The sequence below is a fragment of the Homo sapiens genome, chromosome 7 (assembly GCF_000001405.40).
Source record: "Homo sapiens chromosome 7, GRCh38.p14 Primary Assembly".
NCBI lineage: Eukaryota > Metazoa > Chordata > Mammalia > Primates > Hominidae > Homo > Homo sapiens.
Genome location: NC_000007.14, coordinates 94802233 through 94874321, shown reverse-complemented (window position 1 = coordinate 94874321; position 72089 = coordinate 94802233). Strand labels below are relative to the sequence as shown.

General features: G+C 37.3%; 1 pseudogene, besides 1 other annotated feature; it reads right to left on the bottom strand.

The window, feature by feature from the left end:
- ARF1P1 (ARF GTPase 1 pseudogene 1) lies at positions 38018 to 40495 on the bottom strand (annotated as a pseudogene).
- Positions 50051 to 50345: an enhancer, noted in NCBI's record as "tiled region #3394; HepG2 Activating DNase matched - State 9:DNaseU, and K562 Activating non-DNase unmatched - State 24:Quies". NCBI's record gives its function as "activates a minimal TATA promoter and a strong SV40 promoter by Sharpr-MPRA in HepG2 and K562 cells {active_cell/tissue: HepG2 | K562}" and the evidence as "EXISTENCE:reporter gene assay evidence [ECO:0000049][PMID:27701403]".

The following is a 72089-nucleotide window of genomic DNA, read 5'->3' as shown; positions in this document are numbered from 1 at the left end:
ATAGAGTCTCACTCTGTCACCCAAGCTGGATTGTAGTGGCGCAATCCTGACTCCCTGCAACCTCCACCTCCCACATTCAAGCAATTCTTGTGTCTCAGCCACCTGAGTAGCTGGGATTACAGGCATGCGCTACCACGTCTGGCCAATTTTTTTTTGTATCTCTTGTAGAGATGTGGTTTAGCCATACTGGCCAGGCTGGTCTTGAACTCCTGGCCTCAAGTGATCTGCCTGCCTCGACCTCCCAAAGTGCTGGGATTACAGGAGTGAGCCACTGCACCTGGTGGAGCACGTATTTACTTCTAAACCAATTAGAGCTCTTTAGGTGATTTTGGCAATACTATTTGGAGGTAGATAAATATCACATCTACACAACATACCTGCATATACGTAAACATACAGGCAGATGCACATAGAGATCTTATAGCTTTCATTCTAAAATTTTAGTCATAAGTCAGGTATAAATACAGAAATGCAAAACTCACTAATTTATATGAATTAGTTCTGATTTATGCTTCATTTTTAAAAATCTGAATTATATTTCTGGCAGATGCAGCAAGTTAAGGTTACTTGCTCAATATGACAGTTAAAGCTTTTCATCAATATTTATTTTAAAAGACTTCTAAGATTTTCATTTGCCCTGATATATCATCTCAGAGAGACTGTGAAATAAATTTTGGAGGAGAGACATTTTGGGAATACTTAGTGGCTTTCTGGGTTTCCAAAGCCCATCTGAGTGAGACTGACTTTTCGGGCTTGGACTGTATAGGAGATGGATGAGGCCTGTGGCTGCCGGCATTCTCCCACTTTTCTGGCAACACATGTAATGCAGCAGAGGCAGCCATAATCTCTCTGGGAATATAACTTTATTGGCCTGGAAACCACACCCTCATCCCCAGAGCAGCCACAGCAAGCCCCACCTAAGGAGAGTCTGAGCTCAGACAGGCCTAACCTTGCCTCCACCTGATGGTCTTTCTCTACCCACCATGGTAGCCTAAGACTAAAAACATAATAACTTGGGAGCTCTATGGCCCTGCCCACTGCCAGCCCAGAGCACGGTAGCTCCACTGGGTGGCTAAATCCAAAAAAAGTAATAACAATCACTTCAGTTCAGCTCTCAGGAAGCCCCATCTCTAGGGAAAAGGGGAGAGCACCACATCAAGAGAGCACCCCGTGGGACAAAATAATCTGAACAGCAGCCCTAGAGTCCCAAATCTTCCCTTCAACATAGTCTGCCCAAATGAGAAGAAACCAGAGAAACAATTCTGGTAATACGACAAAACAAGGTTCTTTAACACCCCCCAAAAATCACACTAGCTCACCATCCATTGATGGATCCAAACCAAGATGAAATATCTGAATAGCCAGAAAAAGAATTCAGAAAGTTAACTAATAAGCCAATCAAGAAAGCACCAGAGAAAGGTGAAGTACAACGTAAAGAAATCAAAAACAGATACAGGATATAAATGGAAAAATCTCCAGTGAAATAGATAGCATAGATAAAAAAACAGCCACAACTTCTGCAAATGAATGACACACTTTGAGAAGTGCAAAATGCACTGGAAAGTCTCAGCAATAGAATTGAACAAGTAGAAGAAAGAACTTTAGAGCTTGAAGACAAGGCTTTTGAATTAACCCGATCCGACAAAGACAAAGAAAAAAGAATTTTAAAAAATGAACAAAGCCTCTAAGAAGTTTGGGATTATGTTAAATGACCAAACCTAAGAATAATTGGTGTTCCTAAGAGATCTAAAAGTTTGGAAAACATATTTGAGGGAATAATTAAGGAAAAGTTCCTGGCCTTGCTAGAGATCCAGACATCCAAATATAAGAAGCTCAAAGAAGCCCTGAAAAATTTATTGCAAAAAGATCATCGCCTAAGCACATAGTCATAAAGTTATCTAAAGTCAAGATGAAGGAAAGAATCTTAAAAGCTGTGAGGCAAAAGCATCAGGTAACCTGTAGAAGAAAATCTATCAGATTAACAGCAGATTTCTCAGTAGACACCCTACAAGCTGGAAATGATTGTGGTCCTATCTTTAGCCTCCTTAAACAAAACTATTACCAGCTAAGAATTTTGTATCCAGTGAAACCATGCTTCATAATGAAGGAAAGATACAGTCTTTTTCAGACAAAAAAAATGCTGAGAGAATTTGCCACTACCAAGCCATCATGACAAAAACTGCTAAAGAGAGCTCTAAATCTTGAAACAAATTTTCAAAATACACCAAAGTAGAATCTCCTTAAAGCGCAAATCTCACAGGACTTAGAAAACAACAACACAATTAAAAAAAAAAAGAAACCCAAAGGTATTCAGGCAACAAATAGCATGATGAATAGAATAGCATCTCACATCTCAATACTAACATTGAATGTAAATGGCCTAAATGCTCCACTTAAAAGATACAGAATGGCAGAATGGATAAGAATTCACCAGCCAAGTATGTGCTGTCTTTAAGAGACTCACCTGACACTTAAGGACTCACATAAACTTAAGATGAAGGGATGGAAAAAGATATCACATGTAAATGGACACTAAAAGGGAGTAGCTATTCTTATATCAGACAAAACAAATTTTAAAGCAAGAGCAGTTAAAGAAGACAAACAGGGACATTAACAATAGAAGGACTAATCCAATGGGAAAATATTGTAATCCTAAATATATATGAATCTAACATGGGAGCTCTCAAATTTATAAAACTACTAATTTGATAAATTTATTTAATTTTATAAATTTAAAAATACTAAATTTATAAATTTATAAAAAATTTATAGAATTACTACTAGACCTAAGAAATGAAGTAGACAGCAACACAATAATGGTGGGGTACATTAATACTGCACTGACAGCAGTAGACAGGCCATGAAGACAGAAAGTCAACAAAGAAACAATGGAATTAAACTATACCCTAAACAAATGGACCTAACATATATTTACAGAACATTCTACCCAACAACTGCAGAATATGAATTCTATTCATTAGCACATGGACCAAGTGCTAGACCATGTGATAGGCCACAAAACAAATCTCAACCAATTTAAGAAAATTGAAATTACAGCAAGTGTGTGGTCTCTCAGACTGCAGTGCAATAAAATTGGAAATCAACTCCAAAAGAAACTCTCAAAACCATGCAAATACATGGAAATTAAATAACCTGCTCCTGAGTGATCATTGGGTCAACAATGAAATCAAGACGAAAATTTAAAAGACTTTTGAACTGAATGATAATAGTGACACATCCTATCAAAACCTCTGGGATACTGCAAAGACAGTGATATGGTTTGGCTGTGTCTCCACTAAAATCTCATCTTGAATTTCTATGTGTTGTAGGAGGGACCCAGTGGGAGATAACTCACAGAATCATCGGGGCAGGTCTTTGCTGTGCTGTTCTCACGATAGTGAGTAAGTCTCACAAGGTCTGATGATTTTAAAAGGAGACTTTCGCTGCACAAGCTCTCTTCTCTCTTCTCTTGTCTGCCCTCATGTGAGATGTGCCTTTCACCTTCTCCCACGATTGTGAGGCCTTCCCATTCATGTGGAACTGTAAGTCCATTAAACCTCTTTCTTTTATAAATTTCACAGTCTCAGGTATGTCTTTATCAGCAGTGTGAAAATGGACTAATACAGATGGTGCTAAGAGGAAAGTTCATAGCATTGAATGCCTACATCAGAAAGTCTGAACGAGCACAAATAGACAATCTAAGGTCACACCTCATGGAACTGGAGAATCAAGATCAATCCAAAACCTAACCCAGGAGAAGAAAATAAATAACAAAGATTAGAGCACAACTAAATGAAATTGAAACAAACAAAAATACAAACAATAAATGAAACAAAAAGCAGTTCTTTGAAAACATAAATAAAATTGATAGACCATTAGGAAGATTAACCAAGAGAAGGAGAAGATCCAAATAAGCTCAATTAGAAATGAAATGAGAGCTATGACAACCAATATCACAGAAATACAAAAGATCATTCAAGGCTACTATGAACACCTTTATGTGTATAAACTAGAAAACCTAGAGGAGATGGATAAACTTCTGGAAATATACAACCCTCCTGGATTAAACCATGAAGAAATAGAAACTCTGAACAGACCAATAACAAGCAGTGAGACTGAAATAGTAATTTAAAAGTTAAGAAAAAAAAGTCCAGTGCCAGATGGAATCACAGCCAAATTCTATCAGACATTCAAAGAAGAATTGGTACCAATTCAATTGGCACTATTCCAAAAGACAGAGAAAGAGGGAATACTCCCTAAATCATTCTATGAAGCCAGTATCACCCTAATACCAAAACCAGAAATGGACATAGCACAAAAAAGAAAACTACAGACCAACATCCCTAATAAATATAGATGCAAAAATCCTTGACAAAATACTAGCTAACCAGATTCAACAGCATATCAAAAAGATAATCCACTATGATCAACTGGGTTTCATACTAGGGATGCAGGGATGGTTTAACATGCTCAAGTCAATAGATGTGATAAACCACACAAACTATTAAAAACAAAAATCACATGATCATCTCAATAGATGCATAAAAAGTATTTGACAAAATCCAGCATCACTTTATGATTAAAACCCTCTGCAAAACTGACATAGAAGAGACATACCTTAACATAATAAGAGCCATCTATGACAACATTATACTGAACGGGGAAAAGTTGAAAGCATTTCCTCTGAGAACTGGAACAAGACAAGGATGCCCACTTTCCCCACTTCTATTCAACATAGTGCTGAAGTGCTAGCCAGAGCAATCAGACAAGAGAAAGAAATAAAGGGCATCCAAACTGGTAAAGAGGAAGTCAAACTGTTACTGTTTGCTGATGACATGATCGTATACCTAGAAAACCCTAAAGACTCATCCAAAAACCTTCTAGAATTTGGTAAATGAATTCAGCAAAGTTTCAGATACAAAATTAATGTACGCATTAGTCCTGCTATCCACCAACAGTAGCCCTGCTATCCACCAACAGCAACCAAGCTAAGAATCAAATCAAGAACTCAACCCCTTTTACTACAGCTGAAAAAATAAAATAAAATAAAATAATAATATACCTAACCAAGAAGGTAAAAGACCTCTACAAGGAAAACTACAAAATGCTGCTGAAAGAAATCATAGACAACACAAACAAATGGAAATACATCCCATACTCATTGATGAGTAGAATCAATATTGTGAAAATGACCATACTGCCAAAAGCAATCTACACATTTAATGCAAAATTCCCATCAAAATACCACCATAATTCTTCACAGAACTAGAAAAACAATTCTACAATTCATATGGAATGAAAAAAGAGCCTGCACAGCCAAAGCAATACGAAGCAAAAAGAACAAATCTGGAGGCATTAGATTACCTGACTTCAAACAATACTGTACGGGCATAGTCACCAAAACAGCATGGTACTGGTCTAAAAACAGGCATATAGACCAGTGGAACAGAATAGGGAACCCAGATATAAAGCCAAATACCTACAGTCAACTGATCTTTGACAAAGCAAACAAAAGCATAAAGTGGGGAAAGGACACTAATTCAACAAATGGTGCTGGGATAATTGGCAAGTCACATGTAGGAGAATGAAACTGAATCCTCCTCTCTCACCTTATACAAAAATTAACTCAAGACGGATCAAAGGCTTAAACTTAAGACCTGAAACTGTAAAAATTCTAAAAAAGAACCTCGGAAAAATCCTTCTTGACAGTGGCTTAGGCAAAGACTGTGACCAAGAACCCAAAAGCAGATGCAACAAAGAGAAAGATAAATAGAATGGACTTAATTAAACTAAAAAGCTTCTGCATAGCAAAAGAAATAATCAGCAGAGTAAACAGATAACCCACAGAGTGGCAGAAAATCATCACAATCCATACATCTGACAAAAGACTTATATCCAGAATCTACAAGGGACTCAAATAAATCAGCAAGAAAAAAAAAAAACAAAAAGAAAAACATCAAAAAGTGGGCTAAGGACATGAATAGACAATTCTCAAAAGAAGATACATAAATAGCCAAAAAACATGAAAAAATGCTTAACATCGCTAATTATCAGAGAAATGCAAATTAAAACCACAATACTATCTTACTCCTGCCAGAATGGTCATAATACAAAAATCGAATATGATAGATGTTGGCATGGATGTGGTGAAAATGGAACATTTTTACACTGCTGGTGGGAATGAAAAATTGTAAAAACACTATGGAAAACAGTGTAGAGATTCCTTAAAAAACTAAAAGTAGATCTGCCATTTGATCCAGCAATCCCACTACTAGGTATCTTCCCAGAGGAAAGTAAGTCATTATATGAAAAAGATATTTGCATGTGCATATTTATAGCAGCACAATTCGCAATTGCAAAGATATGGAACCAGCCCAAATGCCCATCAATCAATTAGTGGATAAAGAAAATGTGGTATGTGGTGGCCAAGTGCGGTGGCTCACACCTGTAATCCCAGCACTTTGGGAGGCCGAGGAGGGCAGATCACGAGGTCAGGAGATCAAAACCATCCTGGCCAACATGGTGAAGTCCTGTCTCTACTAAAATAAAAAAAATTAGCTGGGTGTGTTGGCATGTGCCTGTAATCCCAGCTACTTGGGAGGCTGAGGCGGGAGAATTGCTTGAACCCTGGAGGCGGAGGTTGCAGTGAGCTGAGATCATGCCACTGCACTCCAGCTTGGCTACAGAGCAAGACTCCATCTCAAAAACAAACCAAAAAAATGTGGTATGTGATATACATATATATCTCATGAAATAACTACTCAGCCATAAAAAGAAAAGTAATTGGCCGGGCACGGTGGCTCATACCTGTAATCCCAGCACTGTGGGAGGCCGAGGCGGGCGGATCACGAGGTCAGGAGATCGAGACCATCCTGGCTGACACAGTGAAACCCCGTCTCTACTAAAAATAAAAATAAAAAAATTAGCCGGGCATTGTGGCGGGTACCTGTAGTCCCAGCTACTCGGGAGGCTGAGGCAGGAGAATGGCGTGAACCCGGGGGCGGAGTTTGCAGTGAGCCGAGATCGAGCCACTGCACTCCAGCCTGGGCGATAGAGTGAGACTGTCTCAAAAAAAGAAAAGTAATTATGGCATTTGCAGCAACCTGGATGGAACTGGAGACCATTATTCTAAGTGAAGTAACTCAGGAATGGAAAACTAAACATCATATGTTCTCACTCATAACTCAGAGCTAAGCTATGAGGACGCACAGGCATAAGAATAAAACAATGGACTTTGGGGACTCAGAGGAAAGGGTGGAAGCAGGGGTGAGGATAAAAGACTACACATTGGGTACAGTGTATACTGCTTGGGTGACGGATACACCAAACTCTCAGAAATCATCACTAAAGAACTGATTCATGTAACCAAACACCACCTGTTCCCCAAAACCTATTGATATTTTTAAAAAATGCCAATCAATTCAAATAAACCTCAAAAAAAAATTCCTTCTATGGTGAAGGATAAGTTGTTGCATTTGGCTCCACCTACAACCAAGAAAAGAGGTTTAATTGGCTCATGGTTCTGCAGGCCGTACAGAAAGCCTAACAGCCTCAGGAAACTTTCAATCATGGCAAAAGGCAAAGGGGAAGCAGGCAGGCCTTACATGGCCAGAGCAGGAGGAAGAGAGAGGGGGGAGGTGCTACACACTTTTAAACAACCACATCTCCCGATAACTCACTCGCTATATAGTACCAAGTGGGTATGGTGCTGAACCACTTATGAGAACTCTGCCCTCATGATCCAATCACCTTCCACCAGGCCCTATCTCCAACACTGAAAATTACAATTTGACATGAGATTTGGTCAGGGACACAAATCCAAACCATATCTTGGGTTCTCAAAGTTCAATGGCATGCCAAGATAATTCCCTGCTTCTGGGACTCCAGCTGGTGACATATTCAAACACTATGGGGATCAGTCAGTCTGTTTTTCTTAAAACTAAAATAAAAGATCATAGCTATAACATCATACAATCCAAATAGGACCCATAACTCAAACTGTATCTCAAGACTTTCAAAACACATTTAGGACTCAAAGATTACATCACTGCTAAATACTGTCTGAAAGCTAGCTGAGACTCTTTCTTCTCTGAACCCTTTCTACACCTTCTCACCCTCATCCCTCTCTAAGCTAAACTCTTTTTCCAAAACTCCTCAGCTATTCTGGCATTCTTACTATTTAGGTAAAGACACTTGAAACCCAGTAGATATAAAATAAAATCACTTTGACATTTGTGCTGTTTCTTAAAGGCAAAAGATGGAACTCTCATATAAAAGGCACCCTCCCTATACTGAAAGGAAAGGTAACACTCTTCAAAAATGAAGAATTGAGAGCAAGAAAATATGGTACAGACCTTGTTAGAATGATTCTTATCTTTTGAGCCTCCTCACATAATTCAGTCACATTTTCATAGTTAACGATGCATTGTCCAATCCAGTATATTAGTAACTGACTCAAATTTCTTCACCCAAAATTTGGTTCAAAGGCTTCATAAGATTACCTGTTAGAAGAAAAAAAATCTTAATATTTGTTTTATTTCATTTTGTCAGGTATATAATTTTGACTTGTGTTAGCATGTTCTTGCATTGTTATAAAGAAATACATGAGGCTGACGAATTTATAAGAAAAGAGGTTTAATTGGCAGATGGTTCTGCAGGCTGTACAGGTAGCATAGTGCTGGCAACTGCTTCTGGTAAGGCCTCAGGAAGCTTACAATCACAGCAGAAGGCGAAGTGTGGCAGGCATCTCACATGGCAAGAGTGGGAGCAAGGAGGGGGAGGCGGGGTATGTGCCACACTTTACAACAACCAGATCTCATGAGTAGTCACTCACTATTGCTAGGACAGCACCAAGCCATGAGGGACCTGCTCAAACACCTCCCACCAGGTCCCACCTCCAACACTGGGGATTACATTTCAACATGAGATTTGGTAGGGACACAGATCCAAACCATATCAGGATCCAACCATCTTCTTATAAACCAGTGCATTTATATTACTATGTTTTACTCGTGACTAAATTTTTAATACATATTATAAGGTCCTTATTTTCATTTTAATTATTATTATTATTATTATTATTATTATTATTATTATTATTTTGAGACGGAGTCTCGCTCTGTCCCCCAGGCTGGAGTGCAGTGGCGTGGTCTCTGCTCACTGCAAGCTGTGCCTCCCAGGTTCACACCATTCTCCTGCCTCAGCCTCCCCAGTAGCTGGGACTACAGGCGCCCGCCACCACTCCCGGCTAATTTTTTTGTATTTTTAGTAGAGACGGGGTTTCACCGTGTTAGCCAGGATGGTCTCGATCTCCTGACCTTGTGATCCTCCCACCTCAGCCTCCCAAAGTGCTGGGATTACAGGCATGAGCCACCACGCCTGGCCCTATTATTTTATTATTACTGCAACCTCCGCTTCCCGGGTTCAAGTGATTCTCCTGCCTCAGCCTCCTGAGTAGCTGGGACTACAGGCGCGTGCCACCAGCCCTGGCTAATATTTGTAGTTTTAGTAGGGACGGGGTTTCATCGTGTTAGCCAGGATGGTCTCTATCTCCTGACCTCGTGATCTGCCCACCTCGGCCTCCCAAAGTGTTGGGATTATAGGCGTGAGCCACCGTGCCCGGCCAGAATCAGGACATTCTAAGAAAATATTACCCAACAGGAAGAGCAAGGCCAGGAAATGTGGAAATACTGGACCCCAGGTCACGTGGTTATCAGATACCTGGGATAGGTATGGAAGTGGTAGTGCCCTGGGTATCGGGGGAATGAGATGATATGGAAGCACCTGCTGTAATTTGGAGAGAAACAATAAAAGGGATAAGGAGGGAGTGAGGAACGAAAGGCATGTAGGTTCACCAACATCACTAGTTGGCTTCCTGCTAAATAATAACTACCATTTATTAAGGATAATGCAGATGCTGGGCACTGTACTAAGTATGTTACATTGGCTCTCATGTCAATTTCTGCAATACTTCTATGAGTTACACTGTATTTTACCACTTTGTGGAAAACAAAACAACAAAACAGATTCTCAGAGAGGTTACATAATCTCCCTAAAGCTATTAATAGTGAGCCTGGGATGCCAACCAGCCCAATTAAATTCCAAAGTCCTTTTTTTCTCCTTAATATCTTTCATTAAAAAAAGGCAAATTAAATTTTGTGAAGAAGAAAAACTAGCAGAATCTAAGCACCGTTTGTTTTAACCATGGTGATTGAATTAACTCATCAACATTTGCTGAGAATTCATAAATTGTTAATAGAATTGTGGAAGTACTATCACCTTTGCTGATGCCTACTTGAATAGAGCTTCTTAATTTAACTCCAGGGTATTTAAATTGTTTGGCTTCTCAGAAGTTTCATTTAATAGGCCTTGACCTGGAAATTGGCCAAGAGCTCTTGATAATAGAGGTGGCAACTACTCCAAGAAATCTTATTTCTTGTTGTATTAAGAAGCAGAGCAAAAGGAAGACATCACTGAGTACATATTGGTCTATATTGATCCAGCCTATGTGTCTTGTAAATTATTAATGGTTGGTACATATTCCCAGAAAAGTGGAATGAAATACAAATAAACAAAAAAGCTCTTCTTATTTGAGAAGCAAAGTAGCTTTACAGACTGTACAAGATTATAGAAGTCAGATGCTCTGATTTTTTCCTCTATGGTGGCCCATTCTTTTAAAACACTAATGGAACTGAACAGCTCAAGGGCATTATAAGAAAGCAAATGAGGCTCATACTCTAATTAGAAGCAATTTGAACTAAACTACTTACACTGTGCCGAGACTACTTTATAAAATTGAATTTAAAAATGTAAGAAAAAATAATGACTAGTATAAAAAGTACACATGAATATTTACCAGGGATACTAGTCATGCAGGAATTAGGTGAAGTTGTATTTTTATTATCCCAGACAATACATGAATAAATAAGAAAAATAAGAAAAAAAGGGGAAAGTATAAAAACAAGGATCTATTAATATTTCATACCTATTCTTCCCTGGGCAAAATAAATTTATTGTGCTGAACAAAGAATAAAAAGAGATCTTATTTTAGTTTTTAAAAAATAATCCTAAATGTTATATATATATATATATACACACACACATACATACACACACACATATATACACACACACATATATACACATATATATACATATGTGTGTGTGTATATATATGTGTGTGTGTATGTATGTGTGTATATATATGTATATATATTATATATATATTTTTTGAGACAGAGTCTTGCTCTGTTGCCCAGGCTGGAGTACAATGGTGCAACCTCAGCCCACTGCAACCTCCGCCTCCTGGGCTCAAGCAATTCTCCTGCCTCAGCCTCCCAAGTAGCTGGGATTACAGGCACGAGCCACCGAGCCCAGCTGATTTTTTTATTTTTAGCAGAGATGGGGTTTCACCATGTTGGCCAGGCTGGTCTTGAACTCCTGACCTCAGGTGATCCACCTGCCTTGGCCTCCCAAAGTGCTGGGATTACAGGGGTGAGCCACCGCACCTGGCCCTAAATGTTATATATTAATCTTCCTCACATAATCATGATAACTCACAGGTAGTGCTGTTTTTCTTTGATAATATGCACTAGTAGACATGTAAATCAGATGGAATTCTAATGAATTCCTAGACTTTTATAATCAACATTTTAGATATTTAAATGACCTCACAGATTGTCTAATCCAGTGTTTCTCCCTTGTTTTAAAAAAAAAATTATTTTTTATTTTTAAAAATAGAGATGAGGTCTCGCTATATTGCTTAGGCTGGTCTTGAACTCCTGGGTTCAAGTGATCCTCCCACCTTGATCTCCCAAAGTAGTAGAATTATAGGTGTGAGCCACCACACTTGGCCTCAGTGTTTCTCAAAGTGTAGTCCAAAGATTGAGTCAGAATCAGTTGGAATGACTGATAAAAATGCATATTCCCAGAAGTCACACCAAATGAACTAAATGAAAAATCTGTCATTGAAATGTATCACAGCAGCCTGCTAACTTTGAAAGCATACAACATTTTCTGTACTTTCAGACATCAAAGAAAACTCAGAGGAATACGCATGGCCCTCCTTCTCTCATCCTTTGCCCAAGTTCTGAGGATTGGGTTTAAATACCCACTGCATGGACTGCATGCTTGTGTCTCCCTCAGATTCATTCATATGTTGAAGCTGTAACCCCCAATTGATAGTATTACGAGGTGGAGGCTTTGGGAGGTAATTAGGTTTAGATGAGATCATGCAGGTAATGCCACCATGATATGATTAGTTCCCTTAAAGGAAGAGGAAGAGACACTAGAGCATCCTCTCTCCATCCTGCAAAGATATAGCAAAAGGCAGGCTGTCTGCAAGCCAGGAGGAGGGCCTTCATCAGAACCAGGCCATTCTGGCATCCTGATCTTGAACTTCCCAACTTCCAGAACTGTGAGAAATAAATTTCTATTGTTTAGGCCACCTAGTCTGTGGTATTTTGTTATGGCAGCATGAGCTGTCTAAGACATACATCCTGGGTTTGCCTTCAGTATCATTTTCTACAACATGTTTTTGCCTTTCTTTTTATATCTGGTATCCATAAAATGATTATTATAAAATGAATTTTTATTGCACCTATTCCTATATCTTATCAGTGGGAGAATGTTAACATTTTGTAGGAATCAGACATATAGGCATTTGGGATTTGTAAGGCCCATGCCTGTCAGATTTTAAGTTTTATGAAGTTCATACGTATCTCTGAAAGTTAATCATGTGTCATCTTTTAAACCCAGCAAGGGGCACAACCAAAATTTAAACTCGGTCCTGGCTCAGTGCCTTTTCTTTTTATTTATGTAATGCCATCTCTAGCAACAGTGAAAATATTATACAACTTATGTCACATAAACAGTCTTAATGATATTTGAATTAAAAAACAACCACAGCTATGAAGGTCTACAGAGTTATTTTTGTTGTTTTAAATTCAAGTGAATAAATCAGAAAAAAAGATGTTAATGCTTTCATAGAGAAAGACTAGAAAGGATCTTAAAACTAATAAAATTTGACCTCCATATTTTACAAATGAGAAAACTGAGGCTTACGTGTATTAAGTTACTTCTCCAAGATAATACAATGTACAATCGCAGAATCATATCCAGACATAAGACTGTTGACTCATGGCCTTCTGCTCTTTTCTCTGACCCTGTTATTCAGGAGTATTGTCCATGGACTAGTAGTATAACATAATCTAGGAGCTAGACCAATACTTCTCAAACGTCAATGTACATGATGAATCTACTGGCATTAAAATAAAAAAGTTGATTCTGATCTAGTAGGGCTGGAGTGAGGTCTGGGGTGCTACATTTTTATTAAGCTTCCAGTTGCTGTGTAGTGAATTCTTATAGTTTTATGTTGCCTCAGTATCTGTTTTGAGTATAAGTTGGACTTTCTCATACCAAAAGCAGGACTTGGTCACCCTTGATCCAGTTTCTAGTTTTCTTCTTTTTCCCACTTCCTCAGATTGATGGATCCAGATGTCTGCCTTTTGTAACCACCTCCTGGTGACCATGTCTTTGTGGTACAGCTAGATACAACTGACTTTACTTGCCCCACAGACTTCACACCCTGCGTGGACTGTGCATATATGCCACAGTGACCACCTCTCAGTCACAGTGTGACTCCATGGAGCCAATGCCTGCTTGCTTTAAATTCACCAATTAGAATTCCCCTTGAGCAACCAGCTTGGGTAGAACCTTAGACTCCAATACAGGCTTTGGGCCACAGGCCCTTATCTCTCTCCTGCTCCCTACCTGTTTTCTGTTGGCCCAGGGAGGCATGTTATCTTCTTCTCCTGGATCTGTGAGTAATATTCTGCTTCTGTTGTCTTGTGTGTTCTATTGTGCTGCCTCCTCTGTATCTTACTTGATGAGCATATCCAGGCCCAACTCTCTTAGAGGGTGGCTATCTTGATTAGAATAAACTGGACACAGATCAGACAAGAGTCACAAGGGTGTCTGCCAGTATAAACAAGTTCCTGTGAAAGGGGTACTTGGTTACATGTTGGACATTTGGACATTAGGCCATTCACTAGGACAAAGAAGTATCCTGTGGGCCTGGTGTGGTGGCTCATGCCTCTAATGCCAGCACTTTGGGAGGCCGAGGTGGTTGGATCACAAGGTCAGGAGATCGAGACAATCCTGGCCAACATGATGAAACCCCGTCTGTATTAAAAATACAAAAATTAGCTGGGTGTGGTGGTGCGTGCCTGTAGTCTCAGCTACTCAGGAGGCTGAAGGAGGAGAACCGCTTGAACCCAAGAGGCAGAGGTTGCAGTGAGCCGAGATCACACCACTGCACTCCAGCCTGGGGACAGAGTGAGACTCTGTCTCAGAAAAAAAAAAAAAAAAAAAAAAAAAAAAGGCATTCTGTGAAAGGTTCACTGTAAAGATCAACCCATGCTGTCCGGGCAGGGCTACAATTTATAGCCATTCTCCAGAGACAGAGTTCAAGACCAAATTAAATGAAAAAAATCACAACATGTTGTCCATGCTGCTGATCCTCAGGACACAATGAGTGATAACAACATGTTGATGGGTGAATGGAGACCCCTTTCTCCTGGAGGATCACTTTCCTCCAGCAATAGGAAAAGGAACGGCTCTGGTTGCAACTGAGGCTTAGGTCTAAATGTTGTTCAAGAGATGGCTTCTCTAAGCTTACATTCTTCAGTCAGCTTCATCAATTTAGACATACTTGAGAACTAAAAGATTAATAATTTGATTCTTAATTGTGAAAGGTATTTACTCCCTAGTTGCCATAAATGGCTAATGAAAAATATAGGTGGATTGATAATTATTTACATTTGATGAATAAAATATATTAAAAGGCTTTTAATAAAAAAGAGTTAACACCCCACTTTACCACCAAAGATATGTGTGACTCCTAAATTGAAAATACATCTCAGGGCTAACTTAGTGTTTTTTACAAAGAAGGCCTAGGAATAAAGAACACAGATGATCATTTAAGGAGGAAAACCCTTGCATTCATGGTCATAATTTTTAAAAAGTCATGAGTAGGTGGGTTTGAACACCATGTACTCCTTATTAACAAAGATCAGACATTTATTCAGCAAACATTTATTTGATGCCTACCATGAATCAGAATGTACAAAAGTACCTACAATTCAAATAGGAGCCAGATCCTAACGTCTAGAAACATACCAGAAAAAAGATAAACAATCCTATATAAAATGTAAATATTTCTTGAAGAATATTGAGTGGGACAGCAGTAATAATTAGTAATTAAAAAGTATGTTACCTTTTCAAGATGATTTGCACATTAGTTCATTAACCCCATTGTGAGAAAAATAAATCTTGAATTTCTTTTAATAGCAAGAAAAATGAGGTCAAGCAATTGTGTGATTTACTCATAGCAACCAAGAGGGTAAACTAGTGTTAAAAAAATTATCCAAAACTTGGAAATCGGGATGAAACAGTATGACTATCCAATATAATATAGAATGTTGTATATAAGGCCCACCCAGGGATTATTTTATAAAGTGAATGTACCTGTGACTAACTTTGCTATATTACTATCTGATTAGAGTCCAGGTACTGTGAATAACATGCTAACTTATAGATTTTTATTTGATAGAAATGGCATCTACAAAGGATATGGTTTAACTGTCCTGTAGGACATTGAGCAGTTTGTATTTAACATCCCACTTAACCACCCCTGGCCTCCAAAATGCCTGAAAGTAAACAGTTTCTCAAAATGGTCTTTGAAGGAGCTTTATCATCTTACTGGCTCCCTTGTTAATGACAATATATCTATGACAAATATCTATATTTGTGTGAAAATTACTTTAACATTTTTTGAAAATTATACTTCAATACTAGGCCAATGACTCAGAAATTTATTGAACTTAATAATTATGACAATTATCCTTGGTCAGATAGTGGAAGGTGAAAAAGAGTTATGTTTTTATAATTAAAAAAATTAAAAAATAATGACAATTAAAATGATATTATTAGTCTGAAGTTCAATAAGAAAAATAAAGTTTCTTGATTAATTGAGCAACCACTGATTACCCTTTGTATTCTTATAGCATTGTCTGCAACCCTAATTGTTTATTTAATATAGATTAGTGACTTTTTATTATATAATCTCTCTTCCTAACCACATTTTAAAATATCATACTTGTAGGCCAGGCACGGTGGCTCACGCCTGTGATCCCAGCACTCTGGGAGGCCAAAGCAGGTGGATCACCTGAGGTCAGTTCGAGACCTGCCAACATGGCAAAACCCTGTCTCTACCAGAAATACAAAAATGAGCTGCTCATGTTGGCACTTGCCTGGTCCCAGCTATTTGACTTGGGAGGCTAAGGCATGAGAATCGCTTGAACTCGGGAAGCGGGGGTTGCAGTGAGCCGAAATCGCTCCACTGCACTGCAGCCTGGGTGACAGAGTGAGACTCCATCTCAAAAGAAAAGAAAAAATTATACTTGTTTCCATCCTTCAGGATGCTAAATGAGTAAGCATGGTAGATTCTCAATATTTATTTTGTAAAGAAACTGAATGAAATATATAAGGCATTAATGTGCACAAAGCCAATATGCCCAAATTGGTATTTACTGAGTAAGTTTTAGAAAATTCTAACAAAATATAACTGGCTGTAAGGGAACCGGAAAAGAGAAATGGTAAGATTCTCATGCTTCATACACATGTAAGTTTATATGCCCCATCTTGTTTTAAGAATAATTTAAGCTTTCAAGAACAAACAAACAAACAAAAACTTAAAAATATATGTTGCATGGTAGCATATATCAATTAAAAGCCAAGTGAAAGAACAAAGAAAAGAAAGTGATTGGCTCAACATGATACAAGTAACCAGGGTTCCAAATGAAAAATTGATCACAGTGAGGGTAATAGACTTCCTAGGTTTACTGTGGCTATGTACATAATGATAAGGAAAAGCTAAAAAAAAAAAAAAAAGCAGCAGAATAATTATTTCTTGACTTTCGAAATCATCATATTGCTGTTAGAACAGAAACATTCTATATAACTTTTTTCTCTGTCCTTCTAAGCCCTATATCAGTATATACAGTAAATTACATTCAATATATATTATTAAGTTACTAGGCTTTTGTGATCCCACAGTTTGTGGAGGTCCCATTTATTCCTTTAAAATAGTTTAGGAGATAAAGGTGACTGGACAGAAGAACATTTGTCAAATGGTCTCACAGTACTCACAATAAAATCAATCATTCATAAGCAGTCAAAATACTCTTCCAAGCCTTATTTTCAGAAGAGCTTAACATGCTGTACATAGCTATCAAATATGAAACATTCACAGCCCTAAAAAAAAGATGATAGGCAACCCAAGATATCAAGCATATTTAATTAAACAGACTTCATGAAAAATTCAAGTAAACAATTGTGTTAGAGCTAGCAGATAACCTTGTATAGTCTTACTCATTTGATGTTCATTTGTTCACAAAGACATGGTTTTTCTTGTGGTTTGTTATAATGCCAAGTTGCATGCAGGGAACAATCATAACAGTTTTGCAATTTAGCTAAATATTTGTACAGCTTTATTATAATGTTGGTTTTTGTGAATCTATTGATTAAATACCTCTCTTGCAGCATTTGCTTAGTTTTTCTCCTTTTATGTCACAAATGGAGTCAGCTCATTATTCTCACAAATGCTAAAGAAAAATAACGCTGGTATCTCAAAACAAAAGAGACTTCAGGAATGATTCAGGATTCAGGGTATCATTTACTATCATACTGTTATACTTCAACCCAAAGCAGACACTTAACCCCCATCTTTACCCAGTCTTAATGCTCTCCTGATTTTGCCCTACAGGACCATGTTGGGGAACTGTTTGAAAAATGATGAAATGGAGAAGATAATTTGTGCATCCAGTTGAAAGGTAGGCAGATGAGAAGTAGTGTATGTATGTGTGTGTATTCATATATATTTATGTTACATTTGCCTGGAATGTGAAGAACCAAGTTGATATCATAGTGGATATAAAAGAATGTTATTTCCTGACCGGGAACAGTGGCTTACGCCTGTAATCCCAGCACTTTGGGAGGCCAAGGCGGGTGGATCACTTGAGGTCGGGAGTTCGAGACCAGCCTGGCCAACATGGTGAAAACCTGTCTCTAATAAAAATACAAAAAATTAGCCGGATGTGGTGGAGGGTGCCTGTAATCCCAACTTGGGAGGCTGAGGCAGGAGAATTGCTTGAACTCGGGAGACAGAGGTTGCAGTGAGCCGAGATCACACCATTGCACTCCAGCCTGGGCAACAAGAGTGAAACTCTGACACAAACAAACAAACAGAGTGTAATAGTGTAGATTCTGGTTAGAAAGATAAGATACAAATAAGAAAAATTATCAACCATGATATGGTTTGGATTTGTGTCCCCACCCAAATCTCATGTCAAATTGTACTTCCCAATGTTGGAGGAGGGGCCTAATTGGAGGTGATTGGATCATGGGGGCAGACCTCTCCATCGCTGTTCTCATGTTAGTGAGTGAGTTCTCACAAGATCTGGTTGTTTAAAAGTGTGTGGCAAATTTCCCCTCTCTCTCTTCCTCCTTCTCCAGCCATGTAAAACGTACCTGCTTCCCCTTTGCCTTCTGCTATGATTGTCAGTTTCCTGAGGCCTCCCCAGCCATGCTTCCTGTGCAACCCATGGAACTGTGAGTTAATTAAACCTCTTTTCTTTATAAATTACCCACTCTCAGGTAGTTCTTTATAGTAATGTGAGAATGAACTAATATAAACCATTTGATAAATTAAAGTCAATCATTTGATTTGAAATCCATGGAGAACCTTAGAAAAATCACCTTGCTATCAGTGTTTGTGTTGATAGAAACGTTCTGTTATTAATGACCTGTCTTGCAAAAACATTGCTTACAAAGTTTGAGTGAAGTTTTATTAAAAGTTAGAAAGATTCATGGCCTGGGCAATATGGCAAAATCCCATGTCTTTACAAAAAATACAAATACAAAAATACAAAAAAATGCCAGGAATGCTGGCTTGCACCTGTAATCCCAGCTACTTGTGAGGCTGAGGTGGGAGGAGCACCTGAGCTTGGGAGGTCAAGGCTGCAGTGAGCCGAGATCACACCACTGTACTCTAGGCTGGGAGACAGAGTGAGACTCTGTCTCAAAAAAAAATTTGGAAATGTTCATTAGATATAATAACAACAGTCTATTTTTTCAATATTTCATTCACAGGATAAAAAATCTTCAGCATGTTCCAGAGTAGTACTCAGTTAGCCAGCTGCACTGACCTCTGCCACCCAGGTCCCTTTGCTCTTATGGCAATATCCCATCTCTACCATCTCATCTCATCTCCTGGTGACAGTCATTGTAGAGTCCCTGTTGACTACACTATCCTCTGCTGGTGTAGCCCAATATTTCCTTGTCATGCCTTTCTTTTAGGCATCTAGCTCATCAACAGTCCTTGGGGATTTATTTAACATTTAGTGAGCATCAATATTGCCAGGCACTGGTGATAGCCACTTAGCCACTTTAGATCTTTTTAAGAGAAACATTTAAGATTTCTTTTACTCCAGTTGATGTTCTCAGCAATTCAGTGTACCTTGCAGTTTTAGTGCTTGAGGTGCTAAAGGAAGAACTTTCACGAAATCTTGCCACTTGGGTGCCTGATCTATTGGGAGCTCCTTCTGGGACTAACCCCTTGTTTTATAATTCAACCCCATCTACAAACATTGTATTCAATAGTGTGGTCACTGTAACTCCAAACACCACTCATCCTAAATCTTACTATGGTGCAGGGTTCCAGATTAAAAACCCAGAGGAGAGGGCCATATGGCAAGTAATAATAAGGGTACAGTTTGAAAAGTACTAGCTCCTAAAAGATGGGCCTTGAGAAAAAAGCAAAAGGGGCAATAGGTAAGAAATATAAAAAGGGCAATGCATCTCGGTAAGAAATATTAAGAAACATTAAGAGAATGATGTTTCATTTCATCTAGAAGACAAACTCGGCAAGATTTCATGAAAGTTCTTCCTTCTCTTTCTATTTATTTAAGAATTATACTTCAGAAATGGTTGTCACCGAGACCCGCAGTAACATGTATATTAGATTTTTTTTTTTTTTGAGACAGTCTCGCTCTGTCACCCAGGCTGGAGTCCAGTGGCACGATCTCGGATATATTTGAATGTTTTAAGAATTTTTTTTTTTCTGATTTGGCTTATAATAATGGGGACTGTTTTTGCCAATTAGGTAATATGTAAGATACTTACAAATAGAATGAATTAAATATGAAGCTCTGAGGTTTCAACAAAAGTATATTTATGGAGAACAGTATGGAGGTTTCTCAAAAAACTACAAATAGAACTACCATATGATCCAGGAATCTTACTACTGGGCATTAATCCAAATGAAAGGAAATCAATATATCAAAGAGACATCTGCACCTCCATGTTTACTGTAACACAATTCATAATAGCCAAGATATGAAATCAACCTAGTTGTCTAACAACAGATGAATAGATGAAGATATGCTGTAAAAACACCATGGAACATTATTCTGCCATGAAAAAGAATGAACTCCTGTCATTGGCAACAACACAGATGGAACTGGAGGATATTAAGTAAAATGAGTCAGGAACAGAAAAGTAAACACCTTATGTTCTCAATCCTATATGGAAACTAAAAAAAGTTGATTTCATGAAAGTAAAAAGTAAAACAGAGGATATTAGAGTCTAGGAAGGGCAGGGAGAAGAGAAGGATGGGGGAGACATTAGAGGATACAAAATTAAAGATAGGAGAAATAAGACTAGTGTTCTATAACACTGTAGGAAAATTATAGTTAATATAAAGTTTCAAATAGCTAGAAGGAATGTGTTAGCCCATTTTGCATTGCTATAAAGAAATACCCAAGGCTGCGTAATCTATAAAGGAAAGTGGTTTATTTGGCTCACAGTTCCGCAGGCTGTACAAGCATGACACCAGCATCTGCTTGGCTTCTGGTGAGGCCTCGGGGAGCTTACAATGATGGCAACAGCATATCACATGGCGAGAGAGGGAACAAGAGAGGGGGAGCAAGAGAGGTAGTGGTGGGGGTCCCAGACCTTTTTTAACAACCAGATCTTGTGGCAACTCATTACCATGGGCAGGGTACCAAGTCATTCACGAAGGATCCTCCCCCACGACCCAAACACTTCCTACCAGACCCCCACCCAACACTGGGGGTCACATTTTAACATAAGATTTGGAGAGGACAAATATCCAAACTATATCAAGGAGGATACTGAATGTCTCCAACACAAAGAAATGATACATGTTTGAAATGATGGAGATGCTAATTACCATCATCTGATCACTATACATTACATGTATGGAAAAATTACTGTATACGCCATAAATATGTACAATTATTACGTGTCAGTTTAAAAACTTTTTTAAAAATTTATAAAATACAGCAACGTTGATGGAAAAAATCACGCATAGTCTTACAAACACTAAAATATTCTGATATTTAGAAAAAAATTCTAACATTTTAAAATTTAGTCTTTTTGATTTAATAGTTATTTGAAATGTATATGCTCCATAAGCCAATTTTAGTAAAAATCTTCAATAAGCTAGGTTATAAACTATATTATATATAATATGTGTTTGTTTGTGTGTGTATGGCATGTATACTATAAACGATATACTGAAAATGTATCCTTTACAGTATACATGTATACTCTAAAGGATACACTGAAAATGTATCCTTTATAGTATACATGCTTAAAATTTTTTATACAATTTAAGGCATCATTTAAAAATATTCAAGAGAGTATATCATTTTAAAACATTCTTTTAGAGAGCACATTAATAAAAATATTTGAAGACTACTGTCCTAAAAGGCCTCTCTCCTCTCAATTTCCACTTCAGTTTTAGGCTTTGGAAGTGAATTGCTATAGAGGCTCTACTCTCTGAGGAGTGAGTGACCAACTATGGTTTTTCTGACTTGTTACCAAGAGGCTAGGCAATCTTTTCCCCAAGAAGCTACTTTCTATTTCCCCTGGAGAATGAGGCATATAACCCCTATTTTTACTTAGGCCTAGAACTGGAGGCTATTCTTACTAACATAAAGCTGGTTTTCCATACCTAAGTTTCCTAAGCTGCATAGAAGTTGGCAAAGTCAGGGCTCAGAATGATTCTTTTAGTCAAGCAAATATTGCATTGGATATATTTATATAAAAGATGTTGTTTATCTGAAATGCACTTTAAACTGAGCATCATATATTTTTATTTGCTTAATCTGACAACCCTACAAACAGATCTGCTAAATATCAATATTATATTTACTGGTTGCCTGACGGCTGTATGCTATTGAAAGGCAGGATATTTTGTTACTATGGTTGTAGTTTTACTAGAATATCCAAAGGGACATTTCAACAATGTTTTTTTTTTAGGGAAAAGTAAATAAAGACAAATGTTATAAGCTCCAAATAATGCTTGTGTTGGGGGAAGGAAAAGCAGTGATTTTGTTCTTTCACAGCAAACTCTTTGCCTTTCCATGAAGAAGGAAGTTGAAAGGAAGTTCCCTGCTAAGCTGTTCAACTGTTGATCATGTTCCCCCACATTTGCCACCATATAAGAGGTTCTACAAAGCTCCTTGAGAGCTTTCAGCCACCTCCTAAGTCCCTGATAAATTGGTGAAAACAGCCAGCCTTCTAATTTAATTGCCTTGTTAGTTTGCGTTTCTCAGATGTCAAAGCAATCAATCTGATACCAATGCTTTGAGGCCCTAAGCTACAGTTATAGATAGCTAGGTTTATACGCCAGGTCTGGGCTGTGCAGTTTCCACGTGGAATATCTCTCGATTTTTTTTTTTTTTTTTTAGACGGAGTCTCACACTATTGCCCAGGCTGGAGTGCAATGGTGCGATTTCAGCTCACTGCAACCTCTGCCTCCTCGGTTCAAACGATTCTCCTGCCTCAGCCTCCCGAGTAGCTGGGATTATAGGCACATGCCACCATGCCTGGCTAATTTTTGTATTTTTAGAAGAGACAGGGTTTCACCATGTTGTCAAGGCTGGTCTCAAACTCCTGACCTCAGGTGACCCACCTGCCTCGGCCTCCCAAAGTGCTGGGATTACAGGCATGAGCCACCGTGCCCAGCCACTCTCTTGGTCTTTCTAAACAGAAGACAAATTCAGCAGGAATCTGTTTGGGCATGATGATTGTGATACACACTTTTTGTTACCCCTCTTATCTAATACTTACAAATGGGCAAATGATAAGCTGAGCTCTTGTAAGTCTCAGTATGTTAGTTTTCTAAGCATATGGGGTTTGCTTATTAATGTGTCTTTTTTTTTTTTTTTTTTTTTTTTTTTTTGAGACAGGGTCTCACTCTGTGGCCCAGGCTTGAGTGCAGTGGCGCAATCACAGCTCACTGCAGCCTCAAACTCCTGGGCTCAAGTGATCCTCCCACCTCATCCTCCCGAGAAACTGGGACTACAGGCGCACGGCCCCATGCGTGGCTAATTTTTGTATTTTTTGTAAAGACAGGATTTCGTCATGTTGCCCAGGCTGGTGTTGAACTCCTGGAATTAAGTGATCCTCCAGCCTCAACCTCCCAAAGGGCTGGAATTACAGGCGTGAGCCATTGCACTCAGCCTATTAATGTATTTTTAAAACTGGGCCTTAGGAGAACATCAACTACATTGATAATCATTGATTTCATGAGACACTAGCATCACTGGGCTAGCCTTCTTTGATTGATTTATTTCCATTTAATTAATTAATTAGTTCATTTACAGATTTAGAGCAAGTCTCAGAGATATGTACTTATTCTCAAATTTATTTCATCCAGCCCAATGGTAGTCTATTTTCTCCAATTTTTGAAGGATTTAAAAAACAAAATATTGCATTCAGGTTTTAGCTAAGGTTGCCTTTTAAATTAATTTTATTATTTTATTTTGGCTCTCATAAGAAAGGAATGAGACTGTCCAAATACTTTGCTTTTATTTTGTACCTAGTATAGGTAGATTGCAATGAATACATTTGCTTCTTCTTTTATTTCTTTATTTTAGGACAGGGAATATATTTTTAGTTCTGATTTGGGACAAAAAGACTTGTTTCTGGATTTCAGGGTGTTTGTGGACATTAACAGATGGTTTTAGCAGTTCTCATCCTCATTTTCCTGGCCCTAGATAATTGACTAGTCCACTAAATAGTCTATTTTGCTGAAAATAAACTGAACAAATAGTTCCATATAAAAATACCTTTGGCCCGGCCGCCCCATGGTCTGGGAAGTGAGCAGTGCCTCTGCCCGGCCACCCCACCGTCTTGGAAGTGAGGAGCACCTCCACCGGTGGCCGCACCGTCTGGGAAGTGAGGAGTGCCTCTCCCAGCGGCCCAACCGTCTGGGAAGTGAGGAGGCTTCTACCAGCCGCCACACTGTCCGGGAAGTGAGGAGCGCCTCTGCCTGGCCGCCCCACCGTCCGGGAAGTGAGGAGCGCCTCTGCCTGGCCGCCCCACCCTCTGGGAAGTGAGGAGCGCCTCTGCCCACCGCCACACTGTCTGGGAAGTGAGGGGTGCCTCTGCCTGGCTGCCCCACTGGGGAGTGAGGAGGGCCTCTCTCAGGCTGCAGCACCTTCTGCGAAGTGAGGAGCGCCTCTGCCCAGCTACCCCACCATCTTGGAAGTGAGGAGCACCTGAGCTTGCAGTGAGCTGAGATCGTGCCACTGCACTCCAGCCTGGGCAACAGAGCAAGACTCCGTGTCAAAAACAAACAAACAAAAAAGGAAGTGAGGAGTACCTCTGCCCCGCCGCCCCACCGTCTGGGAAGTGAGGAGCGCCTCTGCCCTGCCGCCGCACTCTCCGGGAAGTGAGGAGCGCCTCCGCCCGGCCGCCGCACTCTCCGGGAACTGAGGAGCGCCTCCGCCCTGCCGCCGCACTCTCTGGGAAGTGAGGAGCACCTTGCCCTGCCGCGGCACTCTCCGGGAAGTGAGGAGCACCTCTGCAGGGCCGCCCCACCATCTTGGAAGTGAGGAGCATCTCTGCCTAGCCACCCCACCGTCTGTGAAGTGCGGAGCACCTTTGCCTGGCCGCCACACCCTCTGGAAAGTGAAGAGCGCCTCTGCCCGGCCGCCCCACCATCTCCGAAGTGAGGAGGGCCTCTGCCCCACCGCCACACCGTCTGGGAAGTAGGAGCCCCTCTGCCCCGCGGCTCCACTGTCTGGGAAGTGCAGAGCGGCTCTGCCTTGCAGCTGCACCATCTGGGAAGTGAAGAGTGCCTCTGTCCTGCTGCCATGTCACCCTCCAGGTGTGAAGTGGCAGCCTTGTGTGTGATCTTTCTGCCCTCCCCAAGTTTGCATCTTCAACAGTGAAGTTTACTTTTAAATGGAAAAAGATTGAAAAAAAAAATTGGAAACCGTTGTGATTTTTTGATTTTATAAAGCAAAGTCTTTGAAAATGCATCATTCAATTGGCTGTAGGTAAATCACGAAGACCATTTAACACCGTGATTACAAGGAAAATAGCATTATATGACTGCATACTTCATTTGTGTCATCATGCTAAATGAAATAGTTGTGCTATAACCTTGACAAACTAATTCACATAATTCAAAAGAACAAGATGCTACACTTTTGCTGGATAGTTGCTAAAAAGATGATTAATAGCCATGGGTCTTGTGAGATAGCTATCTAATGTGGTTTCTTCTATGTTGATATGTTGAAATTAAGAGTGATTTGATATTAAAACAGACCATGTTTGTATCTTCAACCAGATAATGGTTGAAAATGATCCTTAATTATCTCCCATAAGCTTAAACTTAACCTTTCTTTATGCCCTTCTGTTAAAAGTCTGTGCTGATCTATCTGGTAAAGTCTGTGTAGTAGTTTACTTCAAAATATTTTGGTATGTGATGCATTTGTATGTGATGTTTGTGAGGGTTTTAAACTTAATCTACAACCTGGGAGCCTTTGGGTAAATTTAAGGAACCCTATGTAGTGATCCACATTTCAGTGGTAGCAATATTAAAAGCAAATTTTCATTGGCAAACTGAGTTATGTTTAAGACTTATGGTTTTGATAGAGTTAGAAGATAACTTTTTAAAAGGTAAAATTATACTTCTCATACAAATATAAAATGAACACATGCAAATACATTTTAATACATTAATTAATGTAAGAGACAGTAAAATGTCACAACCAGTTCAAAAGAGAATTTATAGAAAATACATATATAAATACAATACAATCAGAAATACAGATTTTTTTTTTTTTTTTTTTTTGAGATGCAGTCTTGCTCTTGTCACCCAGGCTGGAATGCAGTGGCACGACCTTGGTTCACTGCAACCTCCACCTCCCGGGTTCAAGCGATTCTCCTGCCTCAGCCTCCAAAGTAACTGGGATTTTTTTTTTTTTTTTTTTTTTTGTATTTTTAGTAGAGACAGGGTTTCACCACATTGGCCAGGCTGGTCTCGAATTCCTGACCTCATGTCATCTGCCTGCCTCAGCCTCCCAAAGTGCTGGGGATTACAGGCGTAAGCCACTGCACCCAGCCAGAGATGTTTTAAATAAATGCAGAAATAGCCAATATCCATGGAATAATAAATTATTGAATTCTTCCCCACGAAATCTGTTTGCATTGTTATGGAGTCATTGGCATTACTGTCTGATTTCTACAATTTAGTTATAAAATAGTTCAAAACATAATGAAAGATACAGACAGCTAACTAGGCAGAGTCCACTAGACAGAGGGTTCAGCAATCTTTTTTTGCCCATTTCAAAGAATTTCACCATTTCTCCAGCATGAATACAATTTCAGTACTATAATACCCTTCATATGAACCAGGAATAAGAATACAGCAGGCATTCTTATTTCAGTAATGAGAGTAAATTTTATTGAACTCATACTCATTAGATAAAATTATAAACTCTAGAAAAAAAATTGTAAAACAATGATTTGAAGTCATTGGAGAGGAAATGGGAGGGGAGAAGTAGGCAGAAACTGAAGGGGATTTGGCTCTTTAAAGAACAGAAATGTGTTGAGTAAGAAATTTATTTATAGGAGTTTTCCCCCAGGGCACTTCCAAGACCTCTAGCTAAGGTGGCTAAAAAATTAAGCAGTCTTATTGGTTTTCAGGATCAAAGCATGAAGTTCCAGGTTGTAGAGTAGCTGGAAACTGAGAGATGATATTTCAGAAAAGAAAGAGGCATAGAGGAGACACCCCCAAATATGCACACACATTTCCCAAAGGGTCCACTCTTAAGTGGCACAAACCAGGGGCTTGACTACAAAGAACCTGATGAAAAGAAACACCTTAACGACTAAAAATGATGAATAGAAATTTTAACTTCTACTCAGTCCATGGGAAACAGAGTTTTGAGTTTGAACTATGCAAAGTTCAAAGTTAGAGGAGATTAGTAAGCACATTTTGTTTTCCACTGAAATGGCCACTTCTTAGGAGTAACGACTATGTCCCTGGACTATGAATTTTTCATAAACCTAAGAACAAACTCAAAGTAAACCACCCTAACAAAGTAAAAAATCAAACTTCCACAAGTTCATTAGACTATTTGTGAGAACAAAATCAAGGCTCTTCAAAATAAGAAAACCTAGAGTCTCTACAACACATCTCCAAAACACCTAAGACATAATAAAAATTAATAGAAATGAGAAGAAACATGAAAATATAACCACTGACAAGAGAAAAAGTAGATAATAAAAAGTTATCAAGATGAGCTACCTGTTAAAATTAGCAATGATGTTATTACATAAATGTATATGTATAATATTGTTATGTTACATATACATTACATGAATATGCTTAAGAGCATAAAGATAGTCACAAAGAATAAATAAATGGGAACTATCAACAGAGAAGTAGAAACTATAAAGACAAACCAAGTAGAATTCTAGAAATGTAAAGGCTAATAACTAAAATTTAAAAAAAACTGTGAGTTTAGTAGCAGTTGGAAGATGAAAAATTATTGGATTAGTAAAATTGAAGACACATCAGTAGAAATTATCCAACTGATAAACAGAATAAAATATTTTTAAACTAGATTATGGTAAGAATTGTACAACTTAGAAGTTTCCTAAAGAATTATACACTTAAGAGGATAATTTTTATAATATGCAAATTGTACTTCAATAAAGTTACTTTTAAAATAACAGAATACAAAGGAAAGTCTACAATATTTGGGAACTAAAAATATACTTAAAAATAACATGAATCAAAAAAGAAAGCACTAGAGAAATTTAAAAATGTTTCAAACTAAATGATAATTGAAAGAAAACATATGAAAATATTCAGAATGCAGACAAAACAGAATTTAGAGAAAAATTTATAGCTTTAAGTAATTGTATCAGAAAACAAGGAAAGTTTACAATCAATGCTTCAAGCAGCTACTATTCAAAAACTGAAGAAGAAAAAATTAAACCTGAAATATGTAGAAGAAAGGAATAATAAAGATCAGAGCAGAATCAATGCAATAGATAACAGGAATATTAACAAAACCAAAAGTTGAAAGATTAGTAAATTACCTCTAGCTAGACAAAAAAGAGAAGATGCTAATTGCCAGTATTAGTTATAAAAGTACTCTTACAGATGCTACAGACATCAAAAAAGGTAAAAAAGAGACTATAAATAACAACTTGAATGAATACATTAAACAAATGAAATGGAAGAATTTCTTGTAAAACACAACTTTGCAAAACTGACTTGTTTTAGTCTGTTTTCATGCTGCTGATCAAGACATACCTAAAACTGGGCAATTTACAAAAGAAAGAGGATTAACGGACTTAACAGTTCCATGTGGCTGGGGAGGCCTCACAATGATGATTGAAGGCAGAGAGGAACAAGTCATGTTCTACATGGATGGCAACAAAGAGAGAGAGCTTTTTCAGGGAAACTCCTGTTTTTAAGACCATCAGATCTCACTACCATGAGAATAGCATGGGAAAGACCTGCCACCATTATGTAATTATCTCCCACCAGGTCCCTTGCACAACACGTGGGAATTATGGGAGCTACAAGATGAGTTTTGGGTGCAGACACAAAGCCAAACCATATAATTCTGCCCCCGGCCTGTCCCAAATTTGATGTCTTCACATTTCTAAACCAATCATGCCTTCCCAACAGTCCCCCAAAGTCTTAACTCATTTCAGTATTAACTCCAAAGTCCACAGTCCAAAGTCTCATCTGAGACAAGAAAAGTCCCTTCCACTTATGAGCCTGTAAAATCAAAAGTGAGTTAGTTACTTCCTAGATACAATGAGGGTACAGGCATTGGGTCAATACAGCTATTTCAAATGGGAGAAATTGGCCAAAACAAAGGGGCTACAGGCACCATGCAAATCTGAAATCCAGCTGGGCAGACAAATCTTAAAGCTCCAAAATGATATCCTTTGACTCCATGTCTCAAACTCAGGTCACACTGATGCAAGAGGTAGATTCCCATGGTCTTGGGCAGCTCTGTCTCTGTGGCTTTGCAGAGTAGAGCCTCCCTTCCAGCTGCCTTCACAGTCTTGTGTTGAGTGTCTGCAGCTTTTCCAGTTGCACAGTGCAAATTGTCAGTGGATCTTCCATTCTGGGGTCTGGAGGATGGGGCCCTCTTCTGACAGCTCCACTAGGCAGTGCCCCAGCAGGGACTCTGTGTGGGGGCTCCAATATTTCCCTTCTGCACTGCTCTAGCAGAGGTTCTCCATGAGTGCCCCACCCCTGCAGCAAACTTCTGCCTGGACATTCAGGGGTTTCCATACATCTTCTAAAACCTAGGCAGAGGTTCCCAAACCCCAATTTTTGACTTCTGTCCACCCACAGGCTCAACACTCTGTGGAAGCTGCCAATGCTTGAGGCTGGCACCCTCTGAAGCCATGGCCCAAGATGTAGCTTGGACCCTTTTAGTCATGGCTGGAGCAGCTGGGACACAGGCCACCAAGTCCCTAGACTGTACACAGCAGAGGGACCCTGGGCCCAACCAATGAAACCATTTTTTCCTCCTAGGTTTTGGGCCTGTGATGAAATGGGCTACTGCAAAGGTCTCTGACATGCCCTGGAGACATTTTCCCCATTGTCTTGATGATTAACATTTGGCTCCTTGTTACTTACGCAAATATCTGCAGGCAGCTTTAATGTTTCCTTAGAAAATGGGATTTTCTTTCTTATCGCATTGTCAGGCTGCACATTTCCAAACTTTTATGCTCTTTTTCCCTTTTAAAACTGAATGCCTTTAACAGCACCCAAGTCACATGTTGAATTCTTTACTGCTTACAAATTTCTTCTGCCAGATACCTTAAATCATCTCTCTCAAGTTCAAAGTTCCACAGATCTCTAGGGCAGGGGTAAAATGCTGCCATTCTCTTTGCTAAAACATAACCAAGGGTCACCTTTGCTCCAGTTCCCAACAAGTTTTTCATCTCCATCTGAGGGCACCTCAGACTGGATTTCATTGTCCATATCATAGCATTTTGGTCAACACCATTCAACAAGTCTCTAGGGAGTTCCAAACTTTCCCACATTTTCCTGTCCTCTTACAAGCCCTCCAAACTGTTCCAGCCTCTGCCTGTTACCCGGTTCCAAAGTTGCTTCCATATTTTAAAGTATCTTTTCAGCAACACCCCACTCCTGGTACCAATTTACTGTGTTAGTCCATCTTCATGCTGCTGATAAAGAGATACCCAAAACTGGGCAATTTACAAAAGAAGGAATTTTAATGGGCTTACAGTTCCATGTGGCTGGGGAGGCCTCACAATCCTGGTGGAAGGCAAGGAGGAACAAGTCACACCTTACATGGATGGCAGCAGGCAAAGAGAGAGCACTTGTGCAGGGAAACTCCTGTTTTTAAAACCATCAGATCTCATGCGACTTATTGACTATCACAAGAGTAACATGGGAAAGACCCACTCCCATGATTCAATTATCTCCCACTGGGTCCCTTGCACACACATGGGAATTATGAGAGTATAAGGTGAGATTGGGGGGTGCGGGATACAAAGCCAAACCAAAGAGAAAAGCAAAATCTGATCATTCTTATAATGTATTTAAAATTATAATGTATAATTTGAAACCTTCCCATACACAAAAGTGCTATATCAGATTGATTCACTGGTGACTTCGTTAAAAACATCTAAATAAAATAAAATACCAATTTTCACAAACTTTTTTTCTCACAAAGATGTTATATTAAAAAGTTGAAGAGATATACCATGTTTATGGATAGGAATACTCAATATTGATAAAATATAAAATCTTTCCAAATTAATCTGTAGATTTAATATAATTCCCAATTATAATCTTAAGCACATTAACAAAAGACATTTTTATAGAAACTGATAAGTTGATTCTTTTTTTCTTTTTTTTGAGATGGAGTCTTGCTCTGTCACCCAGGCTGCAGTGCAGTGGCGTGATCTCAGCTCACTGCAACTTCCACCTCCCTGGTTCAATCAATTCTCTTGCCTCAGCCTCCTGAGTGGCTGGGACTACGGGTGCTTGCCACAACGTCCAGCTAATTTTTTGTATTTTTTAGTAGAAACAGGGTTTCACCATGTTTGCCAGGCTGGTCTTGAACTCCTGACCTCAGGTGATCCACCCGCCTTGGCCTCCCAAAGTGCTGGGATTACAGGTATGAGCCACTGTGCCACGCCCTGACAAGTTGATTCTAAAATTCAAAGGAAAAGGAAAAGCTACTTAAATAGACAAAATTGTATTGAAAAGAGAACCAAAGACTTACACTACTTGATTTTTAAGACTTAATATATAATGAAATATCTCAACCTTAGCACAGATATTTTGGCCAGATAATTTTGTGCATGTGTGTGTCAGAGCTGTCCTCTGTATTACATGATGTTTAACAACATCCCTGGCCTTTACATACAGGTGCCAAAAGCACCCCCCACTCAGTTCAACAACCAAAAATGTCTGCAGTCATTGCCTAATGTACAGGGAGGGCAAAATTACTCTGCAGTTGAGAAATAATGTTACACAGCTACGGTCATGGGGACAGTGTGATATTGGCATAATGGAAGACAAGAAGAATAATGGCATAGAATACAGAGTCCAGAAATAGATCCACACATGCACGGTCAATTTATGCATTTGACAACTAATCAAGGCCAGCACTGGAAAGTAAAATATATTTCAAATAAATGGTTCTAGAATAACTAGAAATCAATATATAAAGTAAATTTTGCTGCCTAGCTCACTCTGCATATAAAATTAATTTATAAAGGGTAATGTCAGCAAGATGGTGGACTGGGAAGCTGTAGATCTTGTTTTTCCTATGGAAACATCAAATAAACAAGGACATACTTACTAAAATGTCTTTACTGGCCTTCAGGAAACCAAAGATCATAGAAACAAAGTGATATCCAATCAAGAAAAAACCACATTCAAAACACTAGCAAATTTCATGGCATTTTTTACTTGCTCTAGCCCCAATATCTCCCTGGTGTCACCTGGACCAATTCCTTGTTCCTTCCCTCAAAATGGAAGGAGCATAACAAAACTTCTTTGTAACATTCTGGTCTTTGAGCTGCTCCAGGTGCTGGTTTTGGTCTCACCTGACTCAATGCTCAGGTGGAGTAAAACAGCATAGGTTGTTTCTAAGGATGAAAGCCATGAAAGGAAGTGGTGGGTGCTATAGTGCAAGAAAAATGCAGGGAGATTGCAGACCAATGGACACCTGGGGACAAGAGATTACCGGCAGAGGAATACAATAGAAATCTAAGCCTCTGAGAAAAAGCTGTGATGAGATACCTATATGATTTGAATGTTTGTTCCCTCTGAAACTCATATTGAAATTTAATTTGCATTGTAACAGTATTAAGAGGGTAGGGCCTTTAAGAGGTGATTAGCTGCAGGGCTCTGCCCTCAAGGGTGGCATGGGGGCCCTTATGAAAGGGTAAGTTCATCCTCCTTTTGCTCTCTCACCCTCTTGCCTTCTGTCATGTGATGACTCAGCTGGAAAGCCCTCACCAGATGCTAGCAATTTTGATAATGGACTTCACAGCTTCTGGAACTGTGAGCCAATGCATTTCTGTTCATGATAAAGTACCCAGTCTCAGCTATTCTGTTATGAGCATAAGGGACAATGGGAAACCATCAAGTGAAACAATATAAATATAAAGGGGGCCAAAAATACCAATTTTCACAATTTTTTTTTCTCACAAAGACAGAAAAAGAAGAGAGAAGAGAGCAGAGAGATTATCTGAAGAAGTAATAGCTAAAAGTGTCCCAAATACGAGGAAAGACATGGATATATACATCCAAGAAGCTCAAAAATCTCTAAAGAAAATAAATCCAAAGAGACACATTATAATAAAACTGTCAAAAGTCAGGACACATTATAATCAAATTTGAAAAGTCAAAGACAAGAGAGGATTCTTGAAGATGGTGAAGTAGTAAGCTCCAGGAATCTGTCTCCGGGTCCAGACAAAAGTTGACTGCCATAATCTGTCTGTTGTAACTATTTTGGAACTCTGGATTCTATTAAAGGTTTGCAACTTCTAGAGGAAGGGTGGATGGTAAATTACATTAATTTCAATCACATTCAGCTCTTAGCACAGCAGCAATTAGCATCCTCTACACATAGCCCGTAGCAGGCAGTTGTGCATGTTTCCCTGGAGCAACTTGCATACAGTTTATAGGAGGCAAGGTTGGCAAAAATAACTCTGTCCCCCAGATATCAGTGATCTGTGTTCTGATTATTGATGGATGCTTCTGAGCTTAGAGGTGCAAAGAGTTAGGCAGCCATTGCTGTTACACCTTCCCTAATTGTTGCCAGCCCTTCCTCTCCAACTGAAGTGACTTCCAGGGGATATTAAGGGCCAGTGACATTTTTCTTTTTTCATCAAAGTTTTCTCATTTTCCCCTTTTGGAAGCCAGACTTTAAAAACTAGGACACACAGAAACAACTGCACATATGGGGAAAATTAAAAGGTGATCATATATGCCCAGGGAAAGACACAGGATCAGAAAAGTTGTGAGAAGACCTTAAGTTTATACCTTAGGCTGATCCTTGGCACAGAGACAGCCTATTACAATTAAAAAGAAAACCACAACAAGCAAATACAATTAAAAAAAAAAACCAGCAAAACCTGGCTAAGGGGGAGAATCTGATTTCTAGATTTACAACAATATTAGATTCAAATGTCTAGTTTTTGACAAAAACAAACAAACACATGACATACGAATAAACAGGAAGGTATGACTCATACAAAGGAAAAAAAATGACTGAGAAATTAAACAAAAGTTGGGGGAGTTCATTACCACTAGACCTTTCCTACAGGTAATGCTTAAAAGTGTCCTGCAGGGTAAAATTAGCTGGGTGTGATGATGTTTGTCTGTAGTCCCCACTACTTGGGAGGCTGAGGTGAGAAGATTGCTTGAACCCAGGAGGTTGTGGCTGCAGTAAATCATGATTATATCTCTGTACTCCAGCCTGGGTGACAGAGCAAGACCTTATGTGTCTGTACTCCAGCCTGGGTGACAGAGCAAGACACACACACACACACACACACACACACACACATATAAATATATATTATGTATAAGAGACAAAGAAGGATATATATAAATCCTATATATAATATATGGATCATATATATATCCTATATATAATATATGGATCATATATATATCCTATATATAATATATGGATCATATATATATCCTATATATAATATATGGATCATATATATATCCTATATATAATATATGGATCATATATATATCCTATATATAATATATGGATCATATATATATCCTATATATATTCTTTGGATTTATAGATCCTTCTTTGTCTCTTATAACCTTTTTAAATTTTTTACTTAAAGTCTATTTTTTCTGATATTAGAATATAATTACAATTGAAAACAGGTTCTTAAAGAGATGTTTGTACACTCATGTTCATAGCAGCATTATTCACAATAGCTAAAACATGGAAACAACTCAAGAGTCCATTGCCAGATGAATAAATAAGCAAAATGTATATATACACACACCAGAATACTATGTACTCTTCAAAGAGAAGGAATTGCTGACACATGCTACAACATGGATGAATCTTGAAGACATTATTCTAAGTGAAATAAACCAATCACAAAAAGACAAATACTGTATGAGTCCACTTATATGAGTTACTTAAAGTAGTCAATATTATATAGATAGAAAGTATAATGGTTGTTGTCAGGGATTTAAGGGAGAGGGGAATGTGGAGTTATTGTTTAATAGTATGAATATTAGTTTTACAAGATGAAAAGAGTTACAGAGATGAATGGTGGTGACGGTTGCGCAGCATTATGAATATATTTAATACCAGTGAACTGTACACTTCAAATGATTAAGATGTTATGTGTATTTTACCACACACACACACACAAAAGTGAAAGACAAGGAAATAATCCTGAAAGGAGCAGGAAAAAAGTGACTTATCACATACAAGGGGTCTCTAATAAGACAATCAGTAGATTTCTTAGCAGAACTCTCGCAGGCTAGAGTGTGGTAGGGTAGTATTTTTAAAGTCCTGAAAGAAAAAAAATTGTCAGTCAAGAATTTTATATCTTGCAAAAATGAGGGAGAAATTAGGATATATTCAGACAATCAAAAGGTACTGGAGCTCATTATCACTAGACCTACCATACAAGGAATGCTAAAGAGGGTACTTCAAGTGGAAATTAAAGGACACTAGATGGTAATTTAAAGCCATATATAAATATAAAGTTTTCTGGTAAAGGTACATACATGGACAAAGATAAAAAACAGTATTATTGTAATTTTGTATTGTAATCCACTTTTATTCTATAAGATTTAAAAGATAAGTGCACATACCTATGACTCTCTGATCTTCAACAAAGCTGACAGAAACAAACAAGGGGGAAAACACTCCTTACTCAATAAATGGTGTTGGGATAACTGGCTAGCCATATGCAGCAGATTGATGCTGGACACCTTCCTTACAACATATACAAAAATTTAACTCAAGATGGATTAAATATTTAAATGTAAAACCCAAAACTATAAGAACCCTGGAAAACAACCTAGGCAGTACCATTCTGGACAGAGGAATGGGCAAAGATTTCATGACAAAGATACCAAAAGCAATTGCAACAAAAGCAAAAATTGACAAGTGGGCTCTAACTAAACTTAAGAGCTTCTGCACAGCAAAATAAACTATCAACAGAATAAACAGACAACGTACAGAGTGGGAGAAAAATTTGCAAACTATGCATCTGAAAAAGGTCTAATGTCAAGCATCTATAAGGAACTTAAATTTACAAGAGAAAAACAACCCCATTAAAAAGTGGGCAAAGGACATGAACACTTTTCAAAAGTAGACATACATGCAGCCAACAAGCAAATGAAAAAAGCTCAGTATCACTGATCATTAGAGAAATGCAAACGAAAACTCCAATGAGATACCATCTCACACCAGTCAGAATGGCTATTATTAAAGAGTCTAAAAGTAACTGATGATGCTGATGAGGCTGGAGAGAAAGGGAACACTTATCCACTGTTGGTGTGAATGTAAATTAATTCAACCATTGTGGAAAGCAGTAAGGTGATTCCTCAGAGAGCTAAAGGCAGAACTACTATTCGACCCAGTGACCCAGATGAATATAAATCATTCTACCATAAAGGCACATGCACATGAATGGTCATTGTAGCTCTACTCACAATAGCAAACGCATGGAATCAACCTATATGCCCATCAATGGTAGACTGAATAAAGAAAATGTGGTATGTATACACCATGGAATACTATGCAGCCATGGAAAAGAACAAGATCGTGTCTTTTGAGAGAATATGGATGGAGCTGGAGGCTATTATCCTCAGCAAACTAATACATCAACAGAAAACGAAATACCATGTGTTCTCACTTATGCATGGCAGCTAAATGATGAGAACATATGGACACAGAGGGGAACAACACACACTGGGGCTTATTATGGGGTGGAGGGTGGGAGGAGGGAGACAATCAGGAAAAATAACTAATGGGTACTAGACTTAATACCTGTGTGATGAAATAAGCTGTACAATAAATCCCCATAATACAAGTTTACCTATGTAACAAACCTTCACATGTACCCTGAACTTAAAAAAAAGAGAAGTGCATAAAACATAATTATAAAATCTATTTTAATGGGTATACAAAATACAAAGATAAAATTTTTGATAGTAATAACATAAGTAGAGGGGACAGAGCTATAAATAACACAGTTTTTTCGATTAAAATAAATTTGGTATCAATTTAAGATAGATTTTCATAATTTAGGATGTTATATGTAATCCTCATGGTAATTACAAAGAAAATATTCATAGAGTACACAGAAAAAGAAATGAGAATGAAGTTGAAACATGTCATTACAAATCAATTAAATATAAAGGAAGGCAGTAAGAGAGGAAATGAGTTATGAAAATGTATAAAACATACAGAAAACAAATAACAAAATGATAAAAGTAGGTGCCTGTCAGTAATCACTTTAAATGTAAATAGATTAAATTCTTCAATCAAAAGATAGTGGCAGAACGGATTTTAAAAAACAGGATCAAATTCTGTGCTGTTTATAAGAGACTCATTTTAGACCAAAAGACATGGATAGGCTAAAATTGAAAGGATGGAAAAGATATTATAGTCACCAAAAAGGAGTAGAGGTTGTTATATTAATATTAGGTAAAATAGACTTTAAGTCAGAAATTCTTCAGACAAAAATGGTCATTTCATAATGATAGAAGTTTCAATACAGTAAGAAGATGTAACAATAAAATAAACATATATTCACCCAACATCAGTGTTCCAAAATATATGAAGCATGCATTGACTGAACTGAAGGGAAAAATAGCTCTTGAATAGTAGGAGATTTTAATATCTCACTTTCAATAGTAGATAGAACAACCAGATAGAAGATCTATAAGGAAATACAAGAATTGAACAACCCTATAGTCTAATGGGACCAAAAACAGCACAAAATAATTTTGCCAAGTACACATGGAACATTCTAAAGGATAAATCATATGTTAGGCCAAAAACCAAATCTTTATACACTTTCTAAAATTGATTGATTTATTTTTAATAGTTAAGAGGTTTTATTCTAATATCAATAATTACAATGCTTGTTTGTCTAAATGAAAACTGAAAACAAGTATACAAAACAGTTGATTCCTAATTGTGTACTGAAAACAGTAAAAGGTTCCACAACACCAGATAGACCAGTTCTGAGATTTTCCCCAAGACAAATTTCACAGCTCCAGCTTCTTTAGTGTTTATCAAAATACAAAATAAAAAAATCGAGGTCATCTTTTTTTCTTTTTCTTTTTCTTTTTTTTTGAGATAGAGTCTCAGTCACTCACTCTGTCACCCAGGCTGGAGTGCAGTGGCACGATCTCAGCTCACTGCAACCTCCGCCTCCTGGGTTCAAGAGATTTTCATGCCTCAGCCTCCTGAGAGCTGGGATTACAGGGACCCGCCACCACTCCTGGCTAATTTTCGTATTTTTGTAATTTTGTATTGTATTTTGCCATGTTGGTCAGGCTGGTCTTGAACTCCTGACCTCAGGTGATCCACCCACCTTGGCCTCCCAAAGTGCTGGGATTACAGGCATGAGCCCCCACACCCGGTCAAGGCTATCTTTTTTTTTTTGAGAGAGTCTCGCTCTGTCGCCCAGTCTGGAGTGTAGTGGTGTGATCTCACCTCACTGCAACCTCCACCTCCCAGGTTCAAGCAATTCTCTGCCTCAGCCCCCGAGGAGCTGGGATTACAGGCACCTGACACCATGCCCAGCTAATTTTTTTGTATTTTTTAGTAGAGACAGGGTTTCACCATGTTGGCCAGGCTGGTCTTGAACTCCTGACCTTGTGATCTGCCCGCCTCAGCCTCCTGAAGTGTTGGGATTACAGGCATGAGCCACCGCGCCCAGCGCAAGGCCGTCTTTTTTTATGGCAACTTGGATGCTTGCAGTCTGAGTGAGAGACAGGTAAGACATATATGGAGATGGGGTGCTCCTGAGGGGCTGTGGGTGTAGGTGCACAGTCCACTTGCCTTGCTCTCATTAACACTGATGAGGCCCCAGATATCCTACCAATGTGCCTCAACGAGCACAAGAGCTGAAGACCATGGGCCTGCTCTGGCCACATGCTGACCAAGGGATAGTAGGGCCCTACATCCTCTGAGGAGGCTGAGGCAGGCAGGTGGGTAGGGAGGTGGCCTGGGGGAGAATGAGACAGCCATGGGCTCTAAGACTAGCCCTCAAGAACCATGGGAGCACAGGGACAAGCACAAGGCTATGAGATGCAGGGTGATCTAAGGACAAGTGTGTCACAGACATCTCTATTGTGACCATGCAGAATTGATGGCAGTCTTGCTGTGCCACCACCTGATGTTCCTGAGGGGAATAGCCAAGCCGGTGACTAGCATCCAGGCCATAACTGCAAACCCATGCTAAGCAAAGTCTCTCTTTTGTGTGTTCAAGTGTTCTTGACGTTGATTCTAAACTATTTTTAAAAATGCACCGCGTTTGGGTTAAAAACCAACCACCAAAATGGGTATCAACACAGCTCTGAAGTTAGAGGCATCCCCAGCTCTCCCAAATTGGTGACTCTCAGAGGCCAGGTACCCATGAGCCTATGTCCCCTCTCAGCACTGAAGAATGAGTTGATTTTTCTTTTTACGGTAAAACAAACAAACAAAAAACCTGAGTAATATTGCATAGGAGTAGCAGAAACTGCCTCACTGGAAACAAGAACTATTTACATTAAATAAAAAGTCTGGCCACAGGCTATGTCTGTCACATTTACAGCACAGTATGATGCACATGGTGACCAAACCAGGGAAGCAGGTTCTGGCACTCACACCACAGAGCTGCACATTTGCCACATGAGGATAAAGTGAAGGGGAAGAGGAGCAATGAGAGCGAGAGGGTGTTGCATTCACTTCTGGTTCCAGAGTTGATTGGACAGCCAGTCCAGTCCTTCACAGAGCCTGTCTCCACTAATGGCATAGGTGGCCTAAATGCACCAGTTCCTGTGGCACAGGTAATGCAGCCCCAGCTTGTCTGTGATCTTGGCTGCATTCCTGGCATTGGGGAGGCCCTGCTTGTTGGCAAACACCAGGAGGACTGCACCCAGAGCTCATCCTCAGCCAGCATCCTAAAGAGCTCCTCCCAGGCCTCCTTTCCACACTTTCTATCATTGCTGTCCACTACGAAGATCAGTCCTTGTGTATTCTGGAAGTAGTGGTGCCACAGAGGCCAGATGTTTTCTTGGCTGCCCATGTTCCACATGGTTAAGCTGATGTTCCTGTACTCCATGGTTTCCACATTGAAGCCTATGGTAGGGATGGTGGTCATGATGTCACTCAGCTTCAGCTTATATAGGATTGTTGTTTTCCCTGCAGCACTGAGGACCACGATGAGGATGTGCATTTCTTTTTTGCCAAAAATGCTTTCGAAGAGGTTGACAAAGATGCTCCCCATGCTTGTGGACAGGTGGAAGGATGCTGGCCAGGGACATTTCGGTGACTGCTGCTCTGAGTTACATGTTGATTTTGCTCCCTAATACATTTTAAACATGAAAATCATGCAAAGTACCTTTTTCTATCACAATGGAATGAAGCAAGAGATCAATAGCAGAGGGAAAACTGGAAAATTCACGAATATGTGGAAATTATAAAACACTCTAAAATAACCAATGCATCAAAAAATTAATAGGCAGGGAAATCAGAAAATATTTTGTGACAAGTGAAAGTGAAAACATAGCACACCATAATTTATAGAATGCAGTGAAAGCAGCGCTGAGAGAAATATATAGTTACAAATGTTTACATTAAAAATGTCTCAAATCGACAATCTAGCTTTACACCCTTAAGAAACTAGGAAAAATTTTCAAATTAAATCCAAAGCTAGCAGAAAGAAGAAAATAATAGAGTAGAAATAGATAAAATAGAAAATAAGAAACAAAATTAATAAAACCAAGAGCTGGTTCTTTAAAAATATAAACAAAATTAAGAAACCTTTAGCTAGACTGACTACGAAAAAAACACGAGAAGACTAAAATTAGAAATGCGAGAGGGAATATTACTACTGAATTTACAGAATCAAAAAGAATTATAAAAATGTACTATGAACAAAAGTACTATGAATTTGTGTGCCAACACATTGGATAACCTACCCACTCCATATTCTTAGCACAATAGATTATAATTTATTTCCCCAAATATAAATAATGTCTTTTATGTTCTTTCTATATATATATGCTGTTCTTTTTCTTCGATCACCCTTTTGTTGCCTTCCTCATTCACAGAAGACCAACTAATTCTTCATATTTCAGCTAATATGGTGTTTTTCCCTGACAAATCCAAGTAGAATGAGTAATGAGGGAGAGAATGAAGATATACCATGGAGAAAATGGCCTGTAACTGAAGAAGGAAAGGCAAGGGTGTATGTAAATTTGAGCATGAATGGAGGTTGCCCATGAAGTCTTAGAAAAGTTAATTAGTTTTAACAGGGGAGAAAGATAGAAAAAGAAAATGGATGGAAATATAGAAATGGACGGATGAGGAACTTTTTCTTTGATACTTTGATTTTTTCAACATCGTCAATTTTTAAAAATTAGGCATGTGTTGGCATGGTGGGACATGCCTGTAGTCCCAGCTACTTGGGAGGCTGAGGTGGGAGGATTGCTTGAGTCCAGAAGGTCAAGGCTGCACTGAGCCCTGATGGTGCCACTGCTCTCCAGCCTGGGTGACAGAGAGAGATCTTGTCTCAAAAAACAAAAAATAAAAAAATAGGCATGTGGAATGGCACTTCTTTCAGATATATGTGCCCAAATGTCTAGAAACAACTGAGTCTCACAAAGTCCGGAGTTGCTTGTGGGTCTCTACCTCCACAACTTTTCACCATACGCTTGATAATAAGATATAAGAAAATGAGCAGTAAAACAATACCTTCATGTTAGTAATTCAGGGACGATGAAAAGGAAGAAATAAAATCTGGACTTTCGACATCTTCTTGACATTTAGGACAGACGTACTAGTAGAATTTTTCCTCTTTGGAGGGATGAAACAAAAACTTAGTCATGCTGAGTGAGTTCAAGCTTCTTGAATTGGGGGAGAAAAGCAAAAACAATGAAGCTGATACATCATCCCCTTGAATTTCTTTTATTAAAGTTTAGAGAATGCCTGTGACTAATTTCCTGGTCTTCACAGACTTAGCGCTGTCTACAGATCAAGCAGCAGAAATGAGGAAAGAGGTACAGGTGGTAAGTCTTGGAAGACAATGAGAAGGTAAATATTGTAGCTTCAAAGGAACTGCCTGTGTTCACAGTGGTGATAAAGCTCAGGGATGACTTCTCCCTACCCTGAGTTAAATGAGATGTGAGAGGAGAAAAAAAAGTCTCTACTTGGTAGAACAGTGGATGAAGCTAGAGAGAACTAGGTTTTAGTTAAGGCAGAGAAGTGAAGTGTACCTTTTAGAAAAATATTGATTCATTTTCAAATATTTATTAACATCTATTCTATTTGAGACCCTGATCTAGATAAATGGGTGATATATTTCTTCTCCTCTACAAACTTGCTACTGGAAAATGCATCACAATGAAAGTAAGTCTCAGACAAAATCCCAACAAACTTAAAAACATTTATTAACAAGCAGACACAAAAACAGTCATGTAACCTATTTGTGTAAGCTGGAGAGAAGTCCATATTCTTTGTTCTCAGGGTCTCTGATATGCAGATGCAATGATATCTGACAGTAGGAACTAGTTGGATCTGGAAATAATTGCCTATGGGGAGTAGAAAAGCAGGATTTCTCAAACTATTTGTTGTAATGATCAGGATTTTTAAAATTTCTACCCAATCATAGACCAATACTTTTGTAAAACATAATAGAAATAAAGTACTAGAAGTTTTTGACCTCTAGTAATGGTAAGGTGGCTATAGTGGACTAGTCTTCCTGATTACAACAAGTATAAACTTCGGACTAAATGTAAAAAGCAATTTTTGAATGCATTGGTGAGTGACCATTGAAAGAAGGGAGGCATACTAAGTGAAAACCACATTTGTTCTACTATTCTGCTGACCATAACTCCTAGTCTGTCTTGCACATGGGCAATGGAGCTTAAGCAGAAAGTTGCAGTTTTATTGAGCTGATGAGTTAAAAGTCAGGATTTGGGGGTGGCAGAAAAGCTGGAAATTGAATGGGATAGCTCAGAGAAGAACAGGGGACCTCCAAATTTGCATACAGTTTCAAATCCTTGGATGAAACCTGAAATTTGTACGGTCATAACAACACTTCTGGAGTGATACTTCCAATAGAAATAAAAAAATGGAAGCCTGAAAGAGCTGGTCAGAGATTTTGGAAATTTCCCAGTGCTGGAGAGACAGAGTTTGGAATTGTTCTATCATGTTAGAAGGATTCGGAAAACACCTTGATTTTTCCATTGAAACCACAGTCACCCTTAGGAATAAGGACCACATTCTAAACATAAGGTTTATACATTAGCACTAAGGGAAAAATGGAAACAGACCCTCCCTAACAAAGTCTAAAATCAAACTTCAACAGAATTAAGATGATCAGTCTTAATATAACTGCACGCGAGAATAGACCCCAGAACTTTTCAGAGGAAGATAAAATCTAGAATATCTATAGCATGTTCTATAATGTATACTTCAGAATTTAAAACTTACTAGTCTTTGGACACATAGTGAGAAGAAAAAATAATAGTCAATAGAAACAGACCCACAGAGGACCCAGATATTGAAACTAACAGAAGATTTTAAAGTAGGAATGTTACAGTTGTTTTAACAAATTTGCAGAGAAGGTGGATATAATAGACGAGGATACAGGATATCTTTGGAAATATATAAAATTCAAAAAGAATCAAGTGGAAATTAAAAATATAGTATCTGAAATAAAAACATAGCTGAATAAAACCAACCTTTTAAAAAATTCAAAGAAAAAAATCCATTTCCATAAAGATAGGTCAATAGAATTTTTCAAAGTGAAACAAAAAAGAAAAAAAAGAGAAAATTAAAGATCCTCAGTGACCCGTACTACCATATTACATAATAAACACATATAGTTTAAGTCCCAGAAAGAAAAAAGACAGAAAATAGAAACAAAAAGTTTCAAAGAGTAACTAACGTAACGTTTTTCCAATTAGTTTAAAACATCAACTCACAGATGCAAAAAGCTGACTAAGCATTAAACAGAATGAATGCAAAGAATGCTATACCTGGACACACCAAGAGTTAGAAAGTTTAAAGGCAGCCAAAGAAAAAGAGATACATTACATACACATTACAGTGATAGGAAATGGTTGGTTGGCTTCTCAAAAAAATGGAGACAAGAAGATAATGGAATGACGTCTTTAAAGAGCTAAAATAAATTTCAACATTTTGATATTTCTGATAATATTCTCTGTTATGAGGTCTATTTTGCCTGAAATTGCCATAACTACTCTAGATTTCTGATGTTTATTCTTTGCATGTTCTATCTTATGCCAACCTTTGGCTTTTAAATTACTTGGGTGTTCATAAGTAAAGCAAATTTAATATAGCATATACCATGTAATAATGGTAAGTGAGCAAATTCACCAAGAAGACATAAGAATATTAAATGTATATGCAATGAATATCAAAGTTTCAAAACATAAGAAGTAAAGAAATGACAACATTGAAAGGCAGAATACAGAAATCTATAATTTTGTTAGAAGTTTTAATACTCTCATTAACTGACTGAACAAGTAAATAGACAATCAAAGAGGATATAGAAGACAAACAATACTGTCAAACTTATTAGCATTCTCCCAAACAACGGCAGAACATATACTCTTCTTCATATACACATAGAAAATTCACCATGTGCTGGGCCACAAAACTTGAAGTTTCAGTGGATTTCTAAAGAAAGAAATCACACAGAGCATGTCTTCTGATCATAACAGAATTAAATTGAAAATCAGTAACAGAAAGATACATGGATAATTCCTAAATATGTGGAAATCAATACTCTTCAAAATGATTCATGAGTCAAAAAGGAAATCATAGGGTAATATTTTCAACTAAATGAAAATTTAAATATAACGTATTAAAAATTGGGAGGTACGATTAAAGTAGCATTTCTAAGTGATAGGTTTAATGTCAAGAAACTTATATTTCTTACCTTATGAAACCAGAAAAAGACAAGCAAATTAGTCATAATATGTAGACAAAAGGCAATAGTAGGCCAGACACAGTGGCTCACACCTGTAATCCCAGCACTTTGGGAGGCTTAGGCAGGCAGGTCACTTGAGGTCAGGAGTTCGAGACCAGCATGGCTAACATAGTGAAACCTCATCTCTACTAAAAACACAAAAATTAGTCAGGTGTGGTTGCGGGTGCCTGTAATCCCAGCTACTCAGGAGGCTGAGGCAGGTAAGTCACTTGAACCAGGGAGACAGAGGTTGTAGCGAGCCAAGATTGCGCCACTGCACTCCAGCCTGGGTGACAGAGGGACACTCTGTCTCAAAAAAAAAAAAAAAATACAATAGTAAAGCTCACAGCAGAAATCCATGAAATACAACACAGACAAATAATAGAGAAAGTAAAAGCAAAAGGTCTTTTTGAAAAGAACAATAAAATTGATAGAATTCTATTCATACTGATCTGAAAAAACAGAAAAAATTACCAATATTAGGAATGAAAGAGGGGACATTACCTGAATATATTACAGATATTTGAAGAATAATAAGGGAATAATACAAACAACTTTATGCCAATAAATTCATCAACTTAAATGGGTAAGTGCGTTGAAATACATAAAATATCAAATCTGACTTGAGAAGAAATAGACAATCTGATTGTCCTTGTACCTTCTAAATAAATTGAATTTGTGATAAGACCCTTCCCACAAAGAAAACGCCAGGCTCAGAGGGCTTCAATGGCAAATATAATTAATATTTAATGGAACAATAACTCTAATCCTAGAAATCTCTTTCAGAAAATAGAGGAGGGAGCTCTCATCAACTCATTTTATGAGGCTAGCATTGTTCTTGTACCAAAACCAGACAAAAACATTACAGGCAAACTACAGATCAATATTCTTCATAAACATAGTCACATATCCTTAATCCTTAACAAAAAAGCCCATTTTTGGTTGGATGGGATATTGGTTTGTCCAGTGATTATGTGTAGAACTCATATATGTCATCTCCCTATTGAGGCATTTATTGTTGATTTAAAGCTCTTTAAAACTGTAAGGGACATTATTCTTGAACTTGAGAATTGGTGAAAGATTCGTGTCCAATAGCCTGCTAGTTATACTCAATCCTCACTATTCATGGATTTTGTATTTGCAAATTTGCCTATTCAATAAAATTTATTTTTAACACTAAAATCAATACTTGTGGCATTTTCAGGATTATTCACAGACATACATGGAATGGTGAAAAATTTGAGTTGCCTGACATTCATGTTCAGAGCTGAGATCAAACAAGGTGAGGCTTTGCTTTCTTGTTTGGGCTCTCACACTGTCCTTTTCATTTAGTGCCATAGTTTTTGCTTTTTTATGATGTTTATTGGCGATTCTGCTGTTCAGAATCGCCCCTAAATGGCATAGTGTTGAAGTGCTGTCTACTATTCCTAAGCACAAGAAGGCTGTGATGTGCCTCGCGGAGAAAATGTACCATCAGATAAGCTTTGTTCAGGCATGAGTTATACTGTTATTAGCTGTGAGTTTAATGTTAATGTATCAACAACATACAAGAACGCATGAAACAAGATGATGTGATCTGAGAGACCACAATAGGTACCCCCTTATCAACTAAGATAAACCCTAAAGTTAAGGTTATGAAAACAAAGTTACTTATGAGTCAAGGATTCAGGGCCCAGCTGGAATGGCAAATTTCTAAATTCCTATGGCTCTAAATTCCCTACAGTAGGACCTGTTGGACCCCTTCTAACTCTGCTTTGCAACCCAGACCACTACAACTCTGGTTGGACAGACGACCAACCTTACAAACATTCTTTTCTAATAAGCAATTGCAGATCTCAAGCCAGTTTTAGCCAGCTTATAGCAGCTGTGCACAAACTGTCTTTGTATCCTATAGTTCATTTTTGATGTAAAGAGCCAACTTCCATCTCATTTTAATGCTAAAATCCTGCCCCCAAATGAACATGGGATGTATGTTACACATATGTTTACCCATTGCACATGCACTTGACTCCCCTCATAAATACCTATAGCTTTACCCTAAAATCTGCTTACTATATATGACTCTAGTGTGTGAAACAGGCCCTGTGAGGAATAAAACCTAGCCTTTTCCCCCGTCTTTGTAGAGAGAGCACTTTCTGCACACACCAGTGATGATCTCTTCCTGGTTTGCAAACTGATACTTCCAATAATACTCTCCTTTCTATTATTTAGTCATTCTGGTGGTCTTTTGGATGACAGTTGGGTATTAATCAGTTGACAAAAATGTTGTGACCAGATGCTAGCAGGAACCTAAACTTGTGTTTCCCCTAGGAACAATTGTTCAGTATTTGCTAATGTGGTAATTCACAGTGGCTTTATAGAACATGAATACTGTAAATAATGAGAATCAAATTTATTTCTTCTGAGAATCCTTTCATGTCTCACACAAAACATGCTTGGGAAAAAAAAGCTAACACACTTCTCAGCTGATAAAAATACTCCTCATTTTTTTACATTGGACTTGTTTCTTATATTCAATAAGGTTGTCAACAAAAAGAGTCAAGCTCTGTAAAATTTTTGAAGACATTTATTTTGAGCCTACTGTGAGTGACTAATGGCCCATGACACAGCCCCACATCCTGAGAACATGTACCCAAGGTGGTTGGTTTTGTACATTTTAGGGAGACATAAGACATCAATCAATACATGTAAGATGAACATTGGTTTGGTCCAGAAAGGCAGAGAAACTCGAAGCAAGTACTTCCAGGTCATAGGTAGGCTGAAAGATTTTTTGATTGGCAGTTGGTTGAAAGAGTTTATCTAATGACCAGGAATGAATGGAAGGGAGTGTCTGGGTTAAGACAAGGGGTTGTGGAGACCAAGGTCCTTATTACGCAGATGAAGCCTCCAGGTAGCAGGCTTCAGAGAGAAGATTGTAAATGTTTCTTATCAGACATAAAAAGATGCCAAACAGTTAATTCTCTAAGGGAAGGGGATTCTCTACAGAATATAGATTTTCCCCACAAGAGACAACTTTGTGGGGCCATTTCAAAATATGTCAAATAAATATATTTTGGGATGAAATATTTCAATTTCTTTCAGAGCTTGCTATCTGTCATTGTTGATATCTTCTTGCTACAAAGAATCTGATTTGTTAGTCTTAAGGTCTGTTTGAATGTTAATGCTGATCAGCCATGCCTGAAATCCAAAGGAGGAAGGTAAAATGAGGCATATCTGACACTCCCTTTCCCATCAGGGCCTGAATAGTGTTTCAAGTTTACTTTAGAATGCCTTTGGCTGAGAAGAGGGGTCCATTCAGTTGATTGAGGGGGTTAGAATTTTATTTTCATTTACAGGTGCATAAAATAATCTTAAATGAAGAGTTAATTGATTTTATTAATACATGTATACACTTGTGAAACTACCAACTAGATGAAGACATAGAAAATTCCATAATTTTTTCTCATATCCCTTCCTAGATAATATCCTCACCTTGATAAGCATTTTTCTGACATATATCACCATCTATCCATTTTATAAGTTTTTTGAACTGCGTGCAAATGGAATCACACTGCATGTAGCCTTTTGTGTCTGGCATCTTTTCTTCGATATGATATCTGTATAACAATAGTTTATTCTTTATATATCATTATGTAATATTTTACCATATAAATTTTTCACAATATATTTACTCACTGATAGACATTTGTGTTACTTCCAGTTTTAGTTTATTATAAACAAAATTGCTTCAGACATTCTTGTGCATGAATTTTCATGGACATATGCAGTTATTTTTCATGAGTAAATATCTGTGGCTAGAACTGTTAGACGATAGGATAGATAGAGTTTTATTTTTATAAGACATTGCCAGTTTTCTTAAATGGTTATAGCAGCTTGCCTCTCATCAGCAATGTATGAGTCCAGTGCTCCACATCTCACCAACATTTGGTATAGTCTTTTTATATTTTAGCCATTCTATTGAGTGTGAAATGTTATGTTGTGGTTTTAATTTGCATTTCCTTGATGACTAATAATATTGGCTATTTAATGATACTGATAAATTAATTTCCTGTTTTCTTGTGCTTTGTTTAAGAAATATTTGCTTACCCCAATGTTATGAAGGTATTCTCCCATGATATAGTCCAAAAACTTTATCTTTTAAATTTAGGTCCATGGTCCTATAGGGGATCAGAATATGCCATCATAAAATATGCCTCTTTGGCATAAAAATTTTTTTGAGCTAAATATTTTCAGAAACTATAGTCACAGTACAAACTCTGAAAACAGAGTAGATGTTATCCTTTTGTAAGGGAAATTAACATCTATAAAGGAAATGAAGATTTCTTTGTAAGAGTGTCTCCTCTCTGTATGAGGAAGAGAAAAATGACTGCATCACTAGAGACTTATTAATAAAGAAAGTACTCACTTAAATCTGCATAACAAACCTTACCTTGCTTACCAAGCTTTTATTGAATACCTTTCCATAACTGGCCTTCCCCCACAAGCTTCTTGCTTTATTTCAGTGAGGATGGTATTTAAGTCTGAATTCCAAGCCACTTCTTTGAGACTTACAGTAGTCCCCCTATCCATGGGGGATACATTCCAAGACCCCCAGTGGATGTCTGAAACCATGGGTAATACCGAAGACCATATACACTGTTTCTTCCTATACATACATATCCATGATAAAGTTTAACTCATAAATGAGGCAATAAAATATTAGCAGCAATGACTAATGAAACAGAACAATTATAACAAGATACTGTTCACAATTTTACAGACAGAAGATTCATTCTTACTGTAGATCTTAGCAACTTCAGCATACAATTTTTTTTCTTTCATTAAGTCAATAACTTTCACCTTTTCACTTATACAAGGCACTTTATGGCTTTCCTGTGGCATATCTGAATTGCCAGCATCACTACTCTTGCAATTTGGGGTTATGATTGAGTGAAATAAGGGTCACTTGAGCACAAGCACTGTGAAACCATGACAGTTGATCTGATAACCAAGATGGTGCTACTAAGAGACTAATGTGTGGATAGTGAAGGCCATTTGGATATGGGAGACAAAGGGATGACTCACTTCCCAGGCATGCTGGAGGAGGATGTCTGGCAATTTCATCACACTACTTAGAAAGGTGTGCAACTTGAAACTTATGAATTGTTTCATTTCTGGAAATTTCCATTTAATATTTTCAGACCATGGTAGACTATGGCTAATTGAAACTTCAGAAAGGGAAACCACAGATAAAGGAGGACAACTGTATTCATTTGTCTGGGTATCTCCAACATATACATAAGGTTTATGTGTTATTAAACTTCTGCTTGTTTTTCTCTTGTTAATCTGTCTTTTGTTAAAGGAGTCTGTCAGACCAAAAACTACCATGAAGTGTAGAGACAAAATTATTTTTCCTTTCTTACCATCCATTCTAAATTATATTTTAAGTATGCTATCAGCAGGGTTAATTCCTTCCTTTCTCCATATGGCTATCCAATTGGTCCAGCAATATTATTGGAAAGACAATTTATTTGCTTTTGAAATTGAAGTGAAATTAATTAGTCTTAATTTGTCATACATACATGCTTTTATCCTATACTTTTCTGTTCCATTGAACTCTTTGTCTATTCTTTGCACTAAAACTATACTGCTTAATTCTTACAGCTTTATAGTAAGTCTTAAAATCTGTACTATATGTCCTATACATTTGTCATTTTCAAAATTTTCTTGAATATCCTAGATCTTTGTGGTTCTGTATACATTTAAATCAACTTTCTAATTCCCTCTGTGAATTTTCTTCTGGCATTTGGATTGCAACTGTGTTAAATATGTAGGTAATTTTTCTAATAACTACGATCTTTAAAAAGTCTAAATAAATATCTGTGAATATTTATTTAGATATTAAAAAAATCTAGATAGTATTTATGGAGCTATAGAGAAATTTTAAAATGTTTTTGTATTTTAGGGATTTGTATGGTTAGGGCTTTCTGAAGCAAAGAAAACAAAACCTGAGCTAAAAAACAAGCCTTGTCAGTTAAATAATAATTGAATCAATAATGAGAATTCAAGAGACTTACCTTCACAGAGGTATGTATTTTCATTTCAAGGGATTGAGTCCTGGGCCATGGAGATAAAACCCCTGGTTATAAATACATAGATGCTCGTTTTATCTTCCCCCAAAGACATTTATTTACATTTCAAAAGGTAAAAGCTCAGGATCTTTCCCTTTCTCTTTTTGAGGAATATTGACATTAAGGAGCAAAGGCTTTCATTCCCACCCTAAATAGGAAAAGCTGGACAGCTGTCCCTGTCCTGTATAAGCTACGGAATTTTTAAAGCTTATAGCCAATAATATAGACTCTAATACTGATTTGCTTTACTCTTTTCACATCTTCCTCGAAGAAAAAGTAATTGGGACAAATGGGTTCATGTGGTTATTGCTATGAGCAGAAAGAGTACACCCTCTGTATCCAAGAGTTCCAAATCTATGTATTCAGCCAATGGCAGATCAAAAATATTTTTTAAAAAAGCATCTTTATTGAACATGCACAGAATTGTTTCTTGTCATTATTACCTAATAGTATAATAACTATTTATATAGCATTTACATTTTAGTAGGTATTATAAGTAATCTATTAATGACTTATATGGGAGGATGTGCATGGGTGATAAGCAAATACTATACTATTTTATGGGCATCTATGAATTTTTATTTCCACAAGTAGTCCTGGAACCAGTAGTCTATGCATATCAAAAAATGACTGTAATAATCAGTTCCTGCCCTAGAAAGCCCATGCCTAATTTCAGGCAAAATGAATAAATATAGATCCTTATAAGTATTTTATATTTTTTAGTAAAGAGAATTTGCACATCTTTCAATAAATTATATCTGAGTTTTAAAAATTCTAATATATTATTTGTAAATTTATTTTTCCAATAGTTTTTTGCTATTTTATAAGAAGGAATATATTTTCTATTTTGCTATTAAAGTATGTAGAAATACAGTTGATTTTTGTACTTTAACTTGTATCCATCAATCTTACCAAATTCAGTATCTAATTCAATGGTTTCTTTGTAGATTATTTGAGAGCTTTCTATGTACAAAAACATATGGTTCAATCTCTTTTTCTTTTTTTTATTGACTAATTCTAACACCCTATCAGTTAGAATTATGTTGATATTAAGTTGATCTTTTTCTAGGTTTTAGGGAGAAAACATTCAAAATTCCTCATTAAGTATAATGATAGAAATCGTTTTTTTGTAAATACACTTTGTCAAATTATGGAAGTGCTATTGTATTCGTGCACTGTATTCCTCGCTTACTGAGAAATTGATTTTTTTAAACATAAATGCAAATTTAATTATTTAAAATGCTATTCATTCCATCTATTGAAATGATCATTTAAAAATTTATTCTGTTAATGTGGTAAATTACATTGTTTTTATTCTCACATGTTAAACTAATCTTACATTCATAAAATTTAAAAAATATATTGTATATATGTTAATATATGTGATTTTATATAAATAGGTTAATATTTGTGGTTATATATGATTCACTTCATTAATAATATATATGTAGCTAATGTTTAGGGAAAATATTGCTTATAATATTATTTTCTTAAGGTTCTTGTTAGAATATGGTAATTTGATATCAGAGTTATGTTGGATGCACAGAACAGATTGGGAGGCTTTCCTTTTGCTCTTTTGTGTTAAAGAGTTTGGATAAGGATTTCCCGGGCGAGATGGCTGAATAGGAACAGCTCCAGTCTGCAGCTCCCAGCAAGACCAATGCAGGAGGTGGGTGATTTCTTCATTTCCAACTGAGGATCACAACTCCTCGCCAGCAAGGGAACAAAATTGGATGGAGAATGAGTTTGACAAATTGACAGAAGTAGGCTTCAGAAGGTGGGTAATAACAAACTCCTCCGAGTTAAAGGAGCATGTTCTTATCCAATGCAAAGAAGCTAAGAACCTTGATAAAAGGTTAGAGGAATTTCTAACTAGAATAACCAGTTTAGAGAAGAATGTAAATGACTTGATGAAGCTGAAAAATACAGCATGAGAACTTCGTGATGCATACACAAGTATCAATAGCCAAATCAATCAAGCAGAAGAAAGGATATCAGAGACTGAAGATCAACTTAATGAAATAAAGCACGAAGACAAGATTAGAGAAAAAAGAATGCAAAGGAACTAACAAAGCCTCCAAGAAATATGGGACTATGTGAAAAGACCAAACTTATGTTTGACTGGTGTACCTGAAAGTGACAGGGAGAATGGAACCAAGTTGGAAAACACACTTCAGGGTATTATCCAGGACAACTTCCCCAACCTAGCAATACAGGCCAACATTCAAATTCAGGAAATACAGAGAACACCACAAAGATACTCCTCGAGAAGGGCAACCCCAAGACTCATAATCATCAGATTCACCAAGGTTGAAGTAAAGGAAAACATTTTGAGGGCAGCCAGAGAGAAAGGTCTAGTTACCCACATAGGAAAGACCATCAGACAAACAGTGGATCTCTCAGCAGAAACCCTACAAGCCAAAAGGTAGTGGGGGCCAATATTCAACATTCTTAAAGAAAAGAATTTTCAACCCAGAGTTTCATATCCAGCCAAGCTAAACTTCGTAAGTGAAGGAGAAATAAAACGCTTCATAGACAAGCAAATGCTGAGAGATTTTGTCACCACCAGGCCTGCCTTACAAGAGCTCCTGCACTAACTAGGGAAAAGAAAAACCAGTACCAGCATCTGGAAAAACAAACCAAAATGTAAAGACCATCGACACTATGAAGAAACTACATCAACTAATGGGCGAAATAACCAGCTAGCATCATAATGACAGGATTAAATTCACACATAATAATATTAACCTTAATTGTAAATGGGCTAAAGGCCCCAATTAAAAGGCACAGGCTGGCAAATTGGATAAAGAGTCAAGATTCATCAGTGTCCTGTATTCAGGGGACCCATCTCACGTGCAAAGACACACATAGGCTCAAAATAAAGGGAGGTAGGAATATTTACCAAGCAAATGGAAAGCAAAGAAACAAAAAAAAAGAGCAGGAATTGCAATCCTAGTCTCCAATAAAACAAACTTCAAAGCAACAAAGATCAAAAAAGACAAAGAAGGCCATTACATAATGGTAAAGGGATCAATGCAACAAGAAGAGCTAACTATCCTAAATATATATGCACCCAACACAGGAGCACCCAGATTCATAAAGCAAGTTCTTAGAAACCCACAAAGAGACTTAGACTCCCACACAATAATAATGGGAGACTTTAACACCCCACTGTCAATATTAGATGAACAAGACAGAAAATTAACAAGGATATTCAGGATTTGAACTCAGCTCTGGACAAAGCCGACCTAATAGATATCTGTAGAAGATCGGTCAGGGTGGTGGGAAAAATTATAAGGAAAGACACAAACCTTCTTGGAAGGCCAGGAGATTTTGCAAAAGCTTTGGGAGAGAAGCTGAAGGCAGCTGATTCTGTTATCTGGAAGCTGAGAGCAAAGGGTAGATAACAAGGGAATGTAAAGGAACTTATGTAGATAAATTGGTTTAGTTATGTCTCCAGAAACCAACCTTTGATCATGCACGCACAGGGCTGCTCTCTATTCGGGGGGGGGGGGGCGGTCAACAATGTTAATTAACCACAAATTGTGTTTCCTCCAAGCCTTTGTCATTAAATCTGGACTAAATAAATGCAAGTGTTGCCAGCTTATCGAGGCTGCACTCTTGTCAGTGGTGCTAAGCCATGCGGTCCCCTAGCCACACTGTCAGGCACAATACCCATGTCACTGTCAGCAGACTTCTGTCATTGTTTGCTCTGGCAGAGTCTGCCGGACAGACTCAGCAGACATCTACAGAAATCTCCACCCCAAATCAACAGAATATACATTCTTCTCAGCACCACATTGCACTTATTCTAAAATCGACCACATAATTGGAAGTAAAACACTCCTCAGCAAATGCAAAAGGAAGGCAATTATAACAGTCTCTCAGACCACAGTGCAATCAAATTAGAGCTCAGGATTAAGAAACTTACTCAAAACTGCACAACTACATGAAAACTGAACAACCTACTCCTTAATTACTACTGGGTAAATAATGAAATTCAGGCAGAAATAAATAAGTTCTTTGAAACCAGTGAGAACAAAGACACAACATACCAGAATCTCTGGGGCACAGTTAAAGCAGTGTTTAGAGGGAAATTCATAGCACTAAATGCCCACAGGAGAAAGTGGGAAATAACTAAAATCAACACCCTAACATCACAATTAAAAGAACTAGAGAAGCAAGAGCAAACAAATTGAAAAGCTGGCAGAAGACAAGAAATAACTAAGATCAGAGCAGAGTTGAAGGAGATAGAGACACAAAAAACCCTTCAAAAAAATCAATGAATCCAAGAGCTGGTTTTTTAAAAAAGATTAGCAAGATAGATAGACCGCTAGCCAGACTAATAAAGAAGAAAAGAGAAGAATCAAATAGACACAATAAAAAATGATAAAGGGGAGATCACCACTGATCCCACAGAAATACAAACTACCCACAGAGAATACTATAAACACCTCTATGCAAATAAACTAGAAAATTTAGAAGAATTGGATAAATTCCTGAACACATACACCCTCCCAAGACTAACCCAAGAAAGAAGTCCAATTCCTGAATAGACCAATAACAAGTCTGAAATTGAGGCGGTACTTAATAGCCTACCAAATAAATAAAGTCCAGAACCAGACGGATTCAGAGCTGAATTCTACCAGAGGTACAAAGAGGAGCTGGTACCATTCCTTCCAAAACTATTCCAAACAATAGAAAAAGAGGGACTCCTCCCAAACTCATTTTATGAGGCCAGCATCATCCTGATACCAAAGCCTGGCAGAGACACAACAAAAAAAGAAAATTTCAGGCCAATATTCCTGATGAACATTGATGCAAAAAATCCTCAATAAAATACTGGCAAACCAAATCCAGCAGCACATCAAAAAGCTTATCTACCATGATCAAGTCGGCTTCACCTCTGGGATGCAAGGCTAGTTCAACATATTCAAATCAATAAATGTAATCCATCACATAAACAGAACCAATGACAAAAACCACATGATAATCTCAATAGACGCAAAAAAGGCCTTCGATAAAATTCAACACACCTTCATTCTAAAATCTCTCAATAAGCTAGGTATTGATGGAACTTATCTCAAAATAACAAGAGCTATTTATGACAAAACCACAGCCAGTATCATACTGAATGAGCAAAAGCTGGAAGCATTCCCTTAGAAAACTGACACAAGACAAGGATGCCCTCTCTCATCACTCCTATTCAACACAGTATTGGAAGTTCTGGCCAGGGCAATCAGGCAAGAGAAAGAAATAAAGCATATTCAGATAGGAAGAGAGGAAGTCAAATTGTCTCTGTTTGCAGATGACATGGTTGTATATTTAGAAAACCCCATCGTCTCAGCCTAAAAACTCCTTAAGCTGATAAGCAACTTCAGCAAAGTCTCAGGATAAAAATATCAATGTGCAAAAATGACAAGCATTCCTATACACCAATAATAGACAAACAGAGAACTAAATCATGACCAAATTCCCATTCCCATTTGCTACAAAGAGAATAAAATACCTAGGAACACAACTTACAAGGGATGTGAAGGACCTCTTCAAGGAGAACTACAAACCACTGCTCAACGAAATAAAAGAAGACACAAACAAATGGAAGAACATTCCATGCTCGTAGATAGGAAGAATCAAGACTGTGAAAATGGCCATACTACCCAAAGTAATCTATAGATTCAATGCTATTCTCCTCAAGCTCCCACTGACATTCTTCGCAGAATTAGAAAAAAACTACTTTAAATTTCATATGGAACCAAAAAGAGCCTATATAGGCAAGACAATCCTAAGCAAAAAGAACAAAGCTGGAGGCATCATGCTACCTGACTTCAAACTATATGACAAAGCTACAGTAACCAAAATAGCATGGTACCAAAACCATGCTACCAAAACTGGTACCAAAACAGATATATAGACCAATGGAACAGAACAGAGGCCTCAGAAATAACACCACACATCTACAATCATCTGTTTTTTGACAAGCCTGATGAAAACAAGCAATGGAGAAAGGATTCCCTATTTAATAAATGGTGCTGGGAAAACTCACTAGCCACATGCAGAAAACTGAAACTGAACCCCTTACTTACACCTTATACAAAAATTAACTCAAGATGGATTAAAGATTTAAATGTAAGACCTAAAACCATAAAAATCCTAGAAGAAAACCTAGGCAATACCATTCAGGACATAGGCAAGGGAAAAGACTTCATGACTGAAACACCAAAAGCAATGGCAACAAAAGCCAAAATTGACAAATGGGATCTAATTAAACTAAAGAGCTTCTGCACAGCAAAAGAAACTATAATCAGAGTGAACAGGCAGCCTACAGCATGGGAGAAAATTTTTGCAATCTATCCATCTGACAAAGGGCTAATATCCAGAATCCACAAAGAACTTAAACAGATTTACAAGAAAAAAACAAACAACCCCATCAAGAAATGGGCAAAGGATATGAACAGACACTTTTTGAAAGAAGACATTTATGTGGGCAAGAAACATGAAAAAAGCTCATCATCACTGGTCATTAGAGAAATGCAAATCAAAACCACAATGAGATACCATCTCATGCCAGTTAGAGTGGTGATCATTAAAAAGTCAGGAAACAACAGATATTGGAGAGGCTGTGGAGAAATACAAACACTTTTACACTGTTGGTTGGAGTGTAAATTCGTTCAACCATTGTGGAAGACAGTGTGGTGATTCCTCAAGGATGTAGAACTAGAAATACCATTTAACCCAGCAATCCCATTACTGGATATATTCCCAAAGGATTATAAATAATTCTACTATAAAGACACATGCACATGTTTGTTTATTATGGCACTATTCACAATAGCAAAGACTTGGAACCAACCCAAATGCCCATCAGTGTTAGACTGGATAAAGAAAATGTGGCACATATACACCATGGAATACTATGCAGCCATAAAAAAGCTGAGTTCATGTTCTTTGCAGGGACATGAATGAAACTGGAAACCATCATTCTCAGCAAACTAACACAGGGACAGAAAACCAAACACCACATGCTCTCATTGGTAAGTGGGAGTTGAACAATGGGAACATATGGGCACAGGGAGGGAAACATCACACACTGGGGCCTCTCAGGGGGTGGGTGGAAAGGGGAGGTGTAGCATGAGGAGAAATACCTAATGTAGATGACGGGTTGATGGGTGCAGCAAACCACCATGGCACATGTATACCTATGTAACAAACTTACACATTCTGCACATGTATCCCAGAATGTAAAGTATAATAAAAAGAAAAAAGAAAAAAGAAGAGTTTGGATAAGACTCGTATGATTTCTTCCTTAAATGTTTGAAAAAATTTGCTTGTCAAGTCACCATGGCCTGAAGTTTTCATTGTGGAAAGAATTATATTACACTTACAGAAAAAGGATGATTCATATTTTCTATTTCTTTTGGTATTCGTTAAGTTTTTAAAGGAATTTTGTTACTTTATGCAATCCACTAAATTTATAATTATTCTATAATTTTCTAATAAATGCATTTAGAATGGTTCCCTTTTAATTGTGATTGCATTTTTTCCATTTTTGATAGTGTAACCTGTATTTTATCATTTTTAACAATTTCTAGATCAGTCTTAGAAGGGGTTATCAATTTTAAAACATTTCCCAAGAACTAACTTTATTTCTATGGATTACTTCTATTGTACGCCTGCTTTTTAATTTACTTTTATTCTTGTCTTCATTATTTTCTTTTTTTTAAAGTTTTTTTTCGGTTTAATTTGCTCTTCTTTTTCTGTTTTCTTGAGAATGGAAACAGTTTTTTCCACTTTTCATTTTTCTAATATATGAATATAAAGTAAACAATTTCCCTTTCAGTACTTAATTGTATTCCTCAAATTTTGACACCTAGTATATTTTTTCCCAAGTAAAATGCCAGAATGTAGACACATCATAGTTTTTATTGAGTTTGAGGTGTTTTCTAATTTTCATTGTGATTACTTTCTTACTTATTGAGTTGCTTAGAAATGTGTTGTTTAATATCCATATATTTAGGGAATTTTCTATTTCTGCTGTAGATTTTTAATTTAATACTGTATAATTTCTTTTTTTGTAATTTATGAAGACATGCATGGTCCAATGTATGATCTATTTTCAGTAACATTTCTTGTGCACTTGAAAATTATGTATTCTGTATTTGTTGGATGTAGTAATCCCAACATGTCATTTAGGTCACATTGGTTAATAGTATTATTCAAATCTTCTACATTCTTACTGATTTTTTTTGGTCTGTTTGTTGTAATAATTGCTGAAAGAGTTGTGTTAGTATCTTTTACTGTGATCCACAAAGGTTTACCTATTATTTCTCTCTTGATTTTGTCCATTTTTATTTTGTATGTTTTGAAACTGTGGTTAGGTGGAAATAAAATTACAATTTTTTTTGCTTCCTGGTGAATTGGTTCTTTAATAATGAGATGTACATCTTTAACTCTAGAAATGCTATCTACATCATAGTTTACTTTGCCTTATACTGAATTAATATAGTTATACCAGGTTTCTCTTGGTTAATATTTGCATGGTATATATTTTTGTACTCTTATACTTTCAGCATATCAATTTTTATACTTTTAAGTGTGTTTATTGTGAATAGAATATATTTGGGCCATTTAAAAAAATCTGTCTTACTGTCTTCTTTTGATTGTAGTGCTTACATGCAATGTAGTTACTGGTGTAGTTGGATTAAATCTACCATGTCAGCTTGGTAAGGCTACTGTAACAAAATATTTAGACTGGGTAATTTATATAAAACAGAAATTTGTTTTTTATATTAGTTATTTATTTATACTAGTTACTGAGGCCAGAAAGTCCATGATCAAGGTTCCAGCAGATTTGGTGTCTGGTGCTCTTTACTCTTTGTTTTATAGATGTCACCTCTTGCTATGTCCTCACATGATTGAAGGGCCAAGCACACTACCTCAAGCCCTTTATAACGGTATAAATGCCATTCACGAGAGTGGAACTCTCATTAAATTACATCCTAGGCCAGGCACAGTGACTCATGCCTGTAATCCCAACACTTTGAGAGGCCGAGGCAGATAGATCACCTGAGGTCAGCCTGCCCAACATGGTGAAACCCAATCTCTACTAAATACAAAAAATTAGCCAGGCATGGTGACCAGTGCCTGTAATCCCAGCTACTCAGGAGGCTGAGGGAGGAGAGCCTCTTGAACCTGGGAGGTGGAGGTTGCAGCGAGCCAAGATTGCACCATTGCACACTAGCCTGTGCGACAGAGCAAGACTCCGTAAAGGTCCACCTTTTGATATACTGCTTTGAGGATTAAGGTTCAGCATAAATTTTGGATGAACAGAAACATTCAAACCATCTTATTGCTTGTTTTTAATATTTGTTTCATTTATTATTGTTCCAATTTTTTCCTGCCTTTCTGTTGGATTAAACAAGTTGTTGTTGTTGTTGTTGTTGTTTGAGACAGAGTCTCTGTTGCCCAGGCTGGAGTGCAGTGGCACCATCTCGGTTCACTGCAACCTCCACCTCCCAGGTTCAAGCGATTCTCCTGCCTCAGCCTCCCAAGTAGCTGGGACTACAAGTGCCTGCCACCATGCCCTACTAATTTTTGTATTTTTAGTAGAGACAGCATTTCGCCAAGTTGGCCAGGCTGGCCTCAAACTCCTGACATCAGGTGATCTGCCCACCTCAGCTTCCCAAAGTGCTGGGATTACAGGTGTGAGCCACCGTACCTGGCCAGATTAAACAAGTATTTTAAAAATTACTGTTTTGTCTTTTGTAGCTTTTTAGATATATTCTTTGTATTATTCTTTGAGGGATTATGTTATCGGGTATAGTAATCTTTGACTTATTCCAGACTACATTGTTAATAATTTTACCATTTTATGAGCAATTTAGAAACCTTTTGTAACTTATTTTTGTAAAGAAAAAAGAAAAGGGGGGAAAAAACCTTTCCACAGCTTAACTACATTTACCAATCTCCTGCCCTTCATGCTATTACCATTGTATATTTCACTTCTACATTTGTTATAAACTCTGTAAGACATTGATGTTGTTCCTGATTTAAATACTTTTTAAAAATTCATATTTACCCACATACTTACCTTTTCTTCATTTCTTTCTGCACTTCTATGCTTCCATCTGGTATCAGTTTATTTTAGCCTGGATAATTTATTTTAGTATTTCTTTTTAAAAGATTTGTAAAAATATTATGGGGCATACATGAATTTTTTTACATGTATATTATTCAGAGTGATCAAGTCAGGGTTTCTAGGGTGTCTATCACCCGAGTACAATACATTTTTGTTAATACAGGCGTCCTGTTATCAAACATTGAATATAAGCCTCTGTTAACAAACATTGAATTTATTCCTTCTATCTTACTGTATGTTCATACACTCTAACCCACTTCTCTTCATTCTCTCCTCCTCCCTCAAATCATCCTTCCCAGTCCCTGTTATCTACCTTTTCATTCTCTACCTCCATGTGATAAAATTTGTTACTTCTCACATATAAGTGAGAACACATGATATTTGTCTTGTTTTGCTTGGCCTGTTTCATTTAAGATAATGAACTCCAGTTCCATCCAGGTCGGTGCAAATGAAATGAAGTCATTCTTTTTTATGGCCAAATAGTATTACATTGTGTATATATACCACATTTTCTTTATCCGTTCATCAGTTGATGGACATTTTGGTTGATTCCATATCTTTGCTATTGTGAATAGTGCTGTAATAAACATGTCACTGTAGGTATCACCTTGCAATATTGACTTCTTTTCCTTTGGGTAAATACCCAGTAGTGGGATTGCTGGATTGATAATTCTATTTTTAGTTTTTTGAGAAACTCCCACACTATTTTCCATAGTGACCATACTACTTTACATTCCCAACAACAGTGTATAAGAGTTTCTTTTTCTCCACATCCTCAGCAACATCTGTTAAGTCTTTTTAATAATAGCTATTCTCACTGAGTAAGAGGATATCTCATCATGGTTTTGATTTGCATTTCTTTGATGATTAGTGATGTTGGGCATTTTTTCATATACTTATTGGCCATTTGCATGTATTCTTTTGAGAAATGTCTATTCATGTCCTTTGCCTACTTTTTAATAGGATTATTTGTTTTTTCCTGTTGAGTTGCTTGAGTTCCTTGTATAATCTGGATATAGCCCTCTGTTGGATGAGTAATATGCAAATATTTTCTCCCATTCAATAGGCTGTCTCTTCACTCTGTTGACTATTTCTTTCATTGTGCATGAGCTTTTTAGTTTAATATAGTCCCATTTATCTATTTCTAGTTGTGTTGCTTTTACTTTTGGGTCTTAGTCATACATTTTTTGCCTAGACCAATGTCCTGGAATGTTTTTTGTAGGTTTTCTTTTAGTACTTTCATGGCTTTGGGCCCTACATTTAAGTCTTTAACCCACCTTTAGTTGAATTTTGTATATGGTGAGAGATAGGGGTCCAACTTCATTCTTATGCATGTGGCTATCTAATTTTCCCAGCAGCATTTGTTGAAGAGGGTGTCCTTTCTTCAATGTAGGTTTTTGTCAGCTTTGTCAAAGATCAGTTGTGTTAAATATGTGACTTTATTTCTGGGTTCTCTAAGCTGTTGCATTGGTCTATGTGGTCTATCTTTGTACTAAGACTGTGATGTTTTGGTTACTATGGCCTTGTAATATATTCTGAAGCTAAGTAATGTAATGCTTTCAGCTTTCCCCCCTGCCCTGCCTCCCCAGGATTGCTTTGGATATTCAGGCTCTTTTTTGGTTCCATATGATAAATTTTTTCTAATTTATTACTTATTTAAAAAGAATTGCTTTTCCCTAAATATTCAAATAATGACATTAGTATTTCAGTAGGGATTGCACTGAATCTGTAGGTTGCTGTAGGCATTATGGTCATTTAAACAATATTGATTCTTCCAATCCATGAGCATAGAATGTTTTTCCATTTGTTTGTGTCCTCTTCAATTTTTTTCATTAGAGTTTTGTAGTTTTCCTTGTAGAGATCTTTCACCTTCTTGGTTAAATTCATTCCCATGTATTTTATTTTTTAGGTAGTTATTGTAAATGGGATTGCCTTTTGATTTGATTATCTATTTGATTGTTATTGGTGTATAGAAACACTACTGATTTTTGTACACTGATTGTCCTGCATCTTTACTAAATTCATTTATCAAATGTGAGAGTTTTTGGGTGGACTCTTTAGGTTTTCCAAATCATCAACAAAGAGGGACAATTTGACTTCCTCTTTTCCAGTTTGGATGCCTTTTATTTCATTCTTTTGCTTGATTTCTCTGGCTAGGACTTCCAGTACTATGTTGAATAGGAGTGGGGAAAGTGGGCGTCTTGTCTTGTTCCAGTTTTTAGAGGAAGGAATTTCAACTTTCCCACATTCACTATGATGTCAGCTGCGGGTTTGTCATATAAAGGCTTTATTATTTTGAGGTATGTTCGTTCTCTGTCTAGTTTAGTGAGAAGTTTTTTTTTTAATCATGAAGGAATGTTGATGTGACAGTTAGTATTAAGTGTCAACTTAATTGGACTGAAGGATGCCTAGATGTTTGGTAAAGTAATGTTTCTGAGTGTGTGTCTGTGAGGGTGTTTCCAGAGGAGACTGACACTTGAGTCAGTGGACTGGGAGAGGAAGCCCCACTCTCAATTTGGGTGAGCATCATCCAATTGGCTGCCAAGGTGGCAAGAACAAAACAGGTGGAAAAAGGTGGGATAATCTTGTTTGCTGAATTTTTTGTTTCTTGTTTAGCTTCATTCTTTTTCCCATGCTGGATGCTTCCTTTCACTCCTCCTTCCCTTGAACATCAAACCTCAGATTCTTTGGCCTTTGCGCTCTAGGACTTGCACCAGTGGCTCGCTGGGGAGTCTTGGGCTTTTGTCCGCAGACTGAAGGCCACACTGTCAGCTTTCCTGGTTTTGAGGCTTTCAGACTCGTACTGAACCATTACCTGCTTCTCTCTTCCCCAGCTTGCAGATGACCTACTGTGAGATTTCACCTTGTAATCATGTGAGACAATTATCCCTAATAAACTCCCTTTCATGTATACATATATCCTACTAGTTCTGTCCCTGATTAATATAGTTTAATTTTTTCAAATGCTTTTTCTGCATCTACTGAGATAATCATATGGCTTTTGTCCTTTCTTCTGTTGATGTGATGTTTCATGTTTAGTGATTTGTGTATGTTGAATCACCCTTGCATTCTTGGTATAAATCACACTTGATTATGATGCATTACCTTTTTGATGTGCTGTTGAATTTGGTTTGCGAGTATTTTGTTATGGATTTTTGCATCTATGCTCATCAGGGATACTGGCTTGAAGTTTTCATTTTTTGTTGTGCGCTTGTCTGGTTTTAAAATCAGAGTGATGCTGGCCTCATAGAATGAGTTGGGGAGAACTCTCTCCTCTTTGATTTTCTGGAATAGTTCCAAGAAGATTGGTATTACTTCTTTGTATGTTTTGTAGAATTTGGCTATGAATCTAACCAGCCCTGGGCATTTCTTTATTGGGAGACTTTTAAAATTTTTTAAATTTAATTTTTAAAATTTGTTTGTTGTTACATTTTTTAAAAATAATAATATTTTTTAAGTTCTGGGGCACATGTGCAGATATGCAGGTTTGTTACATAGGCAAACGTGTGCCATGGTGGTTTGCTGCACCTACCAACCTATCACCCAGGTATTAAGCCCAGCATGCATTAGCTCTTTTCCCTAATGCTCTCCCCACACACCCTCTCCTGTCAGGCCCCAGAAAGTGTTGTTTCCCTTCCTGTGTCCATGTGTTCTTGTTGCTCAGCTCCCACTTATAAATGAAAACATGTTGTGTTTGGTTTTCTGTTCCTGAATTAGTTTGCTGAGGATGATGGCTTCCAGCTTTATCCATGTTCCTGAAAAGGACATGATCCCATTCCTTTTTATGGCTGCATAGTATTCCATGGTGTATGTGTATCACATTTTCTTTATTCAGTCTATCATTGATGGGCATTTGGGTTGATCCCATGTCCTTGCTATTGTGAATAGTGGTGCAATGAACATATGCATGTATGTATCTCTATAATAGAATGATTTATATTCCTTTGGGTATATAACCAGTAATGGGATTGCTGGGTCAAATGGTATTTCCGGTTCCAAATCTTTGATGACTCACCACACTATCTTCCACAATGGTTGAATTAATTTACATTCCAACCAACAGTGTAAAAGCATTCCTATTTCTCTGCAACCTCATCAGCATTTGTTGTTTCCTGACTTTTTAAGAATTGCCATTCTGACTGGCATGAGATGGTATTTCACTGTGGTTTTGATTGCATTTCTCTAATGATCAGTGATGTTGAGCTGTTTTTCATATGTTTGTTTGCCACATGTATGTCCTTTTTTGAGAAGCATCTGTTCATATCCTTTGACCACTTTTTAATGGGGTTTTCTTGTAAATTTGCTTAAGTTTATTGGGAGACTTACTACTGATTCAATCTGACTACTTGTTATCAGTCTGTTAAGGTTCCGTGTTTCCTCTGGATTCAATCTTGGTAGGTTGTATATTTCTAGGAATTTATCCATTTCCTCTAGGTTTTCCAGTTTATCTGTACATAGCTGATCATAATATTCTCTGATGACCTTTCATATTTCTGTGGTACCCATTGTAATGTCTCCCTTTTCTGATTTATTTGGGTGTTCTCTTTTTATTTCTTGGTTAGTCTAGCTAGAAGTTTATCAATTTTGTTTATCTTTTCTAAGAACCAACTTTTTGTTTCCTTGATCCTTCGTATATTTTTAAGTCTGTATTTTGTTTAGTTTTGCTCTTTATTATTTCTTCTGCTAAATCTGGCTTTGGTTTTTTCATGTTTTTCTAATTTCTTAAGGGGCTTCATTAGATTGTTCATTTGTAATCTTTCTACTTTCTCGAGGTAAGCATTTGTTACTATGAAATTCCCTCATTACACTGTTTTTGCTGTATTCCACAAGTTTTGGTGGATTGTATTTCCATTTTCATTTGTTTCAAGAAATTTTTTTAAATGTCCACCTTAATTTCTTCATTCACTCAGGGGTCATTCAGGAGCATGTTTTTACATTTCCATTTAGTTGTATTGTTTTCAATGTTCATCTTGATGTTGATTTCTGTTGTGGGAAGTCAGGGACCCCAAACGGAGGGACCGGCTGAAGCCATGGCAGAAGAACGTGGATTGTGAAGATTTCATGGACATTTATTAGTTCCAAATTAATACTTTTATCATTTCTTATGTCTGTCTTTATTGCAATCTCTAAACATAAATTGTAAAGATTTCATGGACACTTATCACTTCCCCAATCAATACCCTTGTGATTTCCTATGCCTGTCTTTACTTTAATCTCTTAATCCTGTCAGCTGAGGAGGATGTATATCGCCTCAGGACCCTGTAATAATTGCATTAACTGCACAAATTGTACAGCATGTGGGTTTGAGCAATATGAAATCTGGGCACCTTGAAAAAAAGAACAGGATAACAGCAATGTTTAGGAAACAAGAGAGATAACCTTAAACTCTTACCGCTGGTGACCCGGGCGGAACACAGCCATATTTCTCTTCTTTCAAAAGCAAATGGGAGAAATATCGCTGAATTCTTTTTCTCAGCAAGGAACATCCCTGAGAAAGAGAATGCGCACCTGGGGGTGGGTCTCTGAACTGGATCCCCTGGGCATGGCCATCTCCTGTGGTCGAGACTGCAGGGGTGAAATAGACCCCAGTCTCCCATAGTGCTCCCAGGCTTATTAGGAAGAGGAAATTCCCGCCTAATAAATTTTGGTCAGACTGGTTGATCTCAAAACCCTGTCTCCTGATAAGATGTCAATGACAATGGTGCCCAAAACTTCATTAGCAATTTTAATTTCGCCCCGGTCCTATAGTCCTGTGATCTCGCCCTGCCTCCACTTGCCTTGTGATATTCTATTACCTTGTAAAGTACTTGATGTCTGTGACCCACACCTATTCGCACACTCCCTCTCCTTTTGAAACTCCCTAATAAAAACTTGCTGGTTTTTGCGGTTTGTGGGGCATCACGGAACCTACCGACATGTGATGTCTCCCCTGGATGCCCAGCTTTAAAATTTCTCTCTTTTGTACTTTGTCCCTTTATTTCTCAAGCTGGCCGATGCTTAAGGAAAATAGAAAAGAACCTACGTGAGTATCGGGGCAGATTCCCTGATAGATTTCTAGTTTTATTCTATTGCGGTCTGAGAAGATACTTGATATAATTTTGATCCAAAATTTTTTAGACTTGTTTTGTGTCCTAACATATTGTCTACCCTGATGAATGTTTCATGTGCTAGTGAAAAGAATGTATGCAGACAGTTAGATAAAATGTTCTGTAAACCTCTATAACATCCATTTGGTCTGAAGTCCAGTTTAAACCCAGTGTTTCTTAGTTGAATTTCTGTCTAGCTAATCTGTCTTATGCTGAGAATGGGGTCTATTATTGTATTGTAGTTTATCTTTCTCTTTAGATCTAGTAATATTTGCTTTATGAATCTGTGTGCTCCCTGCTTCTCTCTCTTGCAATTATATATATATATATCTCTCTCTCGCAACTATATATGTGTATATAATATATATACACACATATATGTATATAATATATACACACATATATACATATATAATATACACATATATATGTGTATATTATATATGTATATACACATATATAGTTGCGAGAGAGAGAAGCAGCTCTCGCAACTTCTTTGTACAATAATCAGGAAAAAATTGGCCTTATACAATTATTTTATTCTTAATTATTGTGAGTCATATGGTTTGAAAGCTGAGTTCTGTAAGCAAAGCCAAAAGTCATTTTTCTATTTTTTAATTTGTTTATAGATTGTAAATAAAACAATTTTTAAAATGTGAAGGTAAGCACAATTAAAGGTGTTCATTATTAGATATAGTTTAGTCACTCTAACCAAACATATTTACTAACATATTATGCAAATTAACACATTTATTTAGCACAATAATTATTATTCAGAAGGATTGAGGGATTTTTTTTTTTTAAAAGCATGGGGCCTTTGCTAACAAAGCCTCAGAAGTCATGTAGCATCTCTACTGGCACATTCTATTCATTGATGAGTCCTCCCTGGTTCAAGTGGAGGGATTGTGGACTCCTCTTTATGAGAGGAGCATCAACAAATTTGTGTAAGTGATTTAAAACTACCACAATGACTGCCTGTTTCTGTCTAAAATCCAGATAAGTCTTTTTGGTAGATTGCATTATTGGCCCAATTATTCAACTACCTCTGTATGACAATCTGTTTTAGTCTAGTTTGGATGAGATAACAAAATACCATAGACTGGGCAGCTTAAACAATAGAAATTTATTCTATCATAGTTATGAAGGCTGAGAAATCCAAGATCAAGGTGCCAACAGATTTGATTCTTGGTGAGAGCCTGCTTCCTTGCTTAAAGATAGCCAACTTCTCGCTCTGTCCTCACATAGTGGAAAGAGGAAGCTGTTGCCTTCCTCTTACAAGAGCACTAATCTCATCATGGGGGCTTTACCCTCATGACTTTATCTAAACCTAATTATCTTTCAAAGAATCTACCTCTTAATATCATCATATTGGGAGTTAGGGCTTTGACTTATACATTTAGGGGAAACACAAATGTTCAGTCCATAACACAACACTTCCATGTAACTTTGCAGTCTCTTGTATGCCTTCATAGGAAAGGTAATTTTTTTTTCTGCCCATTGACTTTAGCCATGAACATGTGGAATTGCTTTGGTCAATAATATATTAGCAGAAGTAACGCAGCAGAATTTGAAATGCTCTTGGGTCATAGGGATGCCCTCTTGAGCTTTGTCACTGCCATTAGAACTTTATCTAGCTTTATTTTAGGTCCCAGAAGGAAGATGAAAGAGTTAGAAAGCAGATCCATCCCAGCTACCACAATCTGAAAAGGAAGCACCCCAGCAAACCTACAGAATTATAGGAAAAAGCAGACGTGCCCAGCCAAATTCCTCCCAGGCCAGCTAAACTCCAGGAAAGCCACAGATAAATAAATATTTTAAGCTACTTAGTTTTGGGGTTGTTTGCAATGCAGCAATAGTCAACCAAACTAGTTTTATATTATTCAAGTATACCCTGATTTAACTTTCCACAGTGGAATTACAAAATATTTCTATATATGTCATTTATATTTCCTTTCAAGTGTATGCTTAAGTGTTTTTGCTTTTGTGTTGTTACTTGAACGAGTGTTGTTGCATTACATTTTTGAATTGTAGACAGCAAGGCAATTAAGATTTGATTATGAATTTTGCTTCCAACTACTTTATGTCTTATTATCACTAATACCTTTATAATAGTAATTGTAAAAACTTGATTTTATTTTGTATAGATACCATATGGTTTGATTATATTTAAATCTATGTTTCACTGTATTTAAAGTTTAACACTACATTTTTTTTCATTCAGAATCTTACCAGGGAGTTTATTATTTCAAGTCATCTTTTATGTAACTGGACAATATCCTTAAATGATTTTTTAATCGACTCAATATAGACATAATTTACATGCAACAAAATATGCATATTTTAAGTGTATAGTTTAATGAGTTTTGACAAACATATACAACTACGTAACCACCACTATAATCAAGATTCAGAATGTTTCAATTACTCTAAAAGGATCTGTTGAGCCCCTCTGAAGTCAAACTCTATCCTGAACTGCAAAGTATCCCAGATCTCCTTTCTGTCAAAATAATTCTCTTCAAGAATTTGGTAAAACTGTAATCATACAGTATATATTCCCTTGTATCTGGCTTCTGTGGTTTAACACAATATTTTTGCAATTTATTCATGTATCAGAATTATTGCTGAATTAAAAATTTTTTAAATTACCAAATAGTATTTTGGTATATGAATTTATCAAAATTTACTCATTTGCTAATCAATAGACATTTGGGATGTTTCCAGATTTGGGTTGGTATGTTAATCACTCACATTCTTATTTAAGTACTATTCTTTTGTGAGTCTTTTATTAGATATGTCATTTCTCTTAAATATATACCTAACAATAGAATTGCTGAGTCATGAGGTAGATGTATTTTTATTGTTATTAGAAATTGCCAAAAAGGTGGCCAGGCATGGCGGCTCACACCTGTAATCCTAGCACTTTAGAAAGTTGAGGCAGGCAGATCACCTGAGGTCAGGAGTTCAAGACCAGCCTGGCCAACATGGCGAAAACCCATCTTTACTAAAAATACAAAGAAAAAAAAAATTAGCCAGGTATGGTGGTGGGTGCCTGTAATCATGGCTACTCGGGAGGCTGAGGTAGGATAATTGCTTAAACCAGGGGGCCAGATTTGCAGTGAGCTGAGATTACACCACTGCACTCTAGCCTGGGCAACAGAGTGAGACTCCATCTCAAAAAAAAAAAAAAATTGCCAGAAAGGCTTACAAAATGGTTTTACTATTATAAACTTCTACCAACAATCTATGAATGTTCCAGTTGCTCCACATTCTTATCAATATTTGGTAATATTAGGTGGGTGCAAAAGTAATCCTGGTTTTTGCCATTACTTTTAATGTTTTATATTAAGGTTTTCAATTTTAGCCATTCTAGTGGATAGGTAGTGTTATCAAATTGTGGTCTTAATTTGCATTTCTATAATGAATAAGGATGTTGTGGAACATCTTTTCATTTATAGTCATGTATCACTTAACAACAGGGATGTTTCCTGAGAAGTGTGTTATTAGGTGATTTTGTTGTTGTGCGAATATCATAGACTGTACTTACACAAACCTAGATATTATAGCCTACTACACACTAGGCTGTGTGGTATAGCCTATTGCTCCTAGGCTACAAACCTGTAGAGCATGTTAAAGTGTTGAACACTGTAGGGAACTGTAATACAATGGTAGGTATTTGTGTATCTAAACATAGAAAAAGTATAGTAAAAATATTATACAAAAATACAAAATGGTCCACCTGTATAGGGTACTTACCATAAATGGAGCTTCCCAGACTGGAATTTGCTCTGGGGAGTCTGTAAGTGAGTGGTGAGTGAATGGAAATGCCTAGACATTATTGTACACTACTGTAGACTTTAGAAACACTGTATATGTAAGCTACACTTAATCTATTGAAAAATATTTCTCTTTCATCAGTAATAAATTAACCTTAGCTTATTGTAATTTTTTTACTTTATAAACATTTAAATTTTGTAACTTTTCAACTTTCTTATAATAACACTTAGCTTAAAACACAAACACACTGTATAGCTATACAAAAATATTTTTTCTTTCTACCCTTATTCTATAACATTTTCTGTTCAAAAATTTTCATAAATTTTTTCACTGTTTAAACTTTTCTGTTAAAAACTAAGAAACAAACACACACATTATCCTAGTCCTACATAGGGAGGGGATTATCACTGTCACTGTCTTTTACCTCCACATCTTGTCCCATTGGAATGTCTTCAGGGCAGTAACACGTGGAGCTGGCATCCTCTGTGATAGTAATGCCTTCTTGTGGAATATCTTCTGAAGGACCTGTCTGAGGCTGTTTTACAATCAATTTTTTTAAAAAATAAGTAGAGTACATTCTAAAAAAAATAGGGGCAAGGTGCAATGGCTCATACCTGTAATCCCAGTGTGTTGGGAAGCTGAGGTGGGAAGATCTCTTGAGGATAGGATTTTAAGACCAGTCTGGGCAACATAGCGAGACCCCATCTCTAAATAAATATAGTTGGGCATGGTGGCATGCATCTGTAGTCCTAGCTACTCAGGAGGCTGGCTTCCAGGAGTTTGAGGCTGCAATGAGTTATGTACGATAGTGCCGCTGCACTCCAGCCTAGGCAACAGAGCAAGATCTTGTCT